At 48.4% G+C, this 72,089-nt stretch overlaps 1 long non-coding RNA gene across 1 annotated transcript; it reads right to left on the reverse strand.

Annotated features, from left to right (window-relative positions):
- Positions 1-1,888: 1,888 nt before the first annotated feature.
- On the reverse strand, positions 1,889-16,296 carry LOC137156591 (uncharacterized). The gene is made up of 4 exons (XR_010920833.1): positions 16,243-16,296; positions 9,232-9,445; positions 5,761-5,941; positions 1,889-2,778 (listed from the first exon to the last, which is right to left on the reverse strand). It is a non-coding gene; the product is annotated as an uncharacterized lncRNA (long non-coding RNA).
- Positions 16,297-72,089: the final 55,793 nt, after the last annotated feature.

The raw sequence follows: 72,089 nt of genomic DNA on the forward strand, positions 1-72,089 counted from the left end.
CGGGGGCGTCTCTCAGTGGAAGGCATTCTTTGAAGTGCGTACAAGAGAATGTCCAAACACCGCACTGCACTTTCATCCTGCCGCAGCGCGGGGGGCTGGACTTGATGACTTCCCGAGGCGCCCTCCAGCCCCCCAGCTCTAGGATTTAGCCTTATTTAAGGCAGGTGCCATACGTGCACCATAAAAATGCACAGAGGAAAAGGTTTGATTTGGGGCCAGATTTCCAATGGTATTTAGGTGCCTAACTCCCACGGATTTCAAGGAGATTTAGGCACCAAACTGCTGAGGCTCTTTTGACAATCCCACTAGGCATCCTAAGCAGCTTTACAAATCTGCCCTGCGGTTCCCACCTGTACTGTTCAGCTGCCCCCCTTCAGGGGTTAAGATTTTTGTTTATTTGCAAAATGGAATAACGGCAGCGCCCACTTTCATCTCTCTCGTCCGTGCACTGGTGAAAGTGAGGCCAGAGTGTCGCTCCGGGAGCACGAAATAGCCCAGCTACACTCAACAGGCCGCAGGCTCTTTTATTTCACGCCAGGCTCCGAGGCTGCAAAATGACCGTGAGCGCCCGATTCGGGCCTGTCTCTCACACAAGGCAGCAGCCGGCTGCCATAACCCACTGGACAGGCCATCAGCACGGAGGGACTTGGAAAGCTGCTGCCACGGAGCTGCCTCTCTCCCCCTGTACCGAGGGGTGGGGAGCAGGCATGCCAGATGGGGGAGTGGACAGAATCAAGGCTGCGCCCCCCGTGTGCCAGCTAGATTAGCTGCACCAGCACAGCTGCTCTGTGCCCGGCCCACATTGCCTCCCCATCACAGCAGGGGAGAGAACCAGGCCACGTCTACACTCTGCGCTGGGATGTAATCTCCCATCTTGAGTCGACATACCTGCACCGGCTCTGACCAATCGAGCGTGCTAAAAATAGCAGCACAGCCGTGGCAGCACACGTGGAGGGGAGGGCTGTGACCCGGCCGTGCCCTGGGCAGCCAACTGATAATGCCACGGTCAGGGCAGGCTGAAGAGGAGAGCAGATTCTCCCAGCACCGGTGGGTGGCACTGACAGTACCGGACATGGCCTGTCTCACATGAATGGATAGGATTTTGACATATTGATGTCAGACAATATAACCAATGCTCTCCCCCCATCTCCCCAGCATGACACCCCCAACGCGAGACTGGTGGAGAAAGGCGCAATCGGAGCTCCTGAATACACCTAAAGGGACCCCCTTGTCCGCACAGTGTGACAATATACCTGCACCGGCTCTGACCAATCGAGCGTGCTAAAAATAGCAGCACAGCCATGGCAGCACACGTGCAGATCCCCAGGGCAGCCCTCGTTGTCAGCCCGGCTGACGGTGCAGCGCTCCCTGGCTCGCTCGCTCGCTCGACGAGAGGGGGTTGTTGTGGGCCACCCAGGCACTCGCCAGTCCCAGCCCAGGGCCCCCCGGGAGAGCATTGTTTCCCTGCTCAATCCGCACCCCCCCGAAGCAGTGCTCAGGCTGATTGCAGTGGTGTTTTCATCCCCTAATGAACGCTGAAAGGGCGTGCGATGGTGGCGCTGACAAAGCGCTGACACAGCACAGCAGGAAGCCCGGCAGAGGGGCTGGGTCCAGCGCAGATGAGCTGTGCCTCGAGCAAACGTGACTGGGGCCGGTGCGAGTAGCAGGTCAATAAATCCAGCGAGGCAGCCAGGGCGAGTAAGGGCAGCGCAGCCTGGCCCGGCCTGATCCGGAGCACTGCCCGCCAGCAGCTGAGCATGCACATAGCACAGGGCTCCCTGGCGCCTCTGGGGCTCATCCCATAGGGCAGGGTGGCATGGTGCTGCCCCACGCCTGGGGGTGCTCGGAGGCGGTGCAGCCTACATCACATGCTGCACTGATACGCCAGTGCCAGGCCAGCTGGAGACATGACCCTGCCTCATGGGGATGCTCCGCACCCACGGGGGACAGAGTAACTCCTCTGCTTCCCAGGGTTCAAAGAACTGCAGCTCAGAGTCGAGGGGGGAAAGGGTCCTTTGCTGCCCCCACCACAGGGGTCCCTGGCTCGGCAGAATACGGAGTTTGGAGCTCAGCGTGCAGCAGGACCAGGCCAGAGCCAAGGGGCAAAATCAGCCTCAGGCATGGCTCCAAACTGGAAAGGATCCTCCTCTCTGGGACCGAGGAGCGTCTCCGATTGAGTTGTGAAGGGATTTAATCCCCCTGGAAATAACTTCCCTTTAACAATGACTTTAATTGTGCGTCAGTACAAATGCTACAGCCAGATGACATTCCTGGTAATGGGTTTTTTGGTATCAGCAGCCTCCTAGACAGCGCAGTAAACAGCTCCTGGGGGCTAGACAGTAAATCTGCTCTTACAGAACTCTGCAGCAAAGCCGCCTCAACGCTGGAAAAGGAACGTGCAGCTGCATTTCGAAGCATGGCTGCGTGCGATAATGAATGCTGAGCCTCCAACTTCCAATTCCAGGCTGTGCTCACCTGTGGCCGGGTGGGCAGGTGGGTCCTGTGTGACTGGCAGACGGGGCTGAGTCGGGATGAAAGCGCTGCCCCTTGCGGAACGGGCCCACGGCACGTTCTTTGCTACGAAACTGGCGACACGCGGTGCACTGGCGGGTAACACGCTGGGAAGTGTCCAGGCAGAGCCAGGAGCCCCTGGACTTCAACGTCGCTGTGACGGGTCCCGCGGGCGAGGCCGCAGCTGGAGTGCTGTCTCCAGTGCTGGGTGCCCCGCTTCCAGAAAGACGTGGACACACTGGAGAGAGGGTCCGAGGTTTAGGAAACCTGCCCGGTGAGGAAAGGTTTACAAATAACGGGGCAGGGTTAGTCCTGAGAAGAGAAGACTGAGCAGGAACAGCTAAGTCGTCACGTATGTCAAGGGCTGTTATGAAGAGGCCTGGGACTGAACTGATCTTTATGTCCTGCCAGCTGGGGGACTCCCAGGGTTGGGGAAGGACTCCCGGGTCCCAGCCAGATGTCTCGGCACAAATACCAGCCCTCCAGCCCGGGAGGGGTCAGAGTTAACAAGCACCAGCGCAGCAGCTGTCTCTACTCCAAGCAACTCCTAGTTTAGGCTCTGTACCCCTGCACCCTGGTGTCTCTCTGGTCTCTCTCTCTCCAAATCTTCCCCGGCTTGTTCTCCATGGTGTCCCCCTTCCCTTCACTGGCTCAGACCCTTCCAGATGGTCCCTAATTCACCCTGGGTCCTTGTTTTGGAGCAGCACTTGCCTTCCCCAGGTTTGCTCAGGGGAAGGGGAGAGAAAAGCAGGGGAAGGGGCCTTGAAACGCAGTCTGGCAGTCCTCTGAAGACAGGACAAGGGCTTTATCTGGAGCAAGAGAGATTGAGAAAAACCCTTCTAGCGCTACAGGCAGCTGAGCTCTGGAACGGGTCTCCAGGGGAGGGCGTGGAATCCCCGTCACTGGAGGTTTTTAAGAAGTGGTTGGACAAAGCCCTGTCAGGGATAGTCCAGGTTTACGTGGCCCTGCCTGAGTGCAGGGGGCTGGACTAGATGACCTACGGAGGTCCCTTCCAGCCCTACAGTTTTAGGAGTCTGACACCTACTGCTGAAATCGAGCCCGTATTAGCTGCAAGGCAAAGAGTGTACTCTGCACATAAAGCCAAAACATGCCCTGCTTCCTTGAGCATCTCTCACTGCAAAGATAAGTCAGCAATTCTGCAGGGCCTCAGCCCTATCACACCCACCTTCCTCCCTACAAAAGGCTTTTCTGGTTCAAGAGTTGTGCAATACGAGCCACATCCAGCCCTCATTTGCAGAGCTCATGGAGGGTGCGTGAGTTTCTCTGACACTAAAGTCTGAGTCAGCATTAGAACAGATCAAACACTTTCCACTGAACAATTTGGTTTCGACTCCTGGGCATTTTCACAGTAAATATTCAGATATATTATAATATAATATATATATATATATATATTGTAATATATTATTATAATATTGCAGATATTACTTGGGTCTTCAGAAACTGAAACCCAAACAAACATTTTCAGCCAAAATTGGGGAAGTGGGGGTGGCAACTCAAAACAAAGTTTGCAGCTAAAAACTACTTTTTGGTACACAAATGTTTGTGTTTTTGCCAAAAAAAACCTAGACCCTGAACATTCCCAGTGAGAAGTGCCAACAGCAGGAAATGTTTTCATTTTTGTCAGACTTTGTCAGGGGAAAAGCATAATTTAAATAGCAGAAAGAAAAATCACCTTGTCTTGTGCTGCACATGCACTGTCATTTTATAACACTTCCTAAGTCAGGCCCCAACTAAAGGCACAGACTTAACGGTGGCAGAACCACCAAATCCGGATCTTGTCCTTCCCTGGAGGAAAGAGCTCTCCGGCTGAGCACCGTCGGTGCAGGGAAGAACCAGGAGCTCTGATGTCACTGCACGCGCTGTGAGTGGCATTGGAAATGGGGACTGACGTAGTGAATCATTTATTGTGTGCGTTTATCAGTGCTGAGATCGCTCACTGAGTATTCAGCGCATGTCACTGCTCGCTTGATTGCGCTAGGCAAACGTGCCATCACGTGGCGCTAGGCTTTGCTTCACTACCTCTCTTTTGACCTTGGCTGCGTCTCTATGGCTGCGACATCACTGCTCACAGGGATTATCGCTATTAATTGAAGGCCCCACGTAGCGCTCCCTTTCGTCCCATCCCAAGCCCCTCTGCAAAGACATTCAGCCCCTGGAAAGTGCCATTTTTCAAATCACTCTGCCTGCCAGCTCCGTCTGCACATGTATCACTGCAATGCCACGCACAGGATTGCTCGTCCAAATATATCATTGTCTCAGCGCCTCACGAGGGGCAGTCAGGCTCAGCAGGGCCTGTGCTAACGACTCTGTCTCATTGCTACAGCACGCTGGCATTAACTTGGCGCTCAGTTGTCAACTGCAGGCCATGGAATTAGAATGGGGGGGGGGGGGGGGGGAAGGTTTGTTGGGTTATTTTGGACCTTCCTCCAAAATTCAGAAGCAGAAGTGGGATTAAATGTTCCAAAGCATCCAAGTGACAGACCCCCAAGTCACTTAGGCACTGTTGAAAATTTGGCCCATGGTCTCTGTGCCTCCGTTTCCCCATTGTGCAGGTAGGGATAATAATACTGACCCTCCTTTGTAAACCACTTGGTGAGCAAGAGATGAGAAGTGCTATGCTGGTGCTAAGGGATAGCTCCCCGTGGTAAAAATCTCTGCAGTCCCTCTAACCAATTTCTGCTCCCCCGATCTCTACATTTAAAGTCTATGTTTGTCTATAGAGGACGATATTTAACTGACTTTATCTCGTCGTTTCCCTGAACTCCCTCATCTGTCCATCTCCATCCATTGCCCCTTCCCTTTGTCTCAGATTGCAAGCCCTTCGGGCCAGGCACTGTCCTTTTGTGGTGAATTTATACAGCACCTCGTGCAACGGGCTAGGGTTCTGCAGTGCCATGGAGATGCTCTAGGATGATGGGCTCCCGCAGCGCTAAACCATAACCCAGTGCAGTACCAGCACAGTGGCAAAGGGACAATGCAAGTCACCTGGGAACTAGGGTCATCGTTTCCCCAGTGTTCAACCCCTTGTGCTCCCCTCCTGTCCAGAGGACCAGAAAGCAAAAGACTCTGTGGGTGTGTTTCTGCGCCTCTCCCCTTTGCGCTGGAGCAATGAGGATATATCTGTGGGGGGCACGAGTTTAGCAAGATTCGAAGAGGAATGGGCCATTTATATGCTAACAAAAAGATCATTGAATGCTAACAAATATTTTGGAAAGGACACTGAACCTCGAGCTTCCTTGTTCCGTGTTCCTTGATGGCCGAAGCGGTGTTGCTCCAATCTCGCTCAGGGCAGCAGCCAGGCAATGAATGAAGGAATGAGAAGCAATGTCAGAGGAAGGCGCTCTTCTCGGGAGAGTCACTGGGCAGCCTGCGGGGCCCAATCCTGCACGCGTCCCGGGCAGATCACCTGTGGGATTGATTCTGATCTCACTCCTACGCCATGTCAGTCAGGAGTAACCCCCCCGTGAGCTCAGAACTGGTGCAGGCAAGTTCAGAAACGCACATCGGCACCTTTACATAATAAACTCCTTTCTAAGAGGACAGTCTCTCCTCCAGGGCATGACATTCCTAGCATGACATTGCTCTGTACAGGATCCTGATCAGCCGCGTCCAGCTCCAGAATGGGTTTGCTGGCTATCTTGCGTCTCCAGCCACGGCGATTTGTTTTGGCTTGCCTCTCCTATCACAGCCCCGAGGGTGGCAATTCTGAGGGTCTAGAGTAGCTGGCCTGGAGCAAGCGACAAACCTTTTCAGCATGAAAAGTGCAAACCCAGTTCAATGGGACAGAACTATTCTGAAGAAGTTTAGACAGACGCCCCTGATGCCAAGCCGGCAGAGCTTGGTTCCCAAGCATCGGGAGCATCTGGTACATTGGCAAGCCCAGCCGTCGTTTATTTTTGGCCTTTTAGTGGTCTTCATTTCTACCAAGGAGCGAGGCAATTAATGGAACAGGGCGTGTTTGTTCCCTGATATTTTCTTTTCAGTCCCCTAATCTTTGGTGGAATGTATGCAAAGCCCTCTTAATTAGGCACGTAGATAAGTGACATGCTTTTAGTCAAGGCAAATCTCTCTGTTGGCCAGAGTTACTATGAATGTAAGAGGACGTTGACTCAACTGTCGTGTAGAGCTATTTCTAACTCATGCCAGGGCGGTGTGGTCCTCCCAGGTATCGTTACAAACAAATGCTCTCTTATCCAAAAGAGTTTTGGCGCTGTGTATAATGCAGACAGTTGACACAGGCACAGGGGTCCTCAGGTTTCAGTTTGTTCCTGCAACGAGTTCTGTGCAAGGGCTTACGTGAGATTTGAGTGGTGCCCAGCCTGTGTGATTAGGTGAGTTTTACCCTCTCTAAATGCTGCATACTAAAAATTACTCATTGGAACAGGATCATCTACCTCCCAAACGCCACCTCCTGGGCAAGGGTGGGAATGTTGTGCCTGCCTCGGTTTCGCTTCTTCCAGGTGCCTTAAATAAACCTCACCAGTGCAGAGTTCTTAGAACACTCCCCTTCGGGGTCTAATTTCTAGAGACTTCAAAACAAACCCAGTCCTGGGGCGTCTCCCTTTCCCCAGGACGAGATCCAAGCCTCTCCGCTTTACTCTCCAGCAAGAGTCCTTTGGTCCCTGAAGCCTCAGACTCTGGCCGCCTTCTGCTCTCCACAGCCTGGAGCATCACTGTGCTATGCTGTCCTCTGGCTGGTTCCTGTGCCCCTCGGACTCTTTCCAGAGGCCAGCTGCCCTCCACCAGGCCCATCCAGAGGCTGTTAGTGAAGCCTGCGGGCTGGGACAGTTCCTTCTTAAAGGGACCCAGTCCACCTTGTGACACTGGTTTTGTTTGTGTTTTTTTAAAAACGGCCACGTGATGATTCATTGCTTTCTGGTATAAAAGTGAGAAAAATTAGCGAGCCCCAGAATTTCAGCTTCATAATTCTTGTTATGGAGCCCAAACCTGGAGTTCTCACTCCAGCAAAACTCTTCCGTAAGTCATTTGGAGTTTTGCTGGCATTAAAGACAGCAACATTTGTCCCAGGATTATTTTAAGAACTGGGGTGCTGAAGTCCTTGGGGAAAAAATAACCCCACAGCCTACCTAACTCCCAATGGCCCACTGAGAAAAAAAAATCCACAGCCTTATAGGATAGTTGCCTGAACTCCTAGCCTGCCGGGGGCACCGGAAAGGAGCTGTTGTCTATGAAAACCGGCCGAGGCACCAGTTGTAATAGTACACGGACACAATACATGTATCCAGTACAATAAATAACTATATTGTAGCCACATCCAAGGGGCCCCCTGCGAGGGATTGGGGGCCCCCTGTGCTAGGCTGCGTGTAAACACGTGACAAGGTGACGTTTCATTTCCAACAAAATATGGAAATATCAATTCCCTAAGCCGATGGCGAGGAGAACGGGCCCTAAATGGCACTTAAAATAAGCTGTACCATGCAGGAAACCCTTTAGACTCTGGAGGAGAAATTAAGAGCTCTTAGGTGAATGTCAGAAGGACACCACATTCTAGCATGGTTGCAGGAGACAAGGTCTCCAACCAGCTCTGAGGTGGTTTCAGCTATTTTAGTTAAGCGCAGCACATCAATAATTATGGGTGAGGCGCTTCAGCGAGAGAAAAGGGTTGAGTTGTGACAGCTGATCAATGCAGTCTGCAACTGCAGATACTTGATCATCCCAAAAGGGAAAGGTTGACAATTCTTTTGTGGATGCCAAGATTATATAAAGGCTTATCTGCAGTGGGAGGTCAGAATTACCCCGCGTGTCGTGCCCTGGGGCCATAGTGGAAGGAGAGCAGAGAGGTCTTGGAAAAGATCTTCTTGTGTTAATTGCAATTACGTCAGGGGAAATGTAGAGACCACAGGTTAATTTAGTCCAAAGTAAGAGCTCAATTTATCAAATGTGAAGGCTCAGGGGGCGAAGTTTCTCTCCCATCCAAGGAGAGGGCCAGTACAAGGCAGCCTCAAAATAGGGGCATATGTGGCACCTAGGTCTTGTGCTGGCATTTGCAGGGGAGGAAAATGCATCGAACTAAAAAAAGATCTAGCTGGGAGATCAACATCAAATGAAGATTAAAAACAGATCATCTGTGCCAGCTTCCCAAGCCTTCTGAGACCATAGAACAAGGGAGCCAACGGCATGAACCCCAAGAGACTGGACCAAGTTCGACAGAAAAATGCTTCCGTTGACCTAGCACCATCTACACCAGGAGTTCACCTGGCTTTAGTAGGTCACTCAGGGGTGCGGATTTGTCACATCCCTGAGCAACGTAGCTGGGTTGACCTAACTTTCTAGCATAGACCTGGCCTAAGACAGATTCTCTAGGTCAACACGGAGCTATGGTATTGATGCAAGAACCAGATGGAGAAATTCTCTGGCCTATGCTCTACAGGAAGTCAGAGTCGATGATCACGGTCCCTTCTGGCCTTAAACTCTCACTTTATGGATTCCATGTAGGGATCTGGGGGTGGGGGGGGAATCAGGGTAGTAATCTTGACCTGGACTTAGTTTTCAACAGAGAGCAGCACCTCCGGCTGATCTGAGAGGGGAGAACAGGTGGGTTGCTGTGCCCTGAACAAACTACAGACTCTTCACAAAATGGGGTTTCTCTGCGACAATGGCAAGCAGACGACGCACACATTTTCCCACAGCTGCAGTGTTAATTGATGGGAGGTGGGGGTGTGGAAGGAGACTCACCACATCTTAGAGGCGCCAAGAGAGTAAAATAATTCCAACCTATAGTGCTGGCCTTTCTTCTCCTCTGCACCAACACGTCCGGGGCATGAGAACAGACCGAAAGTGCAGTTTTATCCTTTGCCAAACGTTTATGGGGCACCTTAGGAATTCATCCGACACCTGATCCGGCTCCCACGCGACTCAGTAAGACTCTTTCCACTGGCTTCAGTAGGATCTGAGTAAGACGGTAAATGCATTTTTTCTAATGACTAAAATAGGGAAAAGCTGCACAAATGAGTTTCAACATTTCACTCTGCGCTGGACTTACACACGACAAGCCCTGCCCCGAGGAGCTTACAATCAAAACAGACTAGGGAAACGAAGTGGGAGGAGAGGAAGGCTCAGCAGTTGACAGGTGGGCACTTGGGGCCTGGAGAGACGGCATGCCATGCCCAAGATGTCTCCTGTTGGAAGAGCGGAGGGAAAGCCACATGTCACTGCTCTTGCACGCTACCCGGCATCTTTGGAAAACCAATTGTAGCATGAGCCGGGATCCTTGAATGGATGGTGACCAGTGTTTAAAACCTCTGCCGGTGGCGGGCGCCCGCCTGTGCCATACTTCCCCATGCTGCTGCTGGGCAATTTTGCTGACAACTTGCTGTCCCCTCCTCCCCCTGTTTTGAGTTTGGCAGCACCCACTAAGTGATGGTCACAAGCCCCGCATGCCAGTGAGGCAGCTCCTCGGGGCTTAGGCCTTCTGCGCAGTTACAGTTACCATAGTGACCCCCCGTTGTTACCCGAGAGGAGCTGCCTGGTCTATTGCATTCCCTGTTTCTTGTGGTGCTTACAGAACGGTACCTCACTGGATAGGGCCTTGTATTGGGTTGAATAGAACAAATTCTCACGAAGGACCTGGGCAAATGTTATCAGCCATGGCACAGAGATCAGGAAAACGGCCATGGGAATGGTCCTGTGGAACTGGAACTGTACATCTTCCTACAGGACAAGCTGTGTACCGTATCGAGTTCTAAACACGCCCCTGCATGGGTGGAAGAGAAGGGAAGAACTCCCAGCTCCCTATCAGATAGAGTTACTGTCCCACGAGAGGCTGGGTCCTTCTGAGCAATCTCAGTGTAGCCAGTAGGAGAGGAGGGAGCGCCCAGGAAAAGCTCAGCACCTCATAAGCTAATGGTCCAAGGACGGGCTTTTCAAAGTCCCCTGTGAGTGGTTGAATCAGACTGCCCAACTGATTGCATGAAACAACTCAGATTAGTGGGATTTCTAGAGAGCAGTTGCTGTAACAGGGCATGACCAATAGCAGCCATCAATACATTGCCAAGATTAGCTTTCACATTGCCAGTGCTGGGCCCAAAGGCAGAGCCGGCCATAACAGGAATAGCCAAGTGCTTGAGAACCACTCAGCTTCTCCTATACTCTGCCTTGCCTCTAAATGTTTTGCCCCTTCTTTGGTCATTTCTGAGGAATCCAGTCAGTCAGTCAGTCACTTTACAGTGTGCGCTACTTTGATTCTTGTATAACATCCTTTAGTAAGGCCAGAAAAGTGCAGCCTGGCTGCTCCACATGCAGCGTGGTAAGGTGCTTGCAGAGGATAGCTTCCCCGTCACCCTCTGTAGGTACAGCTCCACTGCAAACACACACACACACACACACACACACACACACACACACACCAGCAAGTGTCAGAGCTGTGGTCAACACACCTGGGCTCGTGGGGCTTGGGCTGCAGGGTTAAAAATGGCACCGCAGGCATCCACCATTGGGCTGGAACCTGGGCTCCAAGACTAAAGGAGGGTCTCAGCGCCCAGACTACAGCCTGAGAGGAAATGTCTACACTGCTATTTTTAGCTGTGCACCCGAGCCCCACAAGCCTAAGTGAGTTGACCCAGGCTCTGAGATTCACTGCTGCTTGGTTTTTTATTTTGTTTTTTGCAGCGTAGACACATCCTGTGTTTGGTTCTATGATTTGGGGATCAACGTAACAATTGGAGCTGGTCGGAAAACAGATTTTGAAATTTGCAAATTTTTTGCAAGACAAAATTCCAGATAAAACATGGTTTCCAATCAAACAAAATGTTTTGCTTCAGCTTTGGCAGTTTAATAAAGTAAATTTCAAAACAAAAAGTCACCGCAAAAATGACAAATCAAAACAAAACATTGCATTGCAAAACTGTTGAGAAGTCCCATTTCAACTTTTTAAAATCCCCCCCACTCCCATTTTTTCCAAAATGAAATTCCATCAACACGAATACCATTTCAGGAAAACGTTCCGTTTCAAAGTGGCATTTTTTCAATGGAAAACGGTTTCCAGCAGCTCTACCGCCACCATGCTGGGCAGCAGGTGCAGAACTTGAACACGAGGCCTTTAGAGCTAAAGGCATTAAGCCAGACTGACTGAGCCGAAAGAGCAGTTTCGTTAGCTTTCTGACTGTAGCAGACTGAAACCTCTATATATCCTCTGGTGGGGGTTAACATGGGTCCATGAAGTAAAAGGAAAGTATTTAAGCAAAGGAAAGGTTGACCCTTCTTTGCCCCACCAAAGTGTATACTATAGGGACAATGCTTTGGGGCAGAGAAGTATGGATTTATTTTACTTGAGCGGATTTATCCACTTATTCATCCTGTAGAAGCCACATAGATAAATTCCCTCGAATTGCAGGGGCTGAAACATGGAAATACACATTGCACAGGGAAATATTGATTGAAATATTACAGGTGGAAAGTATCAAGCACAAGGAAAATTCTCCTCGTCTGTCATGCATGCAGCCCTGAAAGAGTCTCAGGCCTGCATTTAAGCAAGTGTTTTGAGCTGAGCTCCTGTACTTTGCTGAATCAGAGTCGGAGTGAAGAAGTGGTGCTCAGATTTCTAATGGGCCGCTGTATTCACAATGGCCACTGCAGTAGTAAATTCACCTAAGAAGGCCCCCAAAAGTAATAAAGAGGGGTTAGCTTTCGATCCTTCTCCAAATATGTAGTTGTGCCAGGTTTTTCCTTAGCCCAGTCAAGCTCAGACTGCAGCATGGTGCCTTTTATTAGTGCAAACAAATCATATTCATTTGGAATGCACTTTGCAATGGTTCGGAATTCAAACCACATCCATATGCTGGAAATACAAATGCCAATTCCAGCATGTGACTGTGATACTCGGTACCTCAGACTAGCACTTTGGAACCCCCATATTCACCACTGTCGTATAATTACGATATTGTTCGTAAAAGTCTTGATCTGTTGAACACTAATATCCTGTTGGATTGTGTGCGCTATCATTATGTGTGAAGTTATGAAGTATTGCTGTATGTGTCACTGAAATACGTTGTGTGGTTGAGAACACACACAACCAGCCTTTCAGTTCAAAGGGATCACTGGGGTTTGGCTGTCCACCTCCCCCTGAAATTCAATGGGTGTTGGGCATCTACCCCTGCTTGTATTCTGGGAAGATATTTTTAATTGGAGACCAAGAGTTTATATTAGAGGTTATAATTCACATACGGAGTCATCAACAGGCTGAATAGCCAAGTCACCTTTCATCCTTACAGTCTGAAAAAACGAGATGGCTTAAGTTATGACACACAAAACTTCACTAAGTGATGAGGCCACCCAGTGATTTAAAACCCACAACTGAGTTATGGGGGTGGTGCGATATCTCCATAAATCCTCCAGATGCACCACATCATAACAACAGGTATAAATCATGAGCATGAAACCTGCTGTGAGGAGCCATCCCGCTGATCTATTGCACTCTGGTTCTAGCATTCGGGTCACGCCATGGTTTTCCATTACAATACATTCCCTTTTCTGTTATTTTCAGAGGTTTATCATGAAAAAATACTTCAGGGGGCTGAAACTGTGGCTATTAAATTGGTACTTGGATTAAATACGTACCTATTAAAACTTAACGTGACTATATATTTGAATATTTCTATCAACGACATTAAAAGGGAGTTATGGATATAAAGTCAAGTACTCAGGAAACAGCTTACTCATGATTGCACACTGTCAGTTGCAATGGAGAAAATTAAGCATCTCAATTTCTGAGCCAAAGAGACTCCTCATATTCTACCCGTGTGATTTCCCTACTGCATTACTCCAGCTGCCTACCAATAAGTGGCAAGATAATAGCCAGCAGAGCTGAACTTGATCATGTGGGGGGCATGAACTATGTTACGCATGCTTAAGGTGACCAGATGTCCCGATTTTATAGGGACACTCCCAATATTTGGGGCTTTTTCTTACTTATTAACCCCCCACCCCATCCCGATTTTTCACACTTGCGATCTGATCACCCTACACCTGCTGAGACTCAGTAGTAATTTACTCTCCAACCCAAGAGGATCAAGGAACTCCCTCTGGGGGATGCACTGTACTGTGCCACCCTTTACGCAGGGCACAGTCTCCTAGATGGTAAGTAACTAGAGCTGCGTAGGAACCAGATGATCCATTTTGCAGGAAATTCTGTTATTTCAACATTTTTTTCTGTTCCACAACAGAACGGAAATCAACACTTTTGAAATTTTCCATGAAATGAATTTCCAGAAAATAAGTTAGTTTCAGGTCAATGAAATCATTTAGTTCCAATAAAAGCTAAATATTTTGTTTTGATTTCAACTTTTAATAAGATTTACATTATATAATGTAAAGTAAAAAAACTGAAACAAAGTCATTTCAAAACAGAAAAATTGAAACGTTCCATTCTGATAAGAGTGAAAACCAAATGTTGAACCTGATCAGAACACTCAGTTAGGATTTTCTCTAGAAAAAATGTCAGAATCGACACCTTTCCATGGAATGTGTTGTTTTAGATGAAATGTCTTTTTCTGATGGAAAAACGTTTCCTTGGAATATTCCCATGAAGCTTTATAAATAACCATTCACTGGTGCTTGCTAGACCACTGTCTAGTCTAGAGAGCAATTTGTTTATAGAGGAAACACAGACATTGCACAAATAAATAGAGTGCTTGAATTTGTTAAACTGAAGTCGTCTTTTTAAGTAGCGAGCGTATGATAAATGAATAGAACAATTCTCTGATTGTATAAGTCACACCATAAAATCTGTGTATGCCAATAATTCAAAAGTAAGGAAGAGGATTTCATGTTGAAGACAAACTGTGCCCTTTTCCACTACAGCATCTCAGCGCCTTCATTTTCCTGGATTTTGCCTTGTTATTTTACAGCTTGCAAGTGACTCTTTGATCACATACCCTCTTAATGGGAATACAGACAATATTTACGCCACCGGGCACACATTACTGGGATAGATTCTTCAACTGCTGCTCTGAAAACGCAGCCCTTTAATGTGCTGCGTTTCACAGCTGTCCATTTACAGTTTATGCTACATGACAGCTGTCAAAGCTTTCGCCTTCGCAAAAGCAGAAAACCCCTCTGAAAAACACAGCCTGCCTCAGTAGCCCTGAGAAGGCATCAGTAAGGGAAAGTGACACTCCAGTGGAGCGCAGTCAAACGATCATACTGCTGGGCATCGGTATTACTGGGGATGTCAGTCACCTTTGGTGACCAAAAACCACAGCCCCAAACAGGGAAGAGAAGATGAGGAGTGTTATTCTCCCCCAGTGTTAATTGCACCCTGGCTGCGATACATGGGGAAGAGGCGCCATCAGGATTAGTGTAGATAGATCTGCCCGTCCAGAATGAATGTGTTAGGGTGAGTTATTACTACATTTCCCATTACATAATGCATGGGGGACTGAACCTATTTCATTCCTGACAGCAATGAGATCAGAGGACTAAATTACGGCTCTCAGGATCCCTGGGAAGGCAAGGCAGAGCAGGCACTCTTACACTCTGGGTGGGGAGGCAGCCTCTGTCACAGCTCTACCAGAGCAGTGTACCTCCCAGCACGAGGCAGCTGGGCAAACCAGGATCAATCCCCCAGCTTCTAGACACACCCTTTTGGATCCTGGAGAGCTGGAAGCTGTGCTGGCCTGTCTCTCCCCCTTGCTCTGCCAGTTTCATCATAGCTGTCTCCTGCACAAGGTGTGCTAGGGGGGAAACGGACTCTCCCAGTACTTAAGAGCCTGTGCAGAGTCAGGCTTAACTCCGGCCAAAATATAGAAAACAAAGAAGAGACCCCTCCACCAGCTCATTGGCTGCCCAGCAGATTCCAGTGCCACTTCCTGACAAATCCTAGCGTTTATGTGGAATTGCCAAGATGAAAAATCATGTGACGGTTGAGAGTGCGTGTAAAAGACATGACGGATGTTGTAATTAGACCAGAAACCAGCTTTATAAGCCCAGAAAATTCACAGTAAAAACCAGCACCTGAGCTTTGCCCTGCAAGAAACTTACTCTTATGATGAATGCATTTTAGGGTTTGTGTCTGTACCAGAGTAGATAAAGAGGATTTGCAAAGTGGATATTTATTGTAAAATTTTCAAGTATAAGAAATAAAATAACTAGAAGTTAAACCAAAGTTCAGCAAACAATTCCCCCCATTTCATAGCTCAACCACCTATGGAGCTGGCTGGAATTTAAGTTTTGAAGTCTTGAATTTGGAAAAAACTAATTTTTAAAAAAAATCATGATTTCCCCTCCTTTCCCACCAGTGCTTCTGTTGGTTGGTTTTTTGAAGGCACAATTTTTATCTCCATAATGTCACTAGAAGGCAGAAGGAAGGTTATATGAATACCTCAGTGTATTTCGACACCTTATGTAGCAGACGACCGCTTCCCTCTAGTGGGTCTCACACTTTACTCCTCATAGTGGGCCAGGGAGTTGCCCATCACCCCGTCTTCCCAGGGGAGCGGGGTAGGGACCCAGGCCCACCCACTCCTCCGGGTCTCAGCCCAGGGGCTCTGTGAGTAGCAGCTGTGAGCTGCTGGCAGTGTATTTGCAGCTGCAGTCTTTTTCCCCTGGGCTACTTCCCCCTCAGTCCTTCTGGCCTCTCAGGCCCTGTTTTCCTTGTTGCCCCAACCTGGGCTTCCTGACCCAGGCCCCTGTGCCTGGGGAAGGGTTTCAGTCTGGCCAGGGGCAGGGTCGCCCCTTTCCTGGGCTCAGTACCTGTCTTGGGGCTCCTCCAGCCATTCACACTTCCAGTAAGCACAGCACAGCACAGCACAGCACAGCACAGCACAGCACAGCACACCTACTTCCTCCAGCTTATCCTCTGTTTCTCTGGAGCAGTGGGCTTTTAACAGGCAGCTGGCTGGGCCTTAATTGGCCTCAGCTGCTCCTCATTGCCCTCTCCTGACTCTGGCTAGGCTGCAGGGAATGAAGCCCTGATCATCCTGGGGCTTATATACCTCCCTTCGCATCCTCTGCTGCTGCCCTCGCTATATCACACTTAGTATATTCGAATGGCTTTTAATGCAAAGTCTGTGTTATGACCCTGTGCTTCCACACCCTCTGTCCCCGCCCCTCCCACTACATGAAGTCGCTGAAATTGCAGTTAAGGTTTTGTGTGCAGTGGGCCTCCTTAGCATTAGAAGGCAGAAGGACATTCCTTCGCACACCCGTACCCGTCACTGGCAGCAGAAACATACTCAGCCGGAGGATTAGGATACGGTTAAGAGGAGTCCTATAACTTATTTCCTTGCTCTTTAACGGTTTACCTGGGACCGATGTCACACTTAACCAGCCTTAACCCGCTTCAAACAAAGTGTTCGTTTCTGAAGAGACAGTAGGGTTAGCACTGATTTCTCAAGTTACCTAGTTTATTCTCTAGCGTCATTGCAGTGCAGCGTTCGCAGTTTGGACAGAATCCCTCTTTCTCACTAGCTGTTCTTTGAGCAATTCCAGTAATGGGGATTCAGTGACTTCCCAGGGCAGATTGTCCCTCTATCCTCCAAGTCCTTGTTTCTCAACCCTCTGAGACTGACCACCCCTAATTCCAAGTCAAAAAAATGTTGTGACCCCCTTTTCAGTGTAAGAGTAAAGGAATGCATCAATGACGCCAATGATAGGCCTGTAAAATGTATCTAGGTGTGTGTTTCGAGAGCTTGATTAAGAAAACTTAAATTGGAAAGATAAAAGGTATGTGGGAAGGAAAATAGAAGAGGGTCTGTTACTCCTGCCTTAACTACTACTGCCTTCAACCACACAAACCTTAAAGACTTTGGCCTCTCCAGAGTTTTTCCTGGAAATTTTAGTTGCTTTGCTTTAGAAACTTAATAACATTTTCATCCTCCCCACAACCCTCTCCCCTCCACCCCAGTTGCCTTTCATGACCTGCCTACGGGGTGTGTGTGGGGGGAAGGAGGTCAACCAACCACTTAAAAAGGTTTAACTCACCTCACTAACAATTCTTACTATTAACCTATTTTTCTTAGTTAGTAGCCACCAGCACCGCGTCCCCTACCACTTCAGTGTCTTACCAGATAGAAACTAGGGCTATAATTGCTGTCTCTCTGTGAGTACGCCATTAAGCACAGGATCAACTTTAGGATTCGGGGGAGGTGGGAGGGGGAGAGAAGAGAGAAATCAGTGAGAAGGATGGTTCTGTGGTTAAATTACTTGATTGGGACTCAAGACATTTGGGCCCAATTTCTGGTACCACCCCAGATTTCCCATGGGATCTTGGGCAAGTCTGTCTTTCGGTTCCCCAGCCCTCCAATGGCGATGATGACATTTCCTGTCTGTCTTGTCTATTGAGATTGTTAGACAAGGTGGGTGAGGAACCTTTTATTGGACCAACTTCTGTTACTGAAAGAGACATGCTTACGAGCTCTTCTTCAGGTCTGTGGAGCTCCAAAGGTTGTCCTTCAGCAAGAGAAGCTGGTCCAATTAAAGGAGGTTACCTCTTCCACCTTGCCTCGCTCATATCCCAGAACCAACAGGGCTACACCTTTCGATCGTGAACACTTTGGGGCCAAGCCTCTTAGCTTGTGTTTGCACAAACGTTTAGCACAGCGCGACCGTAGCGCCAGCTTGTGGGCTTCAGGATCTATCGAAATAGAAGTCAGTAAAAATGGTGGAGGAGGGTCTTCAGAAGTCAGCGCGTGTTCCATGCAAAGCGAGGCGTACTGGGCTGCAGAAGAGATGGCGCTCAGATGATTTTGCTGGGATCTCTGTGGAGTGGCCAATGTTCTCATTGTTTCCCACCCTCCAAAAGGACCATTTTGATAGAGAGTTGGAGTGCTGGCTGTGGCCAGGCTACCATCCACCAGAGACTGTGGGTGCACTCAGGTGAATTAGAGATTCTTTTCTGTGTTACTCATCTAGGGAGCCCAGAGCAGGCAGAAATACTAACGAACCCATCCCACCTCTTTCCTAAAGTGACACAGATTTACTCCACTGTCCAGTAGGATATTCTGCCAGGAAAGTGCCATTCAAAGAAAGAATAAAATTAATTGACCGGCAAACTGAGGGCCAGATCCTCAGATGATGTAAATTGGTGTAGCTTCATTAGTACCTCTGAAATGAATTTGTGCCCCTATTACAGCCTTTAGTCAGTCACACGTGTGGAAAACACGAGTGGCTCACAAGTGACAGAGTCATCTGATGGAAAACAAAACAGTGCCATGCTCTGCGAGAAACGCATCCAGAACCTGCTAAGACAATGGAAGACTCCAGTTGTCTTTTGGAGAAGGCGTGTAGTTCAAGGCCTTCCCTGCCCCTGCCGTTCCACTCTGCTTCGTAGGGAAAGCACTGCCCTGCTTCTGAGCTGAAGAGAGCGTGTAGCAGCAACAAGAGGGGTGGCCCAGATCCGCCTCCAAGCTGGAGTCTACCCAGCCAATGAAAGTGTGATTGTAGCCCAGCCTTACCGTAACTAGTGCAGATAACAGCAGTGACGGACGTATGCCCACTCTGCCAAGCTGTAAGGCCTTGATTGTTAGCATAAGGAGGGTTATTTCCTTCCTCCCACCCTCTCATACAGCACATCTGCATCTGAGACTCAATATGCTAGGGGTGAGTCATCTGACTTTTTAAAAGTCTTTCCCCAATAACAGCCTTTTTAGAATAACAGGAGATGAATGTTCCCCCGATGAGCAGAATGGTACTGTGCTGTTGTTTATTGAATGCTTATGGGCATCTCTATTAGCTGGGGCTTTAGACAGATGCATTCTGCAGAATGAATAGTATTTACTTGTCTAATTAATGTGGCTATGCTTTAAGTGCTGCACAGAACCGTTAAATCAACTGTATTACACATTCAGTCTTCTCCAGGGCTTCTTGTCCCTTCGGGGAGGAGGACCAGCGTGGTGCACATCTGGGATTCCCAGTTCGAGTTTTTAGAATTGCCGGCAAGAAGAGTGTTTTGGGTCAAACTAGCTACTTAAAGGAAGTCTGTAGCGGAACTGTCTGGGATAGGACATTGATATCCAGGCCTCTTTGAGTTACTAGGTATGAAAAGACTTTTTGTACTTACCACACGGCAGGTACACCAAGCTAGAGTTATAGCACTGCGTGGGCAAGTTTACAGTACACACCAGAGCTGACTGAACACCCAGTACAGCTAAGGATGGATTGGGGACTATTTTTCAGCTATTGCTCTGAATGTTCTGGAGTTATTTTGGTTTCAGTCAGATCCCAGGCAATAATTCCTGTGAGTGTACATGGTCTGAGCTGATGGATTATGTCCCTGCGTGCCGCAGCAGCTGCAGAGCAGCCATTTATTTTTAGGGATACGAACATTCACAGACACTGTACAAACATAGTTCCCTTCCAATCTTCTGGATCAGCAGGTCCAGGCCTCTGCTATTGTCAGCAACGTGGTACACGCCTGGCCATAAACTTGTCAAGCTGCATCTTAAAAGCTAGTTGAGGTGTTTGCCCCCCTGCTCACATCAGGAAGCTGTTCCAGAACCTCACCCCTCTTCCTCATTTCCAGCCTGAGTTTATCCCCATTTGTTCTTGTGCAAACACGGACCTTCAGCTCCAGCAGCTCTTCTCCCTCCCTGCTGTACGTACACAGAGCAATCAGATCTCCATCTCAGACCTCCCTTTGCTAGGCTAGACGAGCCCTGCTCTTTGCGTCTTCTCTCATAAGACAGGCCCTCCACCCCCGAATGTCCTAGCAGCCCTTCTCTGTACCTTCCCACTGCAGACTCAGCTCTCCGGACCAGAGGTGATCAGAACAGTACACCGTATTCAGCTGACGTCTCAGCCCTACCTTAGACAAGGTCATTAATGCATAGACACTATTTAACTTGTTTCTACATTTACCAAGCGTCATGGCTGTGTGTACCTGTCAATGTACCATTTCAACCCTATCAAAAAGGAGAAAAGCAGAGTTTTTCCTTAAAAGAAAAAATATGCATGACAATATCAAGGCCTGATTTTGCCTTGTGAGCAGTATTTTGTTGAGTAGCTCCATTGAAATCAGTGGCACTACGCAGGGTGAGATACTCACCGTAATGGTGGCAGGATTTGGGCCTTAAGAAAAACACTTTTTTGTTCTCAGACTCATTGCAATGTTACCAGACCCCCGAGCTGTTGAAAGAAAGCTAAGTTTGGGGTAGGGTGTTGTGAGAAAGGACCAGCTATGATCCAGCTCTCTCCTAACAGTGATTTCTTTATTTTTGAAATGCCTTAATTCCCAGAAGTTATCAGATAGCAAAGCCACTTTCCTGTTCTCTCCCAGAGCTCGCCTCGGTGCTGGCATTTCACTAGCTGTCCCCAAACTCTGCAAAGTGGTTGTGTTTGTATACTCATGAAACAATTCTCCACTGGCCATTTCCTCCTTTGTGGCCATACAACAGCATATCGCTTGCCCTCAGCTCATCATCCAGAGGCTTTAAAATGCTAATGTCATATCATTTGCAAGAGATCATTGTACTGACACACGGGAAAGATATCAGGCTATGTCCCTCAAAGCGTTTTCCCTATATAAAAATAGTCAAGAAGATGGGCTTACAATTTTCTGGGAGAAACAAGAATGTCCTTTCAGAAAAATGGACTGTTAATGTCAGCAGATGTTGGAAGATCAGACTGGAAGCACCTCTGTGAACGAATTGTGGCTTTGAGAAATAATAAGATTTATTGCCATTATAACACGGACAACAGTAACCATAGCAGTTCACTAGAAAGGGAAAATCATTCTTTGTTTATTAACAACCATTAGGGCAGGAAACTGATAAGCACAGAAACAAATAGCAGATGCCATAAACATCTGTTCTTTCCCTGGCATTTGCAATGTAGCACACTATCCCTTTCTGAACCTGTCATGTCATGTCCCTACAGCTTTGATATACTTGTTCTAGTGGGGGAAGATTAATATTTAATAGTGATTGCATTGTATCAGTGTATTATACAGTAGAGAAAGGAATGGTTTTAGACTGAAAAGGAGGAAAGATGAAAGGACTTGGGAGAGGTGGATTCAATCAAATCCTTGCTCCGACAAATTTTTGTGACCTTTGGCAAGTCACTTAGCCTCTGTTTCCCCATTTGTAAAATGGGGATGTAGAACTTCTAACGCACAAGGTGCTTTGATGATAAATGCATTAAAAACCTGTGTCCACACAAGACAGAATGAACAGCATTGCCTTTTTTTGTTAAGCTGCACATGGATATTGTCAATCCCATCACAATAATCAACTACACTGAAAAACAATCTAAGCTGCCTCCTGTCAAGGGTACATTCATATATTACAGGGGGGAAATGTCCTTTCCCTTCTAAATGTCAATTCATAATGACAGAATAAAATCCTGATTCAGAGAACTGAAACAATCTGGTCAAAATAGACTTTCCCATGGAAAATGTCAGTTTCAATTAAGCCATGTTTTCTGAAGGGAACATTTTTCATGCTAGAAATTTTGATGAGTTCTACTAACCAATGATTTAATGAGACTAATAATTACCAGGGACAGAATCAACTCTGTCAAGCCCAGGTTATAATGGAGCATCCAAAGATTTTTGAAGGCCAGAAGGGTTGACTAGCTCGTCTAGATCACAGGCCATAGACTTCCATCCAGTTACTCTTGTATTGAGCCAAATAACTTGTTGACTCAAAAAACAGCTCTTCCAGGTGGGCATTGTTGATCCATGACCCCCTGTGCCCTACATCTCCTATTCCACTATTATTAGGGTACTGAGCCAAGTCATTGAAGTCAGAGGAAAAATCTCACATCAACTTCAGACAGCCTTGAACCAGGCCCGGGAAAGCCTGTCCCGACTCTCTCGAGGTTATTGTTCATACCTAATGCAGACGTGGACCCCATTAGGTTGGCACTGTACAAACAGAACTAAAGTACAGTACCCAAAGAGCTGACCATCTAACCCTGCAGGGACGGTACAGAAATCATGCCTCCGGTTATCCCAGGTACCACTGGGTTATTCACAGGAGTTTTCTTTCTGATATGAATACCCCTCCATGGCTGGGTGACACGAGTGGCGCCAGCACGGTCATTCAGTGCTGTCCATTCTCACACTTGCCATTCATCCTAACGCCATGGGACATCCACATAGGGGAATAAGTCCCCTAAGGCGGGCCGCTCACAAATGGATTTTGGTTACACCTGTGCGCACTGGTTGAGCTCTTTGGGTCAGCAACTGTAATTTGTTACATTTGTACAGTGCCTAGCACCATGGAGCCTGGCCTGGCTGTGCCTGGTTTAGGTGTTACAGTGATGCACATATTAGACAACTATCAAGCAATGATGTGGCATTGTTCCCCTGACATTGCAGGCGCCTCAAGCACGGGTGCACCTCACGCCATCCTGTTTTATAGTCTAGTCTCCTGTGGGCTGTAACACTTGGGTCTCGTTTCGGTTGCTGGGTTTAGCGTGCAGGTGGTGGCCTGTGCTATTCAGGTCAGACTCAATGACCTGGTGGTCTCTTCTGGTTTTAAACTCTCTGACTGACACTCAGAGGATGGAGAAATCCAAGGGCAATCTTCATCCAAATAAGATTTATTTCATCTCCTCCTGTGTCACGCCATGCACAGAGCAGGCAGGAAGCAGAAGGGTGAAGACACAGATAACAGAGCAATCCATGAGATCACTCCCTCTGAAACCAATGCTTTTTGTTTCTAGTTTATTTTGTTACATGCCAAACCCAGAGGAAGTCCCTACACCACAGAGCTAATTGCCTGCAGGGGGAATGTTTCCCTATATTATGGAGGTGTTGGCCATGATTCCATAGTTTGGGAGGCTGATTCTGACCATTTCACCTCCTTCTTCCATATCTATCCCTGGAACCATTGTTCAGACTGTCTGTGTTTAATGTAGAGCGGGGGGTAATTTCTGTGACTCAGCAAATAAAACTGAAAGATGCCGAGCGCAGTCCCACGCAATGCATGGTACCATAACTCATTGCCACACCAGCTCAGCATCTTCGTCTTTTCAATTCATTTAGCCTCCGGGCTCCCTGGGAGGTAGGAAAGTGTTTTATCCCCAGGTCTATAGAGCCTCAGCCTAGAATCCTTGCCACTAGAACATCCTTTCTCTACTGGAACATCCGCCTCTGAAGTCAGTGGAATCACACATGTAAGTACAGTGAAGCATCAGTATGTCCACAAGATTGAGGCCTAAATGTGCAAAGCTGGACAATGGCAAAATCAGGAAGCAGACAGGTCTGATACAGAGTAACCTAGATTGCTTGGTAAACTGGTAAACATTTTAAGAAAGCTAAATAGAAACGTAGACACCTAGGAACAAAGCGTGCAGGCCATACTTACCGGATGGGGAACTGTCTCCTGGGAAGCAGTGACTCTGAAAAAGATTTGAGCGTCATGGTGGCTAATCAACTGAACATGAGCTAGTGAGACGATGTGGTGAAAAGGGCTAATGCAATCCTTTGATGCATAAACAAGGGAATCTCAAGGAGTAGAGAGGTAACTTTACGTCTATATTTGGCACTTGTGCAACTGCGGTTGGAATGCTGTATTCAGCTGTGGTGCCCACAGTTCAAGAAGGATGTTGATAAATCGGAGAGTTCAGAGAAGAGCTGCAAGAAGGATTACGGGATTAGAAAGCCTGCCTCATAGTGATAAGCTAAATAGCTTGAGCTCCTCAAGTCTAACAAAGAGAAGGTTAAGGGGTGACTTGACATCAGTCCATAATTATCTACCTAGGGAATATATATTTAACAATGGGCTCATCCATCAAGCAGATGAAGCTATAATATGATCCAGTGGCTGGAAGTTGAAGCTAGACAAATTCATAAGGTGTAAAAGTCATTAACCATTGGAACAACTTACCCAGGGTCATGGTGGATTCTCATCACGGATTGTTTTTAAAACAAGGTAGGATGTTCTTTCTAAAAGATCTGCTCCAGGAATTATTTTGGGGCAGTTCTCTGGCTTGTTACACAGGAGACATTGTGCAAGAGACATCCTTTCCCTACAGCTAATGCAAACTAATTCCTGCTGATCAATATTACATCTCTACAAAAACAATTTGGTTTTGTTAACTATAAAGCGACCTTTCACTCTGACAGCGAACAGGAATACTCCAGCAGGGGCATGCTACAACTTCAAAATTTCTTCAACTCCTCTCATGGGAATTGCCAATCCTCTAACTCGCTAGGATGCATCAAATTGATTGGTGTGTCACCAGCTATTGCAAATGTGGAAAAGTCGCACTTTCTTCCTGCAATCTTAGAAAATCTTTTTTAAACTCATGTGCACATAATTCCATTCAGCATATCCTTCGTCACAAAGTGATTGCTTTTCCCTTCTTTAGCATGGCCATTTTGGAAAACGATAGTGAACTTTTTTTAAAGCAGTAAAAGGACCTAGGCTAAGAGATTTTAAGTGCCACAGAAATAGGACTCCAACGTAATTTTTGGACTAAGCCAGCTTGGTGGTAGGTATCGTCCCATCCTGCTCAGAGCTTGGAATGACAATGCCACGGTTAGATTCTGTAAGCAGTGGTGCACAACGGTAGTTATAATTAACGTTCCAATATCTAGGAACACAGGAATTGCTTTACCAAAACAGAGCAGTGACCCATCTACCCCAGTATCCTGTGTCAAACACCAGCTGCTTCAAAGGAAGGTGCAAGAAGTCTTCAAAGTCTCTTCCGAACCCACATCAGCTAGAGGCTGGGTTATGCCAGGAAAGATATAGCCAGTGACGTACAGAGGCAAGACTCTATTAATAGATTAAATCCCATTGACATCAGAGCCAGTTCAGGCCTTGAGAACCATTCACACATGCCATGGGCCACTTGGGTGCCCAGGGCACATCTGTGATCTGAGTGTGTGAGCGGCTCAACTCACAATAGCATGAAGAGAGGAAAATGGAAATGTCGTCACCCATAGGGAGCTGTACGTGTGCAGCAAGCCTCCCTCTGGATGCCTCTGTCCTGGGACAGCTGCAGGTTAGAAGAACCAGTCTCTTGTTGATCCCCCCAGGCTGACAAATCCCACCACCTACTCACGGGTTAGATGCAAATTCTGTAGTCAAGCTCAAGGGGCCGGATCCTCAGCAAAGCTCTGCTTGTCTCCATGGAGCGGTGTCGATTTATACCAACTGAGGGTCTGGCACCCATAAGGTGCTGATCCCATGTGGGTTTCCCTCCAGTTGGATCTTAATGGCCACAACGTAGAATCATAGAAGATGAGGATTGGAAGGGACCTCAGGAGGTATCTAGTCCAACCCCCTGCTCAAAGCAGGACCAATCTCGACTAAATCATCCCAGACAGAAAATATCTCACGTAACCTATTCCAGTGCTTCGCCTCCCTCCTAGGGAAAACATTTTTCCTTATATCCAAACTTGACCTCCCCCACTGAAACTTGAGATCGTTGATCCTTGTTCTGTCATCTGCCACCACTGAGAGCAGCTTAGCCCCATCCTCCCTGGAACCCCCTTTCAGGCAGTTAAAGGCTGCTATTAAATCTCCCCTCATTCTTCTCTTCTGCAGACTAAACAAGCCTAGTTCCCTCAGCCTCTCCTCATAAGTCTTGTGCTCCAACCCCCTCATCATTTTTGTTGCCCTACGCTGGACTCTCTCCAGTTTGTCCACATCTTTTCTGTAGCAGGGAGCCCAAAACTGGACACAATACTCCAGATGTAGCCTCACCAGTGCCGAATAAAGGGGAATAATCACTTCCCTTGACTGCTGGCAATGCTCCTACTAATGCAGCCCAATATGCCGTTAGCCTTCTTGGCAACCAGGGCACACTGCTGACTAACATCCAGCTTCTTATCCACTGTAACTCCAGTTCCTTTTCTGCAGAACTGCTGCCTAGCCCATCAGTCCCTGGCACTATCCCTTTGGAAGTCCATCTACAAAAACTCCTCTGGAAGCTAATGGCTCTGTGGCACATGGACGTCCTCTTCGGTCTTGGTGTTTCTGAGAATGGCTGAGAACAAAAACTCAAAATCAAAGGCTAGGATTCTTCCTGCTTAATACAACGAGAGTTCTGTAGCACTTTAAAGACTAACAAATTTCTTCAGGCATAAGCTTTCGTGGGCTGCAACCCACTTGGTCTGATGAAACTTGTTAGTCTTTAAGGTGCCACAGGACTCTCCTTGTTTTTGCTGTATACAGACGAACGTGGCTCCCCCTCTGGAACTTTCCTGGTTAATGATTTTTTGCAGGGATTTTTTTGCAGGATGATGGCGGGTGCTTTTACCTGGGGCACCTCTTCCTGCATCCTTGTGCTGACCATTCTCTCTCTGCCTAGGGGAGCAGAGCCTCATCTGGCTGAAGATGATCCTTTGATTCCTGCCTGCTGCACCTGTCCATGTCATTTATGAAATCTCACTCTCCATCTCTTTCACTTTCCCAGCCCGGGGACGTAACGGAAGAGCGATGAGACACAAACCCTTCCTGTCATTATGGAGATAGCACCCACCACCAGTGGGATAGCACAGTCGGTTTGGCAGTCATCTTCCATCTTACTGAAGTGGTCACTCGGGATGGGCAGTGGGGAACGGGAATGGGTGAAGTTGTTCAGAAATTCAAGAGTCCTTCCATGAACCCCCAGTCAAAGCTTGTTGGTTCACTATTCCCTGTTGTCCTATGCAGCAGATTTTCTTCTTCAAAAAGCATTGTATTAACCATCCCAGCACCACTTTACCCAGCTCAATCCACACGTGGTCCCATTGCAGGCAGTGTGATTGTTGGTGGAGCAGTTACTCAAACACGAGTTGGGATAGCAAACTCTGCCTTTTGAGGCCCAGATCCATTGAGAAATCATCATTATGGGCCAGATTTTCAAAAGCACCCCGTTGGTCCCATGGAGAACACTGGAAGCCATCAGATGCGGAGTGCTTTTGAAAATACAGCCCTTCTTTAGGTTCTGAAATGGGAGTGAAGCTCCTAAAACCAGACCATAATTGTAGGAGAATGCTGATGATTTGAAGTTGCCTTAGCTTTAGTCTTCAACAGGGACCCAGCTCTAACTGTAGATAATTACAAGCAGCTCACAAAAGTACCAAGTCCAATCTGCATGGCACATTCTTTAGTCTTGCTCTAAGACATCAAGGCATGAAATTGTCAGTAGGAGGTAGCGAATGGCTTGCTTTAATTAGCCCAAATAATAGAGGAAGATCAGGAATGGATGGTTTCCACAACACAAGACTGCTTTTTTAACTTGACATTTAAAAGCTTTCCAAGTGAGCGCCAGGGGAGTTCTCCCTTCTGCTCCGCTATTAGTGTAATTATGATCATTGTAGAGAGAAAGCCAAGAGGCCTTGTTTGGAACGACTCTTGTTTGGAACGACTGTGGAATGGGTTTGTCTGTACCACTGTGGGAGGTGGGGGACAGTTTGCTGGAGCGTGGCGGGGAGGGGAGGGAAGGGGAGGGGTGTCACAGCTCTTTGCTGTCGGCAGCAGAATGGAGCAATTGAGGACTCCTGGATTCAGTTCCAGGCTCTGCAGGGAGTGGACCCTAGCAGTTCTTGACCCTTCTGCCGCTGACTGTAGCCTGTTTCTGCCCCCCTTTGCTTCTATCCACCATGGCTCCTGCTCACCTTTCCCCCCATCCTCTAGCTCCTGCTGCCCTCTGCAACACTGGCAGACCAGGTGCCAATTCTTGCAAAGGCCCCTAGGCCTCACTGAGCTATATAACCCCACCCTCCAAACCCCGTGACAGCAGAACCGGTATCGACAGCTGGCCCAGCTCTGCTCGCTCTGCCCTGCCTGTGGAGCGCTCAGCCGCTGACCCTCTGCAAGAGGGGATATTAAAGAGAGGCCGAGGGGCAATGAGCCCTGACTAGAAGACGCCTGGCAGCAGAGGGCACCAGTAAGAGGAGCTGCTCTTTCAAGGAGACCCTGCCTGGCTTTCAGGACTCTGGTTTGCAGAGATCGCAGGGGGTTCAACCGCTTGTGCTCCTGGGGGGAGACGCCAGTTAGGGAAACACACTCTGCACTTCCCCTCCTGCCCAGACAGGCGTGCGTGAAGCCACACAAAGCTGAGGGGCTCCTTTCGTTTACACATGTGCACAGCTGGGCCTGAGAAGGTGGCGAGAGACTTTTCAGGGCTGACCAAGGTATCCAAGCTGAACTCGCAGCAGGAGACACTCTTGTCTACACCCACTGAGAGAAGCCCTCCCCCAGCTACCTGGCAAGACAAGTGCTCTGCTCCGGGCTCGTTCCCAAAGCAGGCTAGCAGTTTACACACCCCACTTTCTTACCGTCGAATGTCCAGTCCCTTCTCTGGACAATGGCAGCGTATACCTGCCTGCATGGGAGCAGTGTACCCCAGCTCAACACTGTCCTTAGCACCGCGCTTAGCACAGCCAAGCTGATGCTTATTTAACAGCGCGTAAGACAGAGATTCAAATAGCAAATACAAGGATGTGGAAACAAGGTTACACGTAGAAGAAAAATACCAAACCCACAATCTATAGCCTCTACTTGGTGTTACTTTCCTGCCTAATAAGGTCTCTCTCATCCACTGGTCAGTCCTTACAGTGCTCGGCCAGTCCAGAAAGCTTTCATGGGACACTCCTGCTGGCAGAGCGTCTCCTGCATAGTGGATTGCAGCTGGTCCCTTTCCCTCTTCTTTTCTACAGTTACAGACTATTATCTCTTAGCCCAAAGGGTCCCCTACTCCAAGACTTTTCTGGGCATTCTTTGGTCTTTGTAAATGTTCACACCTGCTTCCGGCCCAGACAGTAAACACAGAGTGTGGGCTGGCCCCACAGTTGCAGATTGGGTCAGTTCCAGAATTCCCTGGCCTCAGGCGACACTTCCAGACATTCTGGAACCCTGTAGCCCGTGTGTTACATAACTCTAAGGTTGTGTCCGTACAAACATCTCACAATAACCATGACAAACAGCTAGTTCTTAGCTTTTGGCAGACAGCACACATGAACCCATAGGGGGAAATACTGAGCAGATAGTCAGACACAAGGGTAATATACTTGCCTGGGCATGTCTGAGTCTCAGGTGGTGTTGCTTTGTCCACCCCGTGAGACCTGGGGAGGGAAGCCCATTCCTGCAGAAGGAGAATTAGGCAACTCTTCAGCAGAGACCAACACAAAGCTAGTCAGCAACAGATCTTGCTACACAAGTTCTTTCATCCCTTTGTAGAACCATGGAAGATGAGGGTTGGAAGGAACCTCAGGAGGTCATCTAGTCCACTCCGCTTCTCAGAGCAGGACCTTCCTCCAGAAAGGAAACAAGCTGCCTCAATGGAGTACAGTGCCACCACCCCCCGCCCACCTCCTGCTGTCTCCATATTGTATATACTCCTCAACCAGGGGAATGCAGACAGCAGCAGCATGCACTCAGCACAGCTACCTTGCTGAGAACTTGCAGATGAGCTGGGGCTGTGACAGTGGGCAATTGTTACTGGGTAGAGCAATTTCAAATTTAAGAGTCTAAAATGCTCCATTTAAGTTTTGTGCAAGAAGGTGACAAAGCTTCCCAGTACATCTAATCTAGGGGGAAACACACAGGGTAGAAAATCCCCCCCACCAGCTCCCAACTGAGCAGACAAATACTCCCTAGCAAAACAAGGACCCCTTTAATTCAATTATTTACCCCCCAAAATCCAGTAAGGCCAGGGCAAAACAGTGCTCATCTTCCACCACAGATATCCACACCAGAGAGCTCTGTTTCAGGGAAGGGCTGAGTAAAGACTGCACACGTGCTCTCCTCTGTCAGGCTAAACAAGGCCAGCTTAAACAGCATCACTCCCACCCCCAAAACCTAGCCCACCCTGAGACCATACCTCACCCTCCCATTAGCACCTGCCAAACACTTCCCGTGGTCAGAGCCCACAACACCACAACCACCCTCCTCTGCTGGAGACTGGTGCTTTTATACAGTCTGGCTAGCCCAGCATGCCTTTCTTCTAGGCATGTGACTGGCAGCTCAGCCAATCAGGCAGGGAGACAGCCTGTGCTCAGGAGTTGGCTGGTGAACGGGTTTCCTTTGAGTGGCAGTTTCCTCGCCCAATCGGAATTCACGTAAATCAGCGTTCTGGTTGGCTGAGGGTGGCAGTCATTGTGAGGTCTCATCTCCTGAGCACAGAATGTCCCACCTTGCGATCTGATTGGCTGAGAGTGCTTTCATCATCGCTGAGGGAGCAGAGTACCCTTCCCCTCCCCCAAACCCGGATCCGTAACCAGAGCTTCTCCTGCCTTCTCCCTGGCAAGGAGCAGCCGCCAGAATCCCGGTAGCCAGGGATTGTTAGCCAGGGATTATTAGCCACAGCCCTGGGACTAGAGCACCCCCCACAGGCAGCAAAGCAGCCCCAGCAAGACACCCAGCTAGGCTGGCTGCTTCCTGCCAGATCCCACCTCCAGCCCGGGGCTCACAGCACCCAGCCCAGGGGCCGGCAACCCGACACCAGCCCTCCAACCCGGCCAGGACAAAGAGCCCCCCGAGTTCCCACGGTGGGAGGTGCCACCCCCCCAGCCAGCAGCACAGCCGTCCATAAAGCTTGTTCCATGCTGTAGCCTTGTCAGGGTTACATTCCGGCCATCAGGATGGGGCAGTCTGGGTAGGTTCTGGTCGACCAGGCGGTAGGAGTGGAGTGGATGGCAGTAGAAGACAGCAGGGACCGTGCTAGACTAGACTCAGCAGAGTCAGCCACAGACAGTGACCTTGGCCAAGACCTGTTTCCATGCTTGCCGGAGGTGCACAGCGCCATGCTACCAGCCATTATTCAGTAACCTCTTACACACCAACGTCTTTCCCTGCAGGAAGAGCCACCTAATTGCAACTCATTTGTCATGTTTGTTTATTCATCACAGGGCAAACTCGTTTCCCCAGCCCAGCAGGAAACGTGCACAATCTATTAAACCACTGAGTATTCGTCTCTTCCGCCAGCAACACTGATTAGACAAACCTCAAGCCTAGCTTTCATCCGAGCTCCACTTAAAATGGCATCTAGGTGCTTTTGCTGGGTTGTGTCCTCCCCACCCCCCAATTCCTGGGGCCATTCAGGAACCAGGCTGGCTCCTGGTGCAAATCACAGCATCATGATGGCTATTGTCATTTACACAACTGCATATGGCCCAAAAGGGGATGCTCCAGCTACTAGGGAATCCCTGGGGCAGGAATCCCCAGCCACGTCCCCTTTCCCCTGGCCACACCCTCTGCGACAGGAATGGGGAAGGGGGAAAAGGCGTTGCTCTGACTAGTGCTGTGTGAACTTTTTGATGTTTTGCTTCTCTGGCAGTTCCGAGAAATCGGGGGGAGGAAGTTATTTTGAGCTGACCCGAAAAAAAAGTTTTTCCGGCAATTCAAAGAGTCGAATGGAAAAAAATTTCAGACTAAACGAAATGTTTCAGTCGACCCAAAACAAAATGCATGAAAAAAAAACCCTTATTTTTTTTAATTTTTTTTTAAAAAAGGAAATGTGGAAAAACAATATCATGGCAACCCAAAAATCAGTGGTCATTCAGACATGTTGTAAGAGAAGGTTTGGCCTTTAAAAAAAAATTGCAAAGGTTTTATTTTCCTCCCAACTGATACTATTTGCTGAACTCAACACGAATATGCAAAATGTTTTGGTCAACGCAAATACACATTTTTTGGCCAAAAAAAGTGGGTGAAAAATTTCACCCACCTCTAGCTATAGCAACTCTACACCCACCAGGGATACTAGTTACTAAAAGGTTTGTGTTACTCTCCTTTAGCTATTGGGAAGTAAAAAGTGGGGTGGGTGGGTCACAGCGCACAGCCGATAGATATGTTCCAGTTCAAAAGGAAGTGTTTAGGGGCCGTTCTCTGGCCTGTGTTACACAGGCGGTCAGACTATGTGACCATAGTGGTCTCTTCTGGCCTTGAAATCGAGGCATCTAGGAATTCATGAAGCAGGTGCAAATTGTGCAATAAATACTTCCTGGACTAAAAGAGCAGAACACCTACTGAAGCCAGCCTAGGAATATTTGTTCTCTTCCCTCTAGCCTGACAAGAAGCATGCACCTTTCCCTTTAACTAGCTAAGACGTTGGAATTATTATTTTTGCATAGGGCAGTGGACCAGGAGCCCTGAGCTGCTCCTGACGCTGTTGTATGCAGACATTAGCCAAAGCTCTGTTGTTCTCGTCCATTTTTTATAGACTTTCATGGAAACTAATCACTGTGGGGCATGTTGTGTCATGCTGCCCCCAGGTTCTGGGTGATCATCAGTCACCAGTTGCTGACAAGCATGACTGTTTCGTATCTCGCTGCGCTGGCCTCGCCCTAAGGCAGTTTGGTGCTGGGTTTGTTTATCTGCATTGTCTGGCCTCCAGCTAGACAGGGTGACCGGCACTGGCGTCTTCTTCTTTTCAGGACAGGATGAAGCAAACATTTCTCTTTAAACAGACAGACTGTGCATACCTCATTCATCAAATCATTTAGCAAAATCAGCACTAAAGCAACACCACCCACAAATAAAAATGGAGTGTACGTATGCTACCCATTACAGAAACGTATTTCAAACGTTCCAAACATCACATCCACTCGGGTGTTGCCCAACAGCGTAGCGGGGCCTGGGCCAGCCCCCACAGGGGTGGAGAAGAAGCACCACGTTCCTGGCCCCGCAACCCCAGACCCCGTGGCTGCAGCTCCAGCCCCAACCCCAGCCCCAGATGCAGCTTGGGCCCTGGCTCCCGGTCTCCCCTCCCGCAGCTTTGGCCCCACTCCGGATTTTGGCTCCTGGTCAGGTGCGAACTTTGTCCCTAGGAGGGTGGTGAAGCACTGGAAGGGATTACCCAGGGAGGTGGTGGAATCTCCATCCTGAGAGATTTTTAAGGTGAGACTTGACAAAGCCCTGGCTGGGATGGTTTGGTTGGGGTTGGTCCTGCTTTGAGCAGGGGGTTGAATTAGATACCTCCTGAGGTCCCTTCCAACCCTCATCTTCTAGGATTCTAGGATTTATCCCAGCTAAGGATCTGGCCATTGGGCACCACAGACTTATATCAGGTTACGCCTACAGGGCGCTAATCTGGATTTAAAAACCTTCCATCCGAGAATCCCTTCAAACTTTCATAAATAATTAAAAACCCTTCCTTCTTGATGTAAAACAAACAAAGTAAATATTCCAGGGAAAACCCAGCCTGTAAAACCCATTGATATCTTTTATTCACGGTGGGTCAAACAGAAACAGTCGGCGGATCACGCACAATCAGATCTTTCTGCACATCCTAATCGGCGGTCAGCTAAGATATTTAACCACTGTTTCATGAAAAATGCCATCTGCCCTGGGAGATAGGCAGCTAGGATCTGCTGTAAGCCTCATGCCGACACCGGATTAAGAGCAGCTTCAGACTCTGACAAAGAGGATGAAACATAAAAATTGGCTGGGTGGACAAGATAAATCTCTCAGAGCAGCAGCAAATTCATGCGTCACTGTCTTCTACCACCTCGTCCCACATGCTGACCCCGCACGGTACGTTATTAAGTGACAGCCATGTCAGTGTCAATCATCTGTGTTTTATTTCATTACAAAGAAGCAAGTCCATCAGTAACGGCTGTCAGTCTGTCAAAAACTATGCGGCTGCCTGAGCCACATCCAAACTTTTCCGCTGCCAGTCACGTCTCAAGAACTTTTGCATGCCTTTCTCTGAAGTCCCTGGCTGTAGGACGGCGAGGTCTCAGCCATCTGCGTTTGCAGCGCTGGCCCGCGCATTACTGCTTACGAGGGAAAACGGAGTGATCCTGCGATGGGCACACGTGCAAGCTGTAAGGCAACTTGACCCTCATATTTAGGCACCTGACTCCCATTGACATCAGCTGAAGGATCAGGGCCCCAGCCTGCGAGGACGAGGACAGAGCTCGAAGCCTGCAGACTGCGCCAGATGCGATGGGTAGCACAAAGAGCTGGTTCCAAAACACCCATTGGTTTTGTGAGGCCATGTCCCCCTCACCACTTCAAAAAACGTTTTTTCCAAAAAAGAAACTTTAAAAGCGGAAAGTGTTAAAACCAAAATCTGTTTGGTTCCCCTCTGACCTCCCCTCCTCCCCCCAAAAAACGTTTTCAGTTTGGTTGGTCTTTAGTACACATTTTCCCTTTCGAGGTTGCTGGTATTAAAAAAGCTACACTGAAAAATCTCCACAGAAACATTCACTCCAGTCAAAAAGGCATTTTTAGCTGCAAAAACGGGTGTGTGATGGAAAAAGTGGCGCCTAGCAAAGTCTGTCCAGCAAAGCCTAGCAAAGTCGCCAACAGCGCGCTGCTGAGTGCTGTGACAGTGCGGTAACATGAGCAAAAACGAATGTGACTCCGGATAGGGGTGGCCTCACTTCTGAGTCTCTCTCTGTCCTGCACTTGCACAAGAAGCTGCCTTTGTACCCTCCATATTCTGGGGCTTTTCAGGGCCTTGCTCAGCTTCTGGTGGAAATTACAGCAGCCTCGAGGCTGCTCTAACTTATGCTCCATTTCCCCTAGCGCTCTATGGGCCCTAGGAAGCAGAGAACAGCTGTAGCAGAGTGTGCCCTGGCCATGCGCCATCTCCACCACTCTCCACCTCTGATACGTTAGGGCCTGGGAGTAGGGCCATCTTAGCATCCCTGTGCAGCTGTCCACCAGCCAGCGTGCCCCCTATGCTGGTGGATTTTAAGGCAGCTGTTCCCACCCTCTAAGACTTCTTTCTGCTACCAGAGTGGCATAACGAGGACTCGGTGAAATTGAGAATTGTGCTTTTAAGTGTTGCAACAGACTGCTCTTTACCAACCCAGCCAGGCCCCCTGCGTCGGCATGTAGGGGCGTGCAGGGATTTTGGGGAGTCTTGTGCCAGGTTCACTATCGTTTTTGCATGAGAGCAAGCCCATTGTTTTTGCAGCGGTGGAATTTGAAGGTGGCAGCTCACAGCAGTGCAAACGTTAGTCTGGGCCCTGCTTCAGATGTGCTCCGTTTAAAAGAGCTTCTCTCCAAGAGGCAGTCTGTACAGCACGGAGATGCTGTTAGTTTGGGGGCTAAGGGAGCCAGAAATGGGATTCCAGTGACCTGTGAGTATTCCCGGCGCTCTCAGAGCGGCTACGCTCTGCTCTCCAGCCCTCCATGGTTCCCTTGGCAAGGGGGTTTAATCACACACCTGGGAAGGCGAACACCCAGCCCGACAGAGCTCCCAGCTGGAGTGCATGCTGGGTAGTCTGAGGGCAGGGTCCTAGTGCGAGACTGGCCGTAGCACACTGTCCTTTTCACCTACGCTAGTGACTTGGGGTTGGCCAGTGTTCCGAGGGGTACAGAGCATGTGAGACTTGTGAGATGCCTGGCTGGTGTCTGGCTCGCGTGCTCAGGGTCTAACTGGTGACCAGATTTGGGGGCGGGAAGGGATTTTCCCCAGGTCAGACTGGCAGGAACCTTGTGGGTTTTCCCCCTCTTTTGCGGTATGGGCCATGCACCACCTGCTGGGACCCCCGGGCATGTCTCTCCTAGTCCACTCCCTGCCACCGCAGGGACCTCAGGCACTGGCAGAACAGGGGCACCGGGGCAATGCACAAGGGCCATCCACCCCTGAGGGACACACGCCCTCTGGGCCCAGGTCTGCTCTGTTAGAGCGGTGTAAATGCAGAGCCGGTTCAGCGTGTGGCCCAGCTGCTCTGCTGGCATGCAGGCCATCAACTTCTGCTCCCCGGGGGAGCGTGTTACACTCTCATCGAGCCGCTGGGATGTAACTGACTTCACACGGCCTGGGCGAAGGTGCATAGCACCCGATAGCCCCAGACCCGCCCCTTTTACTAACATGAGTAAGGGTTATGGGCTGGTCCATAAGATACCACCGTGCTAGGTATGGAGAGCCTGATTCTCGTTTTCACTGAGCCACCTGTACTCCACAACGGCAGTGCAACAGCCCCTTAGTGTAAACGAGAATCAGGTCCAAATCTTCTGAAGGCAGTAATTGGACCTGATTCTGCTACTATTGATGTTCATGGCAAAACTGCAGTAGAAGCAGAGTGAGAACGTGCAATAGATCTGCCATTATCAGGGAAAAACAGAACACGTCTGAGTTTCCTTGCATGTTCTTGGGGCAGCTGGGAAGCCCAGCAAGAGGAATTCTTTTTTAAACCTTGTAACAGTGAAGGGAGGATATTTGCTCCCATTTCACCTGATCTCGTGTGCAGCAAGTGTTTACACTGCTGAAGAGTTGATGATTCCCACCAGTGATCTCCTACACCAACCCAATTTTCTGTTTTCTAAGTTTTAAACTGTCTGAGTTTCAGATACTCTCTCAAACACATTTCCCTTTCTTGTGAGGTATAATGTCAAAAAGTGGCCTAGTTTTTTTTAACTGGTTGGATGTTCACTTTCGAATCAGTCACCCGGCAAGAGAAGTTTTACAGAACTCATTCTGTCTCCTCGCTGATCAAACGGATTGCAAATATGAAGAGGATTCATGGGGAAATACATCAGGGAGATTGTGTCTGTGTGTTTTCATGATTAAAAAATATCACCTAGGTTGCATCCATTCAATAAGGTGGTCTTTTATATGTAAATCTCCACTGAAGCGTGTTAATTGGGGATATAAAATTGCCTCTCTCTTCCAAGCAATAGGACTCTCTGGAGAATTCCTGATTGCAGCAGCGTCCTGGAGGGTGCAGCAATGTATTCAAGGCAATGCTCGTTTTTATAGCGCTCTCTGCACGCCATCTCTAGATCCTAGCACTGGTTCTCCAGTTACTTGGCACACACAAGGAACGTGCACCCCGAGGACCGGATTGGCACTGGGAATACGGGTCAGCTCTGCTCTCAGCAGAACAGGGACTGATATGTGACTCAACCACACGCTCCATTCCCCCCTTTCTTCCACGGGCAGGTAAACAGCACCTGTCATTTCCCTGGCACAGCGAGGCAAGGAGGCTGTGCAGTGGAGTAAAGGGGTCCGTATGCAGCCCCGCACTCCCCTGGGTGGGCATATGGGCTGGTCCCGGCTGAGTTCGCATGTTTAGATCCCACCGAGGGGACAGGGCTTTGGAAGCGAAGTGGTGGCGAGTGACCCTGAAAAGATGCAGAGGGGAGGTGGGCGCACATATCCACATTCATCCAAACGCTTTCAGGCCCCTCCGCCCCCAGCGTAGCCCGTCTCTCCAAGGTCCTCCCCACCAGCTCACTCACCCCAGCGCTGCACGAGGCTGATCTCCCTTCATTGTCCCTCAGCCGCTGCTTTTCCTTGAAGGGTGGCTCAAGGATCTTCTGTCCCTCTTCATTCAGCGACTCCTCTTGGAGGAGAGCCGGATTCCTTTTCCCCGGCCCCCAGACAGCAGCTCATCCTCAGACACACTTAAGAAGCCCTTCTCCAGCATAAGAGAAGCTGTTCCACCTCTACAACAGGGAAAACAGTACTCCCTTTGGCTGGTGAAAAGAGAAGCTCCCTGGGGCCAACGAGTGGCCACAATTATCTGGATGTACAGCGCCTAGCACCACTGGACCCTGATCTCAGTTGGCCTCCCTAGAGAAAGGATGAACCCCATGGGACAGGTGTCTGTCCAGAGAATGCACGAGAGGCAGGTGCTTGGAAACGACGGGGATAGAGGCGATGTGAGAACCCAAGAGGAACGCGAACAAATACTGAATTAAGCGGCAATTGGAGGGCAGCCGAGATGTTTTTAAATGGCGGGGAAAGAAAAAATACTGTACAGAGAAGAAACACGGTCCTGACGTAACTGGAGATTAACAAGGAAACAAGTCATAATCCCTGAAGGCAGCAGCAGAACAATGGGGAAATCAGAAGAGAAACTTCAGAAGGGAAGAAGGCAGAAGAAAAGCGAAGGTTCACCAAGGGATGCTAGTTTGAAGATGCACAGTAACCTTTCAATAAATGAAAGCTCTTTCCAAGTGGGGGCGGGGGGGGGGAATTTGTAAAGGTTTCTGTTACAAGACTGTGGAATTAATTCCCTCACAAACTACCCCCTTCCAGTCCAAGTGCCAGGTGCGCTTCTCTGCCTGCCTTCTCCAAGGTAACACAGAGCAGGGTGGACATTCAGAAACCCCTCCCAAAACACAACACTCGCCTGCACAGACTCTTCTCCCTCGGGGGGAGAATGAGAGAGAGAACAAACCACATGTGACAGCTGTCAGTCACCAGGCAGGTGCGGTAATGTTTTTTATTGCACCAACTTCTGTCGGTGAGAGAAAAAAACTTTCAAGCCACACAAACTCTTCTCCTGGGACCAACACAGCTACAACTACACTGCATACAGATGTCAGTCATGTCGCTTCAAGCCCAGCTGAGAAGCAATCGCATCCTGAGGGCAGTAAAAGAACCAGCATAGCGTAGAATTAGCCAGGTCTGGGGCGGGAAGGGATAAAGTACTGTGCATATTTGCAGTACATGCATCGTTGCAATGTGCGGAGCTCCAAGAGCCGGCTAAGCCACGCTGACAGGAGTGTGGGGCATCTCCCTTCACTTATAGTGATGTAAATCAGGAGTAAACCCCTGAAATGTCTAGGTCCGATTCTCCACTGGCCTGCATCTTGCATTATCATTGATGCCAGGGCCAAGCAGGTATAAGGGACTAGCACTTTGAGATGGTCGTGTCTTGCGCTGACCAGAGCAATGAAACAACAGGCCAGGCAAAATTCAGCTGACATAAGGAAGAGGAGACGCAGGAGCATTGTTCTCTCAGCCCCAGTGTAGGGAGGTGCATCCAGTCCTCAGCATCAAGAGCAGAGCTCTGCAGCTGCCCTGAACAGAGCACTGATGGCTGCGGGGGGCAGGGGAGAAATGGACATGATGGTGTAGAGGCAGTTGAGAGCCAAGGCCACTCTGGTGATAGCTGGTGCTTTTCGTAAAGCCCTAGCTGCTGTGGTCACATGAATGCCTTGCGCAAATCTCCCTGCGCAAAAATTCTCGGAAGCACCCAAGTTGCTTAGCCACTTTCCAAAATCCCACCCATAATGAGCATAAAAACATAGGTGTAACAGTTACTGCACTTGCAATGATCTCTTCATGTTCTAGCCAGAATCAGAGCGAACAACAACAGGAAACAAAACTTGACTTGGAAGAGCCTTAAATGGAGACGACACCATTCTGAATAATAATAATTCATAATAAACCATGTTCTGATTTTCCTGGTGCCATCACATTAATTTCCCTAGAGAAATTCAGCAGGACACAAAAGGACCAGAGAGAGAATCAAGGAACAGAAGACAAAAATAAATCAATAAAAACCTTCCAGCTATCAGGAAACTGTAGCGATCTAGATATTACTGAGCAAGCAATTAAAAGGAAATTAAAGTGATCAAAAGAAAAAATAACAGAGCAATTCACCATCAGAATTACCATATTCATTCAGATGCATTTTTAAACACCACATATGTTATTTTCTTTTAATATTAGAGAGAGACGTAGTCTCAGAGGAGAGCATGTTCTCCTTAGTCACTTTTCCACTGCGTGGGTTTTCTGCAGATTCGCTGCCTCCACACTGCCTAGCAGGAAGGCGAGGTGAATATGGGCCAGTGTGTTTACGGGAAGGCTTCTCTTACCTTTTATATCGTGGCGGCTTCCCATATCTGAGGAGAATATTTTTTATTTAATGTAACTTTAGAGATATCAGCAAAAGCAATTTCGACTTTATCCACTCTGGATCAGGGAAAAAACGGTTGACAGAGGGGCCTTTCTGAGTCAATGGAGAGGGATGTATATTTCCAAACCTGGGGCCAGACCTCCAGCTGGTGTAAATCGGCGTATTTCCCGTGAAGGCAATGGCAGTGCGCCAGTTTAGCCATGGTACGAGAGTGCTCTATATGTCTGCACATTGTTACGGGCTGAGTTAAACGGCATTGTTATGGGTCAGGCATAAGCGCTGCCTTACAGATAGAGGTAGAACAGCTGTCGTAATCAGGTGACAAACAGTTAGGCGGCCTCCATCCAAAGCCAATCAGGAACCGGCCCTGTGGGCAGAGGTGTAGCTGACCATCCCCTAAGAAGAGGGACAGACTCGGAAGCAGCCAAAAAGCCAAGCAAACGCAGCCGTGTGTGCACTCGTTCTAAACAAACAAAATTGCACCGAAGAAATACCAAACTCTCACCAATTTCTCCTCCTAACTGGAACAAGCTCCAAGACTGGAGTGATGGTTAGCCACTCAAGGGGTAACAATATATACAGACATTTAGTAGAAAAGATGCTATCTAGCAGGTCCTTAAAATATGAAGCATTGCTTATAAGTGGCATAAAGTTTCTAAGTGCCAATGGTTCCTGTGTGCAGCTCTATCAAATCTGGTCCATAAGTTGTAAAGACTTAAGGCCGGTTTTCATATAATTAGCAGTCCCCTCACATCAACGCCACTTCCATGGCTATCAGTATTGGCTAACATTGCGCCAACCAACATCTGACCAGATGTTGCGACAGATCATGGCAAATACCACACGACTGCCCCACCATGACCTAGAACACTCCCTGAAATCAAGAAAACCCTTCGGGTCTCGCGCCGCAGCCCTCCTTGCGGAAGACAAGGATGTTCACGGAAGATGGTCTGAAGCCTGAGTGGACGCCAACATACCAAACAAAACTCTAATCGATGACCCAGCTGTGCCAGTGCTGGGCTTCTCCACCCCATGGTGCGTGTGGACAGCTCTGAACCATGCCCACACCTGCATGGAAGACGCGCATACTTCCTCCATAGATGGAAAGTGGGGGAATTGTCGAACTGCGACTGTGGCCTGGGGCCAACTGCCGGACACATCACGGACGATTGCCCAGTTTATGCTCATCCTGGTGGGGTGGCTACCCCATCTGCTCTGGGCTGCGCTGGAGACCGTAAGAGCCAACTATAACCATGCCGTTGCTTTCACTGTTCTACTATTCACCTTATGAAAGAAGAAGGATAAATATAGTGCCTGGAAAATGATAGCATGTGGTAAAAGGGACTCTTGGTTTTTATCTCTTCTGCAGCACCAGGCCATAAACTGCTTGCAAATTTCCGTGGGCAAGAGCTGCTCTTAGCACACACTGTATAAATCCATCCAAACAAAAGTGTTGTGTGGATCTGAGGGTCATTAAATAGTAATAGACTGGAATCAAACTGGAACTTCTCGCGTCAGCATCACCCAACGTGCTGCTTAGTCTCCTGAACCAAATGATATGAAATATGCATAATGAGGGTCTGGCTGACAGGAGAGTGGAAAAATATGAAGCAACTAAAATGAATGAGAAGGCAGGGCAGACAATGGAAAGGGTGCATTGCTCGGACTCCTGGCTGGTGTGTGCTTTGGTCTGTACATCTTGTTAGGTATGGAAGATGTGGGACAGAGACCGAAGCAGCCAGAAAGCCAGAAACAGGATGCTCAGTGGCCTGGTGATAGTGAATCTATTCACTGAGGCGCTGGTTCAGCAAAGCACTTCGCCCTCTGCGTAAGCAGGTGCTTCAGTCCCTCTGACGACAATAGGGCTTAAACACATGCTCCAATTAAAGCACGTGCATAAGCACTCTTCCAGAATAGCGATGCTTCCCTGAATCAGAGCCCACTTGAAGTGTTGTGCCCTGATCCTACAAACAGCCACCCCCCTACCTTCCTTTACTCCTGTGAGCAATCCCAGTGCATTCACACCAAGCATACCGCCTCTCCGTAAGTCTCCTTGTGTGCAGTCAGCCATGGACATAAGCACATGCCGGACTGGGGCCATGAAGAGGTCTAGACTTTCTGTTACGCAGGAGGAAGAGTTCGAATGCTGGCTTGGCCGCACTGTTCGGGGGGCAGTTTTGAATGTAAGCTCCCCACGGCAGGACCTGAATCCACTCTGTGTCAGCAGAGCATCCTCCACGCCGCTGCTCCAGATTGGCTGGCCCCTAGGCACTACCGAGATGCAAATGTTCAGTAGTAACAAATGTCTCCCTCTGCCACGGTTCAGTCCTAAGGCTTCATCCCGCCGAGCCTGCAGCTGGTTTCTGCATCCCCGTGACAGCCAGGCTGGATCACAGAATTGCATTTTTCCATAAAGGAGGCGTTCACCGTCGGGTCTTGCCACTCCACGGACATTCCCCTCCGTCAGTGCAATATGGGGCTGGCTGGAGGGCAGACTGGCCAGGCCGCAGGCACCGGACGTACTTCCCAGGCTCAGAGGGATCTGCCGTTGGTCACGGCTCCACACCCGAGAGCCCGCCTTAGGAAAAAGGATGAAAGCCACAGGCCCATCTCCTGACAGCTCCCGTCTCCTGTCAGTTCCCACGTGGTATCTCTGACTTGCACCAAGGCACCGGGAGCGGGTCAGACTTGGCGTATTGGCTGCGCCGGAAAAATGTGTGTGTAGGCTTCAAAGCAGGGAGAGGGCGCAGGACACGAAGAGCCGGCCTGTGGGTAAAGCGCACTTGTTGTGACCAGGCCTCATCTCCATTTCTTCTCATGCACACCTGCAAGGCAGGCCAGGGGACGGACTCTCCTCTGGGCGTGGGCCTGCGCTGCTATCAAAGACCTGCCGCACGGCCATGGCTGGCCTCGGGCAGCTGACTAAAAATTGCAGGGTAGACAGTCGGGCTCGGGTTGGAGCCCGGGCTCTGACATGCCACCGAGGGGGGGTGTCTCAGAGCTGGGGCTCCAGCATGAGCCAAAACATCTGCAACTTCTAGCCCCGTGATCCCGAGTCACCGGACCTGGGCTCTGAGAGTCGGTGCAGCAGGATGCTTATCTCAGTGCAGCCGTACCCGCACTCACACCACGGGCGCTCCTCCCGGTTCACCGCTGTGAGCGTGAGCAGAGTCGGGCTGTGTGGTTCGGGAAGGACCCCAGAATGGCGCTGAGCACTGCCAGCAGTACAACGTATGGGGTGGCTGCTTTACACAATGCCTTTTTCCTCCTCCTCCTCCACCACGGGCAGGTCTGGGTCAGAATTTGTTTCAGGGTAAGGAACCCCAGTAGAACAATTCTATCGCTGGGTAAAATATTAAATTAAACACGAGCAATTTAATCAAGGGGAGAACATGCCTTCTGAAGACTAGCCCCCTGACTCTGAGTGCAGGCACGCAGATACACACAGGGTCCCCCAGGCGACCGCTACGTAGCAAACAATAATTTTAATTAGAATGTTCTGTGATCGGGGTGTGAAATTATTCAGCAGGAATAAAAGTGGAAGAGGAGGAAGATTGTAATAAGGATTTCGAATCGGGGCTAAAACCAGAAGAAAAAGTGGTTTGTTTTTTAAAAGTCTGAAATGCTGGGAGTTGTGAGCAACTTTTAGAAGGAAAAGAATGAAGTTAGAACCCAGATATGGTGTGACAGTGAAAAGCAATCACTTGAGTTCTCTGGGAGATGCCTAAAGCTGGGCTCCCAAATCTACATTTAGGACCAGATTGTCAAATGCTCAGCATCCGCATTTGGAGCAAGATCATTTATTTCTATGCCTAAGGGGAGTTGGTGATTGCTGAACTCTTCTGAAACTCTGGCTGGCAAAGCAGTAGGGTGGTAAAGAATCATTCAGTGATAAAATCCTCCAGAGAAAATCCAAGTCACAGAAAATACACTGTAGATTCAAAGTGATCTCGCCTGAATCGAAGAGAAGCCACTTTATGAAGGCTGTTGAAAAACCCTCACTGTCCACTGGGAACGAGCCAGCCAAAACATGGCCTCTGTCCTAGCAAGGAGCACGACGACTCTTTCGAAAGCACAAACAGCCTGAGGGTATCACTCCCAGTAGAACTGTGGCAGGCCTGAGCTCGCTGGGCCTCACGCGTCCGTCCTGCGTATGAGGAGTGATGGGTCTGGAATTGGCAGCGCTGCCTCCAGAGCACGAGGCCGCCGTTTGCAGAGGCAGTGGAGTCTGCCACTGGCACCAGCGTGTGCACTGCAGAAAGAAGAGCAAAGGACGGTGAGAGCATCCTTGTCCTGTCCTCACAGCCGCCGGCAGAGGAGCCGGCTTGCCTGACGGCTGCAGACTGCGTGCGGCAGCATTGTAGCATTACGCAAAGCGTGGTGTCTGGGAAGAGACCTGTGCCGCCCAGCAGGACTAGAAATGCCATTAAAGCCTGGCAAAGACCCAAGGAAGCCACCAGTCTGCACGAACTGTCTGACCCGTCCCCATACGGGAGATAAATCCAGAAAACAGCCACTGTCCCTGGGGCTTCTTACTGCCAGAGACGTGCGAGGAGCTGCCACAATCCACAAGGACCCGGCTTTTTGGGCCACAGGGTTGGCACACCGCTCACTATCAAAAGGCTGAGCATCCCTATGACCCCACTAGCCCCTTCTCCTCATTTCTCCCCCTCTGGCTCCTGGTGTCTCTTCTGCTCAATCCTTTCCCTGACCGATCCACCCCTCCTTTAATCAACCCTTCCCCCTGTACCCACACGGCTCTGCTCGGTTCCCCAGGTCTGTTGACAGCTTCTTGGGGCGGTGGTGTTGATGATCAATCAATAAATAATCATACCTTGCTCTTACATAGCACTTTTTGTGAGTGGATCTCGTGTGGACTGTCTCAGGTTCAACAAGGCATGTTAACGAAACCCTGGCTCCGTGTCCCAGCATGAAACACTTCAGCGCGGTTCAGGAGGTCGAGTCCGGTTCTCGCTGGTGACACCCACGGGAACCACCAGTGTTTAAAAAAAGAAAATCTGTTTAACCTTTTATTAGAGACAGGGAGACAGGAGGAGAAGCAGTTGATCATTTGCAGTGTAAAGCAGTAAATCAGGCTTTCACTCTACCAATATCCCTTGTTCCTTTTGGCTATAAAACATCTTCTACAGGCAAACCCGCTGACAGTGCTTTCTGTGCTATTAAGTGTGGCATAAACTGGCCTTTTTCGTAGAGGGGGAGGGAGAGAGAAAAGGTGAGTTTAGATTTTCTGTCTGTTTTCCTTAAGGCAAAACAAGGCGTACAAACACAGAAAGAGAAAAGAACAGCAGAGAGAGAAAAGGCAGCTTCCTGCTTCCGAATGTGCGTGATCCAAGAAGGATAAAGTAGGTGCCTGGAAATCTAACATGCCTGGGGGAGGGGAAGTTATCCAGGCATCTTTAAACCTGCGAAACAGGTTCAGTTTGCGTTTGGCTCAGGTGTGAGGGAGCTCACAGTCAGCTCTTATTTCGGCCAAAATACTCCATTCCTCTGAGCAGGTTCTGCTGCTGCTGCCGCTATTTAGAGTTCATAACGAGACCAGCAGCGTGGCCCCTCTGAGGAGGTTTGGTGGTGCGGATGGTGGGGTGAACTTTGAAAGAATTGGGGTCGGTCCTGCTTTGAGCAGGGGTGGGACTAGAGGACCTCCTGAGGTCCCTTCCAACCCTCATCTTCTAGGATTCCACGATAGCTGGAGGTGATGTGCCTTCGGGCTCAGGGAGGGACCTCCTTGCTATTCCTGTATAATCGGGGTTGCCAGCACTCCTGCAGCATTCAGGATTCCCCGCCTCATCCCAAAATACCCTGTTCCGGGATTGTAAGTGCAGCTTCCAAATCCTGGGAGTCTGACCATACTCAGCTTTTGTGTAAATAACAATCCCCTATAGGGGACATCAAGAGGATTCAAACCTAGCATTTTCAATGCTGCAACACAAGCTCTTTCCACATGATGTAACTTCATAAACTGGTAGCGGTAGTAGGCTTTTATCCTGGCCTCTAGAAGGAGTTGCAGCAAACACGTCACCGATGCGTCACTCAGGCACTAGAGGTAGAGGGGCCTTGAGCATCTCTCTACCCACATGAGGGGTGGGGGGGGGGGCTAATTTAGCTCGTAATATGCACGCCATTCGTAAAATGTAACTCCCAGTGATGCATTAATCACTGCATGGAACAATCATTTGTAATGTATAAAACTAAAGGGATGCTCTATTCCCCACACACGGTTACAGCAACTGCTCATGGACATCTCTGAGTCTGGCTGATGCTATTTAATACTTCCTCTCTGGTTTGCTCTGTCTTCTGAACTCCAGATATAACCTCCTTTTAAATGGGGACTGTCTCAGCTTTACCATCCCATAAACTTATTTATTAATGGGCTTGATGGTAAAATTGGACCCTGGCACTTTATTCACAAATGACCCCCTCTGCACAGAACAGGCTTGCCGTTTTAATTTATAGGTGCGCCTTTTCCAAAGGATGGCACTGTGCATCATAATTTAGTTATTCCCCTGAATAACATATTCCTGTCTAGTGATCTCGGTCTGTTTAGTCATAAAGCAACCAGAGGCCAGGCTCTGTCTAAGACATTTAATCACGCCGTCTGAGATTGGGGATATGCTTCCCGAGGACAGGAATGGTTTTCTGCAGCAGCATGCAATAAAATCAAATAAATCAATAAATAAAAACTTCATTTGGAGACATCCTGGATCTTCACATGTTTTTTCCTAGCCTCATGATCTGGCATCAGAAAGGGAGACTTCGTGCTATGCCTGGCTCTCAGTCTGCAGGCAGACCTCAGAGACTTATGATTCGACACAAGGCAGCTGCTACATCTGAACTGCCTCACAGCTTTGCAAACTGAAACTCCTCCATTGTTGCAGGCATTTATCAACTGCAGTTTCTTTAAAGAAATATTGAGTGATGGTTAAAAATACAGGCCTAGCCATCAATCGCTACAAAGGACACAGCTTACAGGGAAGGAGGTCAGGGCAGCTTTACAAAAATAATACTCTCTAGGCCCATTTGCAAGAAGTCTGCACAACCCTGAAGTTCACAGTTGAGGTTCTGCCTCCCATTCTGGGGCCAGAACATCAAATAACGCTCAGGATTTTTAGCAACCAACACCTGAATTTTTTTGGTTTAAAACTGAAAAGACTTGGGGGTTGGGTTTTCAATGAAAATGCCAAATAGTTTGACAAAACCAGAGACTTCTTCACAAAAATTCTGGGCGAGGGCAAATTCCTTCTGCATTACAAACACAACACACGTGTGGACAGAAAACTTTCATCCAGTTGTGTGGCTGACCCCCGAAGAACTAGAGGGAGCGACGGGGTCTCTTGGATTGTACGTTCAGTAGCCTCGTCTCATGGAGAATTCTGGATAACCAAGAAGGAGACGCTGTTCTGCAGCTCCCACTGACATTGCTAACGCCTAGCTGCAAGTATCAAGAGAAGAATATTTGCAGTGGCTTGCAGATGACCCAGAATAAAGAGAGGTTAAATAGCAGTCACCGTTCTAATCATTTGGAGGTACCAAACCTTTAGCTGTATACACGCAGGAGGCACAGCTGTGTCCTCCAAACCTTTCCTCTTCTTTCTTTGTCCCCTTCGGTTTATGGGTGGACATGATCTCTTTGGCAGAGATTTGGTACAAAAGATTTAGTTGTCACAGCCACTTGCGTGTTTGCAAGTAGACCTCAGTTGTCAGGTTCACATGCCTGTTTTCAATTTACTCCACCCAAAAAGTTCCACAGACGTGCATGGGAGAGAAATCTAAACCAACTAATACACAGTGAACAGAGGCAGTGAGGTCCGGTGAACTGGGTAATGAGGGGGGAGTCACAGGGCCTGGATTTGAATCCTGGCTCTGCCCTGGATCTGCTACGTACCTTGGCCAAGTCACGCACTTCTCTGAATCTCTGATTGTCCTCCCGCTCACTGTCTGCTCAGACTGGAATCCTGTCAGGGCAAGTACTCTGCCCAGGTCTCTGCACAGCCTAGCAGGCTGGGGCTGAGAGGTGCTACAGGAATGCAAATAATACTCAAACGTAGCTAGCTGAAAAGAAAAGCACATGTAGACTTGGTCAGCCTGCAGCCAGGTTGGAGCGACAGGAGTGTACCATTGCCGTGTGCTGTGATATTAAAAGTGAAACTTCATTTTGCTGAAAAACTCCTCATTTCTCCATGAATATTTTGTTACTGCTCATGTTTTGAACTGTTTAGCCACCATAATATACGCAGACACTGAACTGCCCACGAGAGGCAGCGTGAGAAATCCAGCTAGTGAAGTCCATACATGGCCCTCAGCACCACCTTTGACTCATATTCTCACACTCATTGATGGATTTTGTCCTCTCAATGCTCCTGTGGGGTAGGGGAGCCCCATCCCCCCCAGTTAGCAGCTAGGAAGCTGAGGCAGAGAAAGACTAAGGTCACACAGGAAGTCTGAGGCTGCGTTGGGAATTGCACACAGGTCACTGAAATCCAAATGCAGATCATCCTTCCTACCCCACCCAGGCCATCCACAGCGTGTCTGAGGAGCGGGCAGATTCCGGGCAGCAGACAGTCACTATTGCCTGGGCTGTGCTCAGGACATGCAGTGCAGGATCTGCCTGCGGCATAGGCAGTTGCCTCTCCAGAACCCCCTCATGGCCAGGGATACCTCTGCGGTTCCCTGCCTGACTTTCCCCTTAAGAACTCACCCAATTCAACCAGAAATTCAAAACAATCCCCACGGGGGATCCCAGGGATTTAGTCTTCTGGGAATACACGGGTCCTCCAGGCCCCAGCCCCAGGTCAGGCTCTTACCCAGCAGTCCACATAACACAAAGTCTTTGACAACGAACTCACGCAGGTTCCCCCAGGGCCCAGTCCTCTCCTCCCTGAGGGTCAGTCACTCGCTCAGTCAGTCAGTCACTCCCAAGCATCCCTGCTCATTGCCAGGCTTCCCACCTTTGCCAGTCTTAGCTACACACGTCTGTCCTCTGGAGCTTCCTGCTGCCTTTTGTGTTAGCCCAACTGATCCAACCCAGGGGGCTCACGCTGTAATGAGGGACTGCGGGGTACTAACCAGCCCTGCACAACGGCGGCTCCAGCCGATGGGCCGCAAGAGCAGCATGTGCCTCTCCTCAACCAGCATGCAGGATTCTGTTGTCCCCAACTGGGATCTTCCTCCACAGACTGTGTGTGCGCTCAGCCCGGAGTCTCTTTCCCTGCTGTACGGACATCTCAGCTGCCCAGCACAGTCTCTATCTACTGTTTAATTGCTGGCCCTTCGCACCAAGCAGTAAAGTTTACCCTATAGATTTGTCTTTACTTTTGGATGGATTCTCGTCTGTTCACAGCATACACACAGAGGAGTCAGATAAAAGCTTGTATACTCTGACTGGAATGTTGCAATGTAACACAAATGTATTTCTTAGAACTCAGAATGACGACACACAAGAACCCAAACACAGAGAGAGAGAAAACAGGCTGCTCCCTAAGGCACAAGGGGCCAATTTACTGCACTTTGCTTTAAGCTGGCTCTTTCCAGACCGACCCTGTAGGCTGCTCGCATGCTTTGCTGTAGAGTCCCCTAGGCTGCCCGTGTGACCAGAACCCTCAGCCCCAGTCACACACACGTAAACTGAGAGCTTGTAATTCCAACACAGTCTGCAGGACACCACAGATTCTGTTACACTTGCGCAGTGGGACTTGAGTAATAAACGAGCCTATTAAATATGGGGGGCACCTATATCTTCCCATATCCTCCTAAGCCCCCCTGAGGATCACCAGATGTCCTGATTTTATAGGGTCAGTCCCGAAATAAGCACCTATTACCCCCCCCAGCCTCATTCTGATTTTTCACACTTGCTGTCTGGTCACCCTAGCCCTCTGAAGGAGAGAGGCACCATATCCTCTCCAGCTGCATCCGGAGTTTTTGAAGTGAGGACCAGGAGACCCTGTAAACCACACACCTGGCCCTCAGATCCTCAGGCTATCTCCTAAGGGCTGGCCCTTCTGCAGATGTGGGAATGAAACAATTTACTTTGGTCCCACTATTGCCAGCTATCCCAGCCTTTCCCTCTTCTATGGCACCAAGGAGCCCAGAACCAGCCAGCCGGTTTCCTGTGAGCTAGACATTCAGCGTCTAGATGTGCATGTGCTGACCGCCCCATGCAGACTGATTTCTCTGTGCCTGGTTCCATTTCTCCCAGCTCACATTTCCACTCCTCATTTCCGGCTCTTTTTGTTGATTTAACTTGATTTGTCGTGTTCTGTTGCCATAGATTTTCACGGGGGGACTTTGTCTAATTGCACTTCTGCACCTGTCCTCCAGCTTCTGTCTCTCCAGAAGGAACAGGCAGGGAAAGCCAGAACAATAGGTTAAGTTGGCATTTAACTTCGATGTTAAGGGGCAAGATTGCTGCAGATAAAATAAACTGTCTCTTGGAGAGTAATGAATCTCCCTGTAACCTGAGTCCTATTCCTCCAGGAGCCATCCCCATTTACTGTGCAATATTAGCCCATTCGGGGACTGGGGGGCGGACGGGGAGGGGGAGAAAGAGCAGCTTATTTCTGTCAAATCTGACCTCCTTTTTGTGGGAATTCTGGAGGGATCTGAGCCAGTTACACACTCGGCCTCCAAGCAATTTTCTAGTCCCTATTAAAGCCAATCCAACTCTCTCGCTTGCAGAGAGACACCCCCCGCCGCCCCCACAGGCCCAGCACTGATGAGTTAATGTTATTGGTCTGTTTGAAGGTTTATGATTAAGCTGCAGGTACAAGGCACGGCCAAACCAAACACTTCAATTCGTTGACCTAGTTAGTAAACAACAAAGAACCTCACACCCTTCGAAAGGCCAGTGATTCAGCAGGCCACCACACGCAGGCACCAACCCGAGAGCAGCGCCGGGGCTTCGCGTACGAGCCGGCTGACCAGCGATGGCTCTGGGGCGGAGAGGGAGCGTCCTGAGAGAGGGTGAAGCCACTGCCATCTTGCCCACAAAGACCTAGAGGGACAGCGGATGGACCTGTCACCCCGTTGACTCACTGCTCATCCTCAATCAGGTTCTTCAGGGACCCACTCGAAAGTCCATTCAGGACCCAAGAGCCAACTCTGCATTTCACTTGCTCCACAAGGGTCTGGTCCAAAGCCTTTTGAAATCAATGTGAGTTTTCCCACTGGCGTCCCCTGGCTTTAGCGCAGGCTCCCAATGTCTTTAATTTGAGCTAAGCTTAGCTGCGCACCCGCAGTAGCCTGCACCTGGCGTTGGGTGTATTCCTCAAGCAGCAGTCTGGTCTGGATCTCTAGACGCGCCTGTCCGAGCACTAACGCAGTCTCATGGGCATCGCCGATTTCCTGGTGCACGGCATGAATAAATCATCCAGATGACTCCTCCCAGTAAGTGCATTTTTCCGGGGGTTGGAATATTGGTACCTTCCAAATACCTCCATCATCTGCACCAGCTCTTCCCGCTCATCACCTGGAACATCACTCCCCGCTCGGCGCTGAGTCTGCAACGGGTGTTAAAATCACCGTTCAGAATTGGGCCTTCTGTAGCTGCAGCTCCAGTCCTTAGCTGACCCCTCTGTCCCAAACACAGAGAAGAACTTGATCGAAATCCCAAGGAGGCCAGGTAGCATTCCAGGCCCTTGGTCTGCAGTCCTCTGTAAACACAGTGCTACACGACAGGTCTAACTCCCCACGGCCCCTGCACCGGGTATACCAGGGCAGCGGGCAAGATGGCTGTGAAATAATTGGGCTGTGTTTTACCCCCCACTCAGCACAAGTGTGAACGACTGTACAAGGTGCAAGGCAGTGGAAAGTGAGGCCATGTCTACATTACAGCAGCACAGCTACGGCGCTGCAGCGTCAACGCGTCCTTCGTCGACAGAGAGGGCTTTTCTGCTGATGTTGTTAATCCACCTTTCCGAGAGGCAGTAGCTAGCCACGTCCACACTGGGGGTTAGGTCACCCTAACTATGAGAGTTTTTCACAGCCCTGGGTGACGTAACTAGGTCAATCTAATGTTTAAATGTAGACCAGGCTTTAGGCTCAAAGGTTATCTAGCTAGGCTCCGATCACTGGTAGGTGCACCTACAAGGGATATCGTTTGAGAGCTATCAATACTTCCATCAGCGCTCCCTGCTCTGGGTCCAGGGGAGCCTGGGTTTCAGGAGACCAGAGTTCATTCCAGGCTCTGCCACTGGCCTGCTGGGTGATTTCACAGCCGAGAGCTGGGCAACTTTTTTCAGCCAAAAATGCAGATCCAATGACACAAATTCATGTTGACTTTATAAATTGTTTGACCTGAAACGATTTTTCTTTTCAACTTTTCAATTTGCCAAAAATGTCGACAAATGTCATTTTTGGTCTGACTCAAAATGGTTTTTTTTTCCTCCAACTTTTCTAAGTTTCCCATGGACTGAAAAAAATCTGTTATCTACCCAGCTATAAAACTGACTACTTGTGTAAAGCTCCTGGAGATCTATGGATAAAAAGATGCTAGATAAGAACTAGGGATTATTATTATTTCTCTACAACCCTCAGTTTCATTCCAAAAGGAATTAAGCGTCAGATCCTCAAGCAGTGTAAATCAGCACAGATACTTTGAAGCCAACAGAACTAATCAGATTTAAAGCCGTTCATGACCTAGCCCAAAGCGTTTAACTGCATCAGAGTGCCCATAGCTAGGGTAGGAATTCTGGAGAACATGAAGAACCCATTCCAGTCCTCCTTTAGCCTCATAGACGCATAGGATATATTCCACACAGCCATTCTATTGAACAGGAGATAAATGGAACAGAACAGGGTAAACCACTATTCTCAGGCTCACCCGTGCCCGTGCTGATCACACCTGCGGAGTTCCCCAGTCACGTGACCTGTCGCAGCAATTGTAAAATTAGCGTCCCGTTGGTACGCGCACTTTGTTGGGGCCCTTGACCACCTGAGAGCACGATCTCGTCTGGGCGGTGGTTTAGCCGTGTGGCTGCCTGGGTCATCACAGTCCAGAAGGCTCACAGTTGGGATAAGCCAGTCAGTCCCTCTGCGGGTTTCATAGGCAGCAGATCATTGAAATCCCCCAAATCCTCACGGCCTGGCCTGAGGCTGCTGTCCAGGGAGTGGGGGCTCCCCAAACAATTTCCCTGACTAACTAACTTAAAGACGGTGCACTCACACACTTCGGGAATGATCCTCAGGGTCAGAGACGACTCCGGATTCCTCGGTCACTACAGAGGGGCTGGTCTCTGCTGGCAGGGATCCTCTCCATGCAGGCGCCAGGCTGCTTCTGCTCCCAGGATCTCCCCTCGACGCCAAGGGGTGCAGGGCTCAAGGGGCAGATTACAAAACTACACCAACAATCCAGACTTCAGCCCCGGCACAGGCAAGCAGGCGCAGCCCTAGACCCGCAGCCAGAGCAGAGCTTGCCATGCGATGCCTCTCCCACCCAGGGGGCTGAGGGCTAACTCAGCCTGCGGGGGACGTTTTCCCAGCAACGCTCTACAAACCGGGAGACATCCTGGAGTGAGAAGGGCTCCGGCTGAGGGATCTTGCTTTCCGGTCCCCAGAGGCCAGTTCTCAGGGGGAACCCTACATGCAGCTCATCCGCGCCCACGCAGCCAGGCCTGCCCCTTCCCCCAATTTGCTTATGAGACTGTCATCTGGACTCTGTCAAAAGCCTGGCTGGATTTGCAATGGTGTCAGCCCAATTCCTTTGGAGCCACTGCAAAACCAGAGCGTCTCCATGGAAGTCGACGGCATCACTGGGGATCCCGGAGTGCGTGAATATTTCATATCTGAGGCTGATGCCAGAGGAAAGGTCACTCCTCAGGAAGAGAGCTGCAATGACACGGAGACATGCCAACTCTGATTACAAACAACTTCCAAATCTGAGGAAACAATGGTGCTGTCACCGCGCTGCCCCGCTTGTGAACGTGGAGATTGCTGGGCTGCAGAGCCAAAGTAGTGCAGTTTGCCTGGAGCGTGGTGACGGGAGTGTGTGGGCGCCTTAGTTTCATGTTGCCGACATCTTACATTGTTAAACAATATGCACTGTGGAGGCATGACCAAGTCAGGGAGCCCTGCACCCCTGAATTTTGCTCCCTAACGCTGCTGGTATGGAGCAGAAATGGCTTCCCCTCACTGTAAACGTGGGTTATCTCTAAACTTTGTGGCCTGGGGTGTCTGTGTGGAATCATGCCTCAGTTTCCCCTTTTTAAAGTCACAACTGACCATATTCTCCCCTTGTATCAGGGTTAGTCATCACGCCCACATTCTGCACCATAGGGGAGATACAGGCTTCCTCACAAGCCTGGGGGATTTTCAGCCAACACCACATTAATGTGTAAGCCCTTGGTTCTGGGTGCCATTTATCGTCCAAGTGATCACAGACTCACAAAAGGAAAACAAAACTTCCAGCCAGGGTTTTCTACAAAGCCACAACTCCCAAGGTCCACCCACAAAGGATCCAAAATAGCCTGCTTATCACATTTCCATCTCTGGAAAAACTGTACTTCTGTGACAAAAAATCAATGTTGCATCGTCTCCTCTAATTACTGAATTCACACTGGGGGGTATTTTTATCCTTCCTCGTTGCTTCCCAAATCCATGACCCATCTTAGCAGCATTTTAGGAGAGAAGACTGGAGCATTTTTCCCTGCTTTATTGTACACATATCATTCTTCGCTACATTCATGCCTTTAACTTGTTTACATTTGCACCAGTCTAATAGCCTCTGCTTGCTCACTAGGTGGTGCGACTTGCAAAATACACAGCCCCCTTCCCCCCCCCCCCCCCCCCACTGGGCTGCACATACACTCCGTGTCTTGCAGACTTGAGCACTGCTAACCGCCAACCCTTTGCAAACTTCACGACCGGCTGCAGTCACATGCCCCCGCTGGCACATCCCTTTGTGCACTCGCTTGGCCAATTTTAAAAGTGCTTCTTGAATGCTTTCAAAATGCATCCCTCAACAGTTAGTGGATGCTTGTTTCTATGAAAGCCTGTCCTTGAAAAAAACACACCTGGCAGCAAAAGGTCACATCAAGTCACTGTTTTACAACATGGTTTGGGGGAAGGGAGGGGCATCTCTTCACGCCTTGCGCACCCCTAGATTCCCAGGGCTTCATGAGAGCAATGGGCGTGTGAGGAATGCAGGATCAGCCCCTGTGTCTATTTGTATGTCTACAACATACCTACGCCACAAACCCTTGGAGCATGGCTGTAGTATAAATATTAACAGCAGCACTTTGATTTGCGCCTGGAAATGAATGGGAAACCAGTTCTGTGGATCACAGGTGTGAACACCACCACTAAGTAAAGACAGAAGTGGTTTCTGCACCAGTTTCAAATCAAGTGGTCCCCAGGCATAGACCTAACTGGAAACACTGCAGTCTGCAAATTGGAGGGGACGACAACCTGGGGAACTGCGGTGAGGAGCAAACCCTTGCCAGTGCAAAGGGAAGGAAGCATTTGGCAGCTAATGCTAAAATCTGAGCATCCTACAAGGCTCCCAAGTTACATACCTGACTAACAGTAGATTGCAGATTGCACATCAGACTAGTACCTCCTGTCTCTCACTCAGCCAGCTAGCTCTCGTCCAAGAATCTGTTCTTTACAGACACTGGGAAATCCACTCATACGGGCATGTGGCTGCTAGGCAATCCAGACCAGTAAGGGGACATATCACCACTTGCCCTGCGATACTGTTACCTTACTTCGCTTTGCAGCTACAGGTCCCAGCCTGTGGTGCTCACAGCCAGCCTACAAGTATGCAGGCCATGCTCTGCTTCATCAGTTTTGACCTCAGGAGCCCATCTACAGCCCCACAGCCTCACTCTGGCTTCCACCAGCCTCGATTACAACTAGCCAGGTGACCCTAACGCACTCCCAGTCCTGAATTTTCCTCAAACTGTGTGTTCTGCAACGTCCAGCCATCTCCTGGGAAGTTCAGAGAAATAATGGGATTTGTTCGTTCCTTAAAGAGGTAAAAGCACATCACAGCTTATTCACTTAACTGAGATTAATACGCCCTTCCTTTCAAACACAGCACTGAGTTGTCTTATAGTAAAAACAAAACAAAACAAAACTATACATAGGATTAAGGGAGTTCAAGCATGAGGAATAAAGATAGAAAGAGTTACAAATAAAACGACATCGTATGCTTTCTAGAGTCTAAGATTTAATTTAACTAGCCTCAGTCTTTGTACAAGTTAGATTTCTTACCAATCTTCTTTCCAGCCATGGCTGATTTGCTCTCAGCCAGGACCTTCCACAGAAGCACGACAGACAGGTTTTCTGTGTCTTCCTCCAGGAAAGATCTTTGCTTAAGCAGGTTTCTCACCTATATTCAGTTTCCAGAGACTTCACCTCCCACCCAGTTGAAGAACCATCTTTCTCAGCTTGAAAGAGCTCTCTTCCCTGGTGTCTGTCGAGTGATGAATGCCACGGCTGGCTTCTGTCTTTCCTCAGTCTGCCAAAGTTCAATGACCGTGTTTCAAGGATGACCTCATGTTATTCTTCTCTTCCTTTGGGATTCCCACCCCCCTGCATGTAAATGGAGTTTCCATTGTTTTGAATCAGACCTTACTTACTTTCTTTGGAGACAGATAGAAAGCTGTGATGTTCCCTCTGGTCAGGGAGAGACCGGTTTCTCTCTTTGTTTGGATAAAGACTGTAAAGCCTGAAATCAACACATATCCATAATTCCTCAAATAAGGTTAATACACATATTTTACCATGATATTGATCGTCAGTGTGTCATGGGCGTTCATAAAAGATCTCACTCTACACACTTTTATACTACAGTCATATTGTATGCAATCAGTTGATTCAACTACTTATCACTTGACGTTTAGCCCCCCCATGGTGTCTCCTCCCCCACGTTAGCTCAATAGTTGTGTTTACCTGACATGTAAAGACACATTCCTTTTCTCTGCCTGACACCCCAGCGGGTCAGAGATGCACACACATTCCTTTCTCTAGGGCAGAGCAGTTTACCAACGCCCCGTGACATCCCTGATTTAAATACACTTTAGTCACACATAGCCATAACTCTTAATAACACTGGGTACATACATCACACAAGAATAGTAACGATCAGTGAGTTATTAGTTTTCCAGTGACATATTACACGGCATCTTTTAGATCCAGATCATAACCATAGTGAGCCAGGGTACACTGAATTGGTCAGGCCAGCTGAAATGTATTACCTGTACTAGCGATCTCATTGCCCTGGCACTGGGATGCTCGAAGGGTCACACACACGTTCACACACACACGAGAGGAAGAGTGTTGAAATAAAATCCTGCTGAACTCTACAGGAGAATGCATTCAGGGCAGACGAGCATTCACCCAAAACGACCCACTGGGATTCTTCAGAACCATTCAAGTGCAGCTCCATCCCTCCCTGCCAGAACGCAGCGGTATATCAACAAATCCATGCAGGACTGTAACCCCGTCCTCAGAAGAGCACAGGTACCAGGGCTAAAACCATCATCTTAGGTAAGGCAAAATGCATGCTGACATTTTGTCATGTTAGCCCTTCTCCCACCTGTTGCTATATCCCTGTGGATTAATAACTAACACTTTGTTTGGACCCGATGTTCAGTGCCACTGCACTTAGCTGGTGTGCACAGCTCCCACAGGGAAATCTAGCACCGGTGCCAAGCCTTTCTCTTTGGGAGCTGTGAACACTAGCTATGTGCTGCACCCCTAGGGCTGGGAAATGAGCTGCTGTGTCCTGGGGACCCAGTCTAGAAGCCAGAGGGACATAGAAATTCCTTTCCCCACCAATTGCTATAACCCCCTGCTTCTAGACTGAGAAGACATGGCTGGTAAAAACAGGTGGTGTGTCCTGGGGACCCAGGCTGGAGGCAGGGAGAATCACAGGATTCCACTCAGAGAACAGAAGCTGCAGGTCTTGCAACTTGAAAGGGTGCCCACAGAGAGACTGAGAGAAGTCAAAGGTACAGCTCCCCCTGAGCCATGGCAACCACATAGCTTCATTTATTTAATCTTCCAGACGTGACAGTCTGCAGATATTGCACAGTGGAACAGCAAAAAGCTTGTAATTGGCAGCACACGTGAATCCTCTTGCTATTTTAGCCATAAACACAATTCAAGTTTCAAAAATAATCTTTATCTTTCCTTCTTAGCAATGACACAAATGTTAATAGCAGACCAAGAGCCTGACCCAAGTGACAATGGAGAAGGATTGCACAAAGCATAGATTTCGTCTTACACTGACCAAGGAACTTCCTTAGGTTAAGGGAAAACAAGGGAAACAAAGCCTAACGCTGTTATTTTCATTTGTATTATGGTGGCATCTCGGTGCGTCCAGTGAGACCAGGGTCCCAGTGTGATAGATACCGTACAAGCACACAGTGCGAGACCGCCCTGCCTTGAAGAGTTTGGAGTCTGAATAGCCAGACAGACAAAGAGTGGGAGAAAGGAGCAAATCCCCAATTTCCCACTGCTCTGTCAAATTGCTAAAAAGAACCGTACCTGACCCTAAAATAATACAGCCTAAGGATTCCAAGGGCTAGTTCGCCTGGGAAAATAGGTTTCTCTTTCGGATCCACTGCAATTTTCCACTACATCACTTCTGCCAAGACCCCTTGCTGGATTGTCTCAACCTATTTTGTCCATTTGTCAAAAAAAAAATCAGAAACCGAAACCTATTTGTTCTTCACCTCTCTTGGACTGGTTTGTTTTTTCTCTCTTAAACCACAGCCTTCTTTTCATGCTTCTGTCCCAGGGTCATCAACGCTGGCTGAATGCTGTGGTGCATTCTTCCACCATCCATGGCACGAGAGTTGTTTCTCATCACACGCCACATGCACACAGCCTCATCTCAGCCCCTTGCTGTTATGAATCAGTTGTTACATGCAACCTATTTCTTTTATAGCAGCATTCTCCTCTGTCTCTTTACTTTTCTCCACTGGTTTTTCTCAGTGAAGACCCCGATCTGATGACCTTCAGAGCAAAGTATCATAGAAATTTAGGCCTGGAAGGCACCCCAAGAGGTCTGGTGCTATGGCAGGACCGAGTAACACTAGACCACCCCTGATAGGTGTTTGTCCAACCTGTTCTTAAAAACTCCCAGTGAGGGGATTCCACTGTCAGGAACGAGGGTCTGCAGCTGGGCTTGGGATCAGCTAACTAGCCACAGCTGAACTGGACAAATTGCCTGCGCAGCACTTGGCCTGCGGCTGCTCACTGCTTACACCTGCAGCTATGATCACCCCTCTGCCTGCCTTGCTCCAGTCATGTTCCTGCCCCTGCCGTGCTCAATTCCTGCCCCTTAGTTCCAGACTCCTGGAGTTTGACTTTGGCTACGACCACTAGGAATGACTGCCCACACCCCAGTCCATGACATCCACAACCTCCCTTGGTAGCCTATTCCACTACTTAACTCACCTTGTATTTAGAAAAGCAGCGGGAGTCCTTCTATTTAGAGCGTCTTTCCTCATATCTAACCTGCATGTTGCAAAGCACATCTTTTGCCCCAGAAATTTGAAAATAGGGGAGAATTGTAAAGGGAGGGGTAGCGGGAGATGAGTTTTTAAGTTGCCTGGTTCACTCATGGTGGGTGTTATTCAATCGTGCTGCAGCCCATAGGGTATTATTTCATTTATTCAGTATAATTTGTATTACAGTAGTTCCTAGAGACTCCAGCCAAGATCGGGGCCCTATGGTGCGTGGTGCTGTACACACACACACACACACACACACACACACACACACACACACACACACAATCTAACTAGACAAAACAGATGAAGGGTGAACAGAAGCACAGAGAAAGGAAGTGAGTTGCCCAGGGTTACATGGCAGGTCAGTAGCAGAGCTTGATCCCAGGATTCCTGCCTCCCAATCATGTACGTAGCCTTGTCCACAGAACATGGGACTAAATTATGTCATTGGCACCTGCAACGTACACATAGGTGCTCTTCTTTTAGCGTTTGCGTTTATCTGAATAAACATTATTTCCTATTCGTTATTTGACTGTGCTGAATCACTCTGGTTTTTTCCCCATGTTGGAAGCTTGACTGAGCAAACTAAACTATCTCGCTCAGATAGTTGGTAAGCCCTTCCTTCCGGCTGTTTACTGCTCCTTTAATCTCAGCTATCTGTAGTTCAATACGGGGTGGTGGGAAAATGTGTAATTAGCAGAGTTCTTTGCAGACAACGCAAAGCGTTGTCAATGTAACCAGACAAATAAGAAATGTGATTCACGCAAGGAAGATTTCCCCCAGCATGATGTAGTGCTGATGTAGCAGTATAGGTAGTAATGGACCATACGTGTGATCTCAGACTACGAACTTGATTGGGTAAACTGCACAAGGAGGCTGGGTTTGCTTCTCAATAGTGTTTTAGGAGAGGTATGTTCTTTATCATTATTTATTTGTATTACCTTAGCGCCTAGTCATGGACTAGGCATGCACTGTGCTAGGCGCTGTACAAAGACTTAACAAAGAGAGGGTCCTTGCCCCAAAGAGCTTACAATCTAAGGGCTTGTCTACACTTGAACTGTTACAGCAGCACTTCAGTGGAGACACTCGCTACAGAGAGGGGAGAGGTTCTCCCGTTGCTATAGTTTTCATCCACTCCCCAAGAGGTGGTAGCTAGATCGACAGAATCCTTCCATTGACCTTGCGCCATCTACACTAGGGGTTATGTCAGCTTAACCCTCTCCTCCGGCTTCCAGGCCAGGGCCCTTTACCAAACACCCAACGGCTGCCGCTTCCCTAACCTTCCTGCTCTCGCCTCTGGACTATGTCCCACCTTGTCCCCTCTCCCTAGCCAGACCCCTCCCTCCTCGGGCCCATCCACCGGGTCTCAGGGATGCCTCTCCCCCCTCCCCTCCGGGAGCACCACTGCCACTCGTCACGCTGCAGCCTGCTTCTGTCGCCCGTCTCTCGGCTTCTTGCTTGCCCTGCCTGCTCCCTCGCAGGTGAGCTGGCTTCCAAGCAGTGGCCTCTTCCAAGCCTCAGTCTCTGCGCTATTGGCCGCTCCATTGGCTGGTTGGGCTCACCTGGGCTCATTCAGATCTCTCAGGGCCGGTGTGGGGAGCGCACCCATCCCAGCATCTGGACTAGGGAGAGAGCGGCTACAGAAACACTAACAAATCGACCGGTGAATTCTTCCGAGCAGGGAGGGGCCCAGGTGTTGGTGTGTTCTGCAAAGTGCCGCCTGTATGGTGCCTGGCAGCCCTTACGTGGCTCTGCAGGGTGTGTATGGGTGAGGGGGGCTTATTTCCACCTGCTCCCTTACAGGACTGCAGTCCCGCTGTGTAAAAGCCCAGCCGCTCCCCGTTAGCACTCTTGCCGGGCAGCGGTGGCCTTGGGGGCGAAATACATTTGCCGAAGCGTCAGACCCCTCAGCGGGGCGGACCCTCTGATTGCACGACATGACTCCCTGAGCGTGAGAGTGAGTCTTTGCTCCACCTCCTGGCGAAAGGGGAGCGCCCGGGAGGTGGTTCCCGGACTCTGCCAGGCACAATCCCTCCCTGGCTCTCAGCAGGGAGGGAACCTCTTGCTACATATATCAGGCCGAGCACACTTCCCCTTTGCACTGGCTCGTGCCAGTGACCACTCAATTGGGGCTGTGGGTGGAGCCTTAGTTCTGCCCACTTCCTGTCCCACTCCCTGCTCAGAGCTTGTGGAGGTGGAGGGGAAAGCACCGGGTGCATAGCCCTGTCCTGCACCCAGATCCAGCCGCTGGTGGGGGCCCTAACACAGCCCAGCGAGGGGGCAGAGAATCCTGACTCCATTTCACACCCCAGCACAGCCCCACAGGGCGAATCGCCATCAGACCCTGGCTGAGACAGGACCTGCCGAAACCGGCATTTACAAGAAAATTAAAAATTACATTTAAAAAATTAAATAAAGAGAGAAACTTTGGCCCAAATCTTCAATGACAGAAGGATAAATCACACTCCTAAACCCTCATGGACGTCGCTGAGGAAGAGGCCTGGCTTTCAAAAGGGCCGCGCGCTCAGCAGCAAACACCGAACTCCACTGGACCATCAACAAGGCCATTCTGCAAGAAGCACAGTGCTGCAGGACCCACAGAACCCACGCCGTTCTCCCCAAGCCAATGCAAGCTCCCATTTCCACTTTGCCTCCTGCGTTGCTTTTCTAACGGCTTTCAGCTGCTTCAAAGAGCAAGGGAGAGCTGAACAGGAAGAGAAAGAACAGAAACTCTAGAGATGAAGCAGAAATCTGTGTTCAGTCCTTGGACTGATTGCATCAATCATAAAAACCCTGTTTGGGATCTCACGGAGCACGGCAAGAGGCGCGCAGCATAGACTGATATTGTGTTCTCTCTCCGAGCAGCAGGATGCAGCATTTAAAGCATATCGCCTTTCTGAGCGGTTCCAGGGAAGTGCACAGTGTGTTGCTGAACATACACATTGCAAAACAACTAGGAAAGGGGGCAGTAGGAACGGAGGGGAAGCACTGAGCTATTGTCAGGAGACACACAAATGATACCGCAATTGTGGCAGAAGATGAAGCTGATTTGGAGGCAATTGTGAAGAGATGGGATGAGTTATGTGAAGCATAAACACGAAACAATGAAAATCAGGTCACTCTTTCATTCCTGGGAGGAAAACGGTGTCAGGAACTCAGTCTTAGCAAGATGAACCTGACAGCTGAGTCCCTGTCCAATTTTCAGTGTCTGCAAAGCAAGACCAGAGAAGATGAGGAAGGCTGCGATCACAAATGGAGACAGAACAATAGGCGGGGGGAATATTGCGAGCGAGCAAGTCTGAAATGGCAGGTGCCAAAAGAAAGCTGCAGTGAGTGACAGGTGTAAGGAGCACTTAGACTCACTGGTTTGTCCTCGGAGGTGCTGGCAAAGAGGAAGGAAAGTTCTCTTGGTGAGAAACACACACACAGCGTGGAACACAAGTACAGTGACAACATCGGCTCCAAAATGAAGGAGAATTCAATAAGATTCAGGCATGCCTCGGTATCAGCACGCTGTCTTTGAGCCTGGTGCTGCAGTCCTTGCACCACAAACTTCCCACTGCTCACCCTAGGGGACAGAATTCATACCAAAGAGGTCTTCCATAAAACCTACTTCCTACACTTTGATCAGCCAGCTTAAACAAGAAATGCAGAGCTGGACTCATTTTCCCACTAGGTGAAACTCTGGGCTCCCAAAGAGCTTCACCACGATGACTGTGGATAGGTTAGGGGGAGATTCGGAGGCTTCCCTTGCCACCCATGGCAGAATTCGATTTTTATTGCCCTATAGTTTTGACAGATCATAGCAATGTTCATTTTTAAGCGTTTTTTGTTTCCATTGATTAACATTTTCTCACTTGGGGGAAGTTGGGAGGGGGTCAGACAATGGAGGAGGTCAGACAATAGTTATTTAGTGACACTAGACATTGAGATTAAAAAAATGAAAGCTTTCTAATCGTTAAAACACAAACTGCCAACAACCGACGCCAGAGTAAATATCCTTAAATCAAACTCTATTATGTTCTCAAGCAGCATTTTTCTCACTTTGCCTATCTGTACATTTCTATTACTAGCAATGGAAATAGGTTTTCTTTGGTTTGTGTATGTACAGTGAAATCGACGTTTGCAGACATTTACTGATAAAAACCTAATCCTTCCAAGCCTACCCATAGGTCCGCCTGAAGTCAGATTGCAAGACGTGTACTAGGAAGCCACTGCCTTCACCTTTCCATCTCCTATGCAATTCTTTTCCATAATTGCAGATTGAATATTAGTACCCTTTGCAAGACACATGCCGAGACGATGCAGAACTGTTGATAATCAGGGTTGGGGGAGGGCACAATTTAAAGGATCTGGTGGTATGAAGCAGGGTTCAGGACAGGGCATATCCCATTTTTCCTGAACAGAAGAATATACGGGGTGTTGTCATCTTGACAGTACCAGGTGGAAATGAAAAGAAAATACAACAAACAGCTCAAGCAAGAAGCATTAAGGTTCCAAGCTGACAAACATGTGCTTATCTGCTTCCCTTTAACCTAATTACCTGTCATAGTACACAACAGAGTAACTGGAATCCAAGTCTGTGCCCGTGATGTGGTGACATGGTAGATTAGCAACGTCGGGCCTGATCCAAAGCCCAGTGAAGTCAGTGGGTGTCTTTTCACTTATTTCAGTGAGCTTTCGATCACACCTTTATGGGACTACACAAGTAAGGCACGCAAACAAGCTTAGCTCTGCTCTCCAGTGGTATCACAAGGAAACAAATATGAAAAAAAACCAACATAATAAGTCTTCAAAAATCATTGTGGGACCACAAGCACTAATATGAATTGATCATTATTATATGGCTATTTCGTGGTGTCATTGGTTGCCATTTATATGTAGTGCCTTGACTAAATTGACTTTACACTAAATCTGCCCGATATGGGTGAGCTCCTGGCCCAACTGAGTCGATGACAAACTCCCACTGGCTTCAGTGCAGTCAGGAGTTCACCTCTTTAATAGTTTGATGTACCTCTCTTGGGAGGCTTTTCCCTTGGAGTCTCCAACACTTAGGCCTGATCACGTTGAGAGAGAGACGTCACTCACAATGTTTAACCAACCAACGTTAATCCAAATAAACGCCTGACCAAAGAATGGCACTGAGTAGCCTTCACATGGAAAGAAACTTGACAGGGTGCCACAGGCTTTGGCAGAAAATCGAGGTCTCTTCCCAGCCCCTTTGTGAATCTTTTGTCACTGGTGATCGATATTTCCAACAGTGTCCCAAGGGGTTCGTGATCCATCCTGTTAATTACCCTGACACTGGAACCCAGGGAATAGCTGGGATGGAAGCGGGCCAGGAAGCCCATTCATGAAAGGTCCTGCCATTGAAGGAATCAGTTGCACCCCATAATATTCTCTCTCCACATATTTCCCGCGCTATTATTATTATTCTGGTGCAATGCGGTAGCACCTGGAGGTTCCAACCGAGGTTACGTCCCCACCGCTATTGCCGCTGCTGCTGGCGATTGCCTTTAGCTCAAAGAACTCACAATATGAACAGACAAAAGCAGGCGTCACAATCCCCATTCGACAGATGGGAACCAAGGCACTGAGAGACTAAATGACCTGCCCAGGGTCACCAAGGAGTTTGCAGCAGAGCCAACAATCAAATCCAGATCTCCTGAGTCCCAGTTCAGTGCCTTAACTGTGAGACCATCCTGCCACTCAACTCCTCGATACAACAATCTATTGTTCAGTAGCGTGTTACTCATCCGCATGACTCTCTTTATAAACCATCAGCCAGCTTCCTCACCATTCCTCTAAGCAGAAGGGTGGGTATTTGTCCCGAGCTCAGATGGCCTTGTGGTATGCAATCACTCTGTTCCCAGCAGTGTTTTCTCCTATTGAGCTCCTCTGCTCATCTCTTTTATATTTTCTTCCCAAAATGGTTCTCATTTCTTTAACTGGCCTTGACACCTGCTGTTTGCCTGCCCCACTTCTGTAATATCCTTCTGAAAATAAGGTGGCTAACCTCTAGCACAGAATATTAAAGTGACCTTCACAGACCGGCCTACTAAATGGTTATAATAATATCTCATTTAAATTCAGTGCAGGTATTTCTATCTATACAGGCCATTTGTTCTCTTCGCTTTAATAATCCCTGGTTCAACTCATCCACTCTTCTCTCTTCCTTAACATGTCTTCCAGGCCTTTCTGCCCTCTCTGTGGTCAATTCTCTAAATACCTTATCTGTTTATCTTTCCACTTGCTAAATGCTCTGAGTGTGTGATAAATTGCCCTTCATGATTTGCAAGGTTGTGTTTGAGAAGTTCATCAAGCAGCAGTTACATCCACCAGAATTACCCTGGGATTTTGCACAAGTCACAGGATTCCTCTGCATTTAAGATTCCCAAGCTCTGTCCAATACCGCATACGTGCAATGAAGAAAATTCATCCTGAGCATTAAGGATGATTTGGGCAAAATCTGTGGGGAAATCTCTATGACTTCCATACACAGCCATTACCTGGTACAGGCTAATTAGACTCAACATTTAAATAGTACACTAATGATCAAAGGAAACTACAAACCTACAAAATTCATTAAACAAATGTACCTTCATAAAGAGTGTTACACCCCACATGCTATATATTCAACAACTGATGAGTATTGCTTTATTTGTAGTATAAATGCACCCCTACTTGAATCCCACTGAAATCAATGGAGTTACATCCGTGATGAACCTGAAAGTATATTTACGAGAGGGGGTTGACATTTTTGGTATGAAAAGCTCTTTTACTGGAAAATGAACTTTTTCAAAAATTAAAATTTTGGTAAAATAATTGTCAACATTATTGAAATTTTCAATTTTTGTGAGATTTCCTCCCCCCCCCCCCCCTCACCCCCGCCCCAAAAAAATTTGAGGTCGTTTTCTAAATTGTTATCAACATTTTTTGTTGTGCAAAAACCACATTTTCTTACTGAAAACTAGACCTTGGTAAAGAAAAGGCTCAAAACAATTTCAGTAAAAATTTGTTCTAACATGTCCATGTCCGTTATTACAAATGAAATAAAAACAAAACAGTAACCTTTCAGTTAGCAGTGTGCTAGATTTCTTCTATGTTTCATAAAGAAAGGTTACAGGGGTGTATTGAGGACTATGCTGGAATTGCAAGCTATCACTTTAAGAGTGGTGGGGAGGACTGGCCTTTCTTGCAGGCTAGAGGGACTCTGTAGGGAAGCATGCATGTAATTGGAGTGAGTCTGGAAAGAACCAGCGAGAACAAGGCAGGGTTAAGTTGCACCTCTGCCTTCGAGAGCAGCCTGCTTTGTCTCTCTCTGTTTTTTTTTAGTTACTGTGGTGGTATCGTTACATTGCAAACTTCCAGTGAGAGTATTGATGCTTTTACCTAACTTCTCGGTGTGTATGCTGTGAACATAACAATTTCATGCAGTAACTGTGGGTTTCCCAGAGTTGATTCTGTACATTCACTCTCAAGAGAATAGACACAAGCCCTCTAAGAAGAATATTTACATTCTGCAACTGATGTTGCAAAGCACTACACCAAAATGAAAGTGTCTTGGCTAATGAGAGTGCAGGGAAGCTGGGGTTTTCATAATCAGTGTGCAGCTATGTCTTCATAAAATGTATTCAGGCTGCAATCTCAGACTGGCTCCTAACAGATTTCTCTCTCTCTCTCTCTCTCTCTCTCTCTCTCTCTCACACTCACACACACACACACACACACACACACACACACACACACACACACAGGACATGGTCTAAACTTACCCTCTTGTATCTTTCTGTGGTTTGCTTTTATCATTGGCCTAGGGTCCCTATCCGACACTTCTTGAAGTTCCTGGGAATCTCCTCTATCAGCAGCAAGCAATGGATCAGGCCCTTAAACGTTAACCAACATAAAATCAGCTTCAGCATCTTCTCAAACTTGGCCATTCCTAGGGCTTCCCCCTGCAGCAGGATCCCCCTGAGATTCTTGCCCCTGGTTCCTTCTGCCTCAGAGATACACCAAAACCTTTAGTTACCTTTAGTTGCTTTAGTTACCTCCCTGATTTGGAGCAGACTGGGTCCAATTGCCATGATAAGTTTGCAGCAGTACCTGCTTCTCACACAGGATCCGAGCCCATGATATCCAATCACATAGGCATATAGGCCAGAATTTTCAAAAGAGCTAAGCACATCGGAAAATCTGGCCCCAGTTGTGGTTGCTGAGCCAGTGGAAATCTGACTATGAGCTCTGTCTTGACAATTTGGCCTTGGTGACTATGCAAAAGCCTCTTCTCTTATTTGCAACGATAAGCAGCTGGAGTTTAATTGCTGAAAATACCTCAGCCTCTGGCATCATTAACTCCAGGATGCTGAGCTCTTATCTCATCCAGAAAAGCAGGTATTGAACTAAACAGAAAGTAGATAAAACACTGTTAAAAATGGCCAAAGTGCCCTCCTTTAAAGCACATAAGAAAGCTGAAAGGGAAGATAAGGACATGAAAACACAATATTAAGGTTAACCAATTATCCTCTCAAGCTACTTTACCAGCACAGACTTGCAATAGGAGTCTGCCCCAAACGCTGCACATAGCAGGTGTTCGTGTTGCCATATAAATTGCCTTCAGAAACCCACTGCTTAAAAGCCCTCTGACTTTGATATGCCAGCAGTAGCCGACGTTTAAAAGAATGAAATATTTGTTCTGTGCATCCAATGGTTTTCTTCTCCTAGCCCATGGCAACAGCCTCATCCAAACTGAGGAGATTATGAGAACACATTGCTTTGAAACACGCCGTAGCTTTCTATTTGTCGTAGCTTTTACTAATACCAGCAGCTACCGGTATTTATATTTATATCTCCATTCTCAAATGTATTTATATTTCCATTCTCAGCTGGTTTCAACCCCCCTATGCTTCATTTGGAATTTTATTTTATTCTTAGCTGGAAATTATTTACCTGGAAAAAAAAAAACTGACTAGAAGCGGTTGATCCATTTTTTAATTACAGAGGAGTGGAAAATAATTTTATATTGTACATTTCTATATGTATATATAACCATTTCCTGCAACATCTGTGGGAGATCTGAATTAAGTGTATGTATCAATGTGGGCCAGAGATTGCGTGTCATCCCATGGGAGAGGGTAACTACAGACCCTGCAGGAACTAAGAGAAGCTACACGAATTCTTTGTATCGGTTTGCACTGCAGAGGATGTGAGGGAGATTCCCACCCCCGAACCATTCTTGTTGGGTGACAAATCTGAGGAACTGTCCCAGATCGAGGTGTCAATAAAAGAAGTTTTGGAAGAAACTGAAAAATAAAACAGTGATAAGTCACCAGGATCAGATGGTAGCACCCAAGAGTTCTGAAGGAACTCAAATATGATCTTGCAGAACTACAGACTGTGGTATGTAACCTATCATTTAAATCAGCTTCTGTACCAGCTTCCTGGAGAATAGCTAATGTGACGCCAATTTTTTTAATGGCTCCAGAGGCAATCCCGACATTTACAGGTCAATAAGCCTAACTTCAGTACCGTGCAAATTGGTTGAAAAGATAGCGTCACGGACTGCACTCTGACGCAGCTTGGATCTGGGGTACCGCCTAAGCCTCCTCGCCTTGCCGCCTGGGCTGACCTCCAACCATGCTCCTGCTGATGCTACTTGAACAGCCCCTCCAGACCCTGTTATCACCCAACATGACAGCGGGTGGTGCCACACACCCAACTGAGGCCTGGTCTACACTTACCTTAAAATTCGGTGGCGGTCGATGGGAGTTACGCAAGCTCCGCAGAGTAGCTTGCAGAACTCCCATCGACCTCTCAACTTCCGTCGTGTGCGGCGTCTTCACGGCACTGCACCACTTATGGGGATGGCTTTCACAAGTCGACTTCTGGATTGATTGAGCGGGTCTTCACTGACCGCTCAATCGAGCCGGAGAGATCGATCGATCATTTGCCACCATCAGTGAAGACGTATCCCCAGTCACATGAATACTCTGCCTGAACCACTTGGGTACCCACCACTGAGCAAGGTATCATCCAGTAACCCCGGTGAGAGAGAACCATTAACGCTGTCTGGCCACTCCATTGTTCTACCGGAAAAGCTGGTTTGTGGGTGTTTCCCACCTTACAACTTGTTCTAGTAGCAGTGTCAGCAACATTTTATAACTTCACATGTCATGATAACACATACAATCCACCGGGATATTGATGTTTAGATTTACCAGTAAAGCTTCTTCCTTGACTGAGTCTGCCCATTCTCTCTCTCTGTGACTATTTTTTTCTTGTATGCCGTCAATACAACTACAACTGCACCTAAGCAAAAGATTTTTAGTCACAGATGGACAGATTCAGTCAGGGAAGAAGCTTTACGGCTGATACTCAGACAGTAAAAGGGACCGCACCACACCTGGCGATAAGCATTCCTTCACTTACTCATTCAGTTATAACACCACCTGTGACTTCCAGTACATTGCCAGGGTATACCACTAGGCAAGCAGGCCACCAGTTTCTGCACAAGGGGAAGCTTTTCAGCTGATTTAAGGTCCCATATGAAGCATTAACCATAAAGGCTCAAAAACCAGACAGAAAATTTAAAAAAAAAAAAGAAAAACCTCAAGCATATTATTTTTTTTAATATCTTTAAGCAAATCTCATGATTTTGGGGCCTGGCCCACAGTACTGCCAACCCTAAGCATTCAAATATCACGAGTCAGGCCCCAAAAACCCAGGATACTTTTTTAATATAGTAACTCTTGGGTTTTTTATTTGCCTTCTGAGCCTTTAGGGCTCATATTTTCAGGCCTCCTTCTGCAACCGTAAGAGCTAGAATCACCTCACACCATCACTTGACTCCAGGAGCTAGGGCTTTAAGAAAAACTCTGAGTATCATTAGACACAACAAAACCATCAGCACTGACTGCCCTGTATGTGGAGTACAACCTCAGTAATTTCCCATTTCAAAGAGCTTTTCTCCTTCGCTCCCAGGATGTCGTGGTCCCTACATTGAGGGACCATTTAACATCACAGGGTCAGGTTACACAAACACAGAATGACGTGCAGTCATTCCAGCTGAGAGAGACAATCAGTAATTCACTGCACAAGGGCTGTCTTGCTCCTGCTAGACAATGCTAAAGAGGCTTCAACTATATTATATCCCCAAATAGTAGCACTTGTAACTCATCTCATGTTTTATTCAGAAGATTCAATTTATCTGATGGTTTTGCTCCTTCAGGCATGATTTAATTTATATTATTAGAAGAATTAATAGCTTTTTATTTTTATAGGTGCAACAAACTAAACTCTGCAAGTAATTCTCCATTGTAAGGTTGCAACATCTAGTTTGTTTCATTTTCTATCAGGACAACCGGGACTAATAACAGATGCATAATTACAATGAAACCCTTTTAATTTAGGGCATATTGGATTTCCCAACAAACTCCTGCAGTTTTCTGGTCTCCTATGTATGGGTTAACAACTGGCAAGAATCACTGCTGTCCGTAGCAGTCGAAAAATATCTTATGAAGAGAAAATACCTTAACTGGAGGTTCTGCTTACAAAGACTTTGCACGGTACAGAGTACTTGCGGTGTGGCCGGAACCACTCTGTTTGGTTGACAGAATGCCAGGATGCAGCTGTGCTTTCAGCAGATGAATACAGCCGTGCCTTCACACACCCATCAAGGTGAGCAATCATCCTCCTTATTGACAAACGAGGGGCATTTTCCTATCGAAGTTCACAGCAGCAGGTGGGGAACTGAGTGAACCAACGCCCACCACCGTTATCGTGGCGGCGTGTTTGGCTTAGCTTTCGTACAGAGCAATTGCCGCCATGTTTTCCCACGTTGATGTGAGGCTTCCTTTCCTCCAATAAAGTTTTTCTTGTTTCAGACACAGACTCAGTGCGTGCAAGTGGCGAAGGGTTGTCTGTGAAGGATGCCCAAGGAGGGTATTTACTTTGCCCAGGCTTCTGGGCAGGGGCTTGAGATGATGGCGTTTATTAGGATGCAGGCGCCCTGGCTAAACAAACTTGCCCCTTGCTGCTGCTGACAACTCCTGGTAGTAGGGGTACAGGAGTAAAGCTCCCCCCAGCAGGAAACAGAAACAATGCCAGGTAAATGACGTAACTAACCACAACAAACCAGACACCCTGAAATCTGAATATTAAGTATCGAATTCCCACTACCAATTTTTCAGGGTCAGTAAAAGAGCTCACAAAAAAAAAACCAATGCAGTAAAACTGAGCAATGGGAGCATCGGAGGAAGACGCAACGTTCCAGGAGCAGAAAAATACGCTGATTTTATCAAGGATATTACTTGCTGTGAATTATTTGCCCAGCACTAAGGGTAACCCAGCTGTCAAAGCGTAGGGAGGCTCCATCTTCATTTGTGTGCACCGCATCCCCTGTCTGAATAGAGACCATCACACGCCAACTACACAGACCGCTGTCCTTCACCGGAAAAACCCATCACAAAGGGAAAAAATATCCAGCCAATCCCAGCCTTCAAAATGTAGCCCACCCCCCGTAGCGTGAGAGCAAAGTGATACGTCCAACAACCAGTCAAGTGGCCAGCCGCAATGCTCTGCCAGCTTTTGGTCAGCATGCCTGGGCAGTGCCATTGGACAGGACGTTGTGACAGCCA

Source organism: Emydura macquarii, unplaced genomic scaffold, assembly GCF_026122565.2.
Source record: "Emydura macquarii macquarii isolate MOO-44397 ecotype Brisbane River unplaced genomic scaffold, CSIRO-AGI_Emac_v2 contig_1451, whole genome shotgun sequence".
NCBI lineage: Eukaryota > Metazoa > Chordata > Testudines > Chelidae > Emydura > Emydura macquarii.